General features: G+C 44.8%; 2 protein-coding genes across 5 annotated transcripts; both read left to right on the top strand.

The window, feature by feature from the left end:
• Positions 1-23,511: 23,511 nt before the first annotated feature.
• On the top strand, positions 23,512-56,735 carry DET1 (DET1 partner of COP1 E3 ubiquitin ligase). Of its 4 annotated transcripts, none has more exons than XR_009695396.1 (6): positions 23,512-23,641; positions 30,489-31,581; positions 35,960-36,147; positions 45,174-45,365; positions 45,720-45,780; positions 48,974-49,109. XR_009695396.1 is itself a non-coding variant. In XM_061158661.1 (6 exons), the coding sequence occupies exons 2-5, from the start codon at positions 30,499-30,501 to the stop codon at positions 49,161-49,163; spliced, it is 1,653 nt and encodes a 550-aa protein (XP_061014644.1). In that variant the 5' UTR covers positions 23,512-23,641; positions 30,489-30,498; the 3' UTR covers positions 55,973-56,733. The 4 variants fall into 4 exon arrangements, 3 of the variants coding, with proteins under 3 accessions (XP_061014644.1, XP_061014646.1, XP_061014643.1); XM_061158661.1 differs by lacking the exon at positions 45,720-45,780 and adding an exon at positions 55,973-56,733 and having other exon boundaries at positions 48,974-49,163; XM_061158663.1 differs by lacking the exons at positions 45,720-45,780; positions 48,974-49,109 and adding an exon at positions 55,973-56,735.
• LOC133067765 (heterogeneous nuclear ribonucleoprotein A1-like) lies at positions 36,789-38,402 on the top strand. Its single transcript, XM_061158664.1, has one exon. The coding sequence runs from the start codon at positions 36,866-36,868 to the stop codon at positions 37,826-37,828; it is 963 nt and encodes a 320-aa protein (XP_061014647.1). The 5' UTR covers positions 36,789-36,865; the 3' UTR covers positions 37,829-38,402.
• Positions 56,736-71,399: the final 14,664 nt, after the last annotated feature.

Below are 71,399 nucleotides of genomic sequence, written 5' to 3'. Positions count from 1 at the left end.
ACTAAGGCTCTCTCAGTGTTCATCCCAAACGAGTAGCAAGTATTTCTCAACCCTTCCCAGATCCCAAAAGAATGAAAATTTTTTTTATTCAGAACTGATTTCCTTTATTTATTTATTTATTTTTTCCAGTGGGTTTTGTCATACATTGATATGAATCAGCCAAGAATGAAAATTTAATTTCAAGGATTAACCCAACACTTAGTGGGATGTCATCATATCTAAAGATAAGAGTCTATTATTCTAAAAAGAGAAAATAAATATATTGGCAATGAACACTGGTCCCTTGAAAGGCAGTTCTAAAATGTAGACTATACTTACCTGTGGGACATTCAAATCCAATAATGGAGAATTATAAATATATAAATAAATATATTTTATAATTTTATGGTTCAGATAATCTGGGCAATTCCAAAAGTACCACAGATAAACTGTAAAGAATGGAAAATTAATCATTTTCCCCAAGTGTGGAAAACTGTGCAAGACCAGGAGATTTTTTTTTAATAGTAAAGGAGGTGATTATATACTTATATGTGCATGTTTATGGCAACATTACTCATAAAAGCCAAGAGGTAGAAGCAACCCAAAGTATTAGCTGCTCAGCCATGTCCAACTCTTTGAGACCCCATGGACTATAGCCTCTGTCCATGGGATTCTCCAGGCAAGAATACTGAAGTGGGTCACCATTCCCTCCTATAGGGGAATTTTCCTGACCCAGGGGTCGAACCCAGGTCTCCCACATTGAAGGTAGATTCTTTACCATCTGAGCTACCAGGGGAACAACCTAAGTATCCTTCAATACATGAATGAATAAAAAATGTGGCATATACATCAATGGAATATTATTCAGCCTTAAAAATGAAGAAAATTCTGACACACGCTACAACATGGATAAACCTTGAGGACATTATGCCAAGTGTAATAAGCCAGTCATCGCATTCAAAGATAGTGGGACAATCAATAAGCTTTAAAGAATTAGAGTATAAAATTAGGTATAAAAATATACCTAGTTTTTAAGGTCTTAAAAAGAAGGACTAAAAACCATGCTGAAAAAGTGAGCAATCATTTTTAAAATGAGCAAATATATTACAGAGAAACAGAATTTGAATAAATGAAATTTCTTTAATGGATAGGTTAAACGGCAGATTAGTTTGTGCTGGAGAGAGAGAATTAGTGAACTGAGTGATAGCGAAAAGAAATTATTTTGAATTTAGCCGAGAAATAAATTGATACAAGATAGGAAAGAAATATTAAGGGGCAAGAATGAATAAATGAGAAAGCCTAAAGTATTTCTGGAGAAGGAAATGGCAACCCACTCCAGTGTTCTTGCCTGGAGAATCCCAGGGACAATGGAGCCTGGTGGGCTGCCGTCTATGGGGTCGCACAGAGTCGGACACAACTGAAGCGACTTAGCAGCAGCAGCAGCAGCAGCAAAGTATTTCTATTAGCTATTCCAGGAGAAGAAAATAGAGGAGAAGCAATATTACAAGGGACAATAGCTAAGACTGTTCCAGAACTGATTTAAAAAGCAACAACAAAAAACATGACTCAAGTTAAAGAAATCCACAAGTCCTGAGAATAATAAATAAAAATAAATTCACACCCAGACACTTAATTGTGAGCCTACAGAACATCAAACACACACAAAAAAATCCTAAGGGTAATTAAAGACGAAAGACACATTAATAATAAACAAAAATGAGTGAATTGTTAGTATTTTTAACTAGCTTTTATAATTAAGGTCAAAATGACATTTTCAAAGTGCTGGAGAAAAATAAATGTCAGCTAGAATTCAATACACAACTAAACAATTATTTAAGAGTAAATTTGAAATAAAGAATATTTTAAAGAACCTGAAACTATAGAGCTTAACAGCCTTTCTTCATTACAAGAGCCACAAAAGGATGGGCTCTTTTGTTTTTTAACTTTTGGCTGTGTTGGTCCTTGTTACTGTGTGTGGGCTTTCTCTGGTTGCAGCAAGCAGGGGCTACTCTCCAGCTGGGGTGCATGGACTTCTCATTGCAGTGGCTTTTCTTGCTATGGTCCGTGGCCTATAGAACACTGGCTCAGTCGCTGTGGGGCCTGGGTTTATTGCCCTGAGGCATGTGGTGTCTTCTCAGACCATGGATCGTACCTGTGTCCCCTGCATTGGCAGAAGTATTCTCTACCACTGAACCACCAGGGAAGTCCAAGAATGGGTTTTGATAATGAAAATATTGAGTGTCAAAAGAAGGAATGAGATGAAAGTTGTAATAATGACAATAGAAATTAGAAAGTATGGGGACTTCCCTGGTTAAGACTTCCAGTGGTTAAGACTGTGAGCTTTCATTTCATGATGCACAGGTTTGATCCCTGGTCAGGAAACTAAGATCCTGCTTGCCTCATGGCAGCCAAAAAGAAAAAGAAATTAGAAAGTGTGTTCATAAATCCAACATTAAAAATAAAATATAACAATAATAATTTCTAATTTCAAATGGGTGGGACCAAAATATGAGAATAACTCAAGAAATTATGAAGAATGAGTATCATACAGATCACATGAAAAACAGGAGGGTGGTTATAGAGTTTAAGAGCTCAAATTTCTTGTTTTATTTCAGTCTATCTTATTTACTAACTTTATATTGTGCTAAATCAGGTATGGATGTTAATATGTTAAGAAAACACCTTAAATTACAGAAATGATAAGTTTAACTTCTAAACTAGTAGAGGGTAAAGAAAGAATGAAGAAAATTAGATTGATCAGTAGAAAGTTAGAAAGAAAAAGAAAAGAAGAAAAAATCCAAGATGAATCAAAAACAATAAATAAGATGGTAGAAATAATTTTAATATTTCTAATCACAATAAATTTATGTATTATATCATCCTCTTAAGAGACAGAAACTTTCAGACAGCTTCTAAAAAATTCCAGCTATAATCAAATTATGAGACATTCATAATCGCATGGATATAGAAACTTTGAACATCAAGAGTTAAGAAAAAGTATATTTGGACAATACTAACCAAAACAAACCTGGTGTAACAACTAGCATAGAATTTAAAGCCAAAAGCATTAAATGAGGCATGACAATGATTTTAATGATTAAGTAATTGGTCAGGAAGATATAATTGAATTGGTGAATCTTTAACAAAAATCCAGCATGCTCTGCCCTAAAACACATAAACCACCAGCTTCAGATGGTTTTATACCAAATTCTACCATAACTTGGAGGAACAGGATATCTCTGTATTACAGAACCACTCTTACCAGAAAAGAAAGGAAGGAAGGAAAGGAAATAAGGAAGGAAGGAAAGGAGGAGAAAGAAAAAAAGGAAGAAAGAGAGAGAACCAAAGGAAAGAAGGAAAGACAAAAAGAAAACAACAACAAATCACAAGATGCATGGGTAATAAAGGTAGAGGCCCTTCTAATTTATAAACATAAGTGTAGAGAATCCCAAATAAATTCTTAGTAAGCCAAATTCATATAATAAGTCAAGTTTATTCGAGGAGAGCAAGAATTTTTAACATTTGGAAAAATCTATATAAATTAATTCATTTTTAACAGAGTAAAGGAAAAACTCTTATGAGTTTCTAGAGTATCTAGAACTCTAAGAGTATCTAGTATCTAAGAGTATCTAGAAACATCTGATAAAATTAAATATTGATTTAAGATAAAGCATTTTAGCCCATTTGGAATGAAAGGAAATTGCTACTCCTTAATAAAAGGTATCTACTCATAGCTAACATCACATTTAATATTGAAATTAAAGAAGCATTCTGTTTGAAGTCAGGAATGTGACTACTTGTAATCAATATGGTACTAGATTGGACCATGAAGATGCCAAATTGTCCTCATTTCAGAATACAGGATCATCTTTGTAGTAAATGTAAGAGAGTCACAGACAAATGCTATGAACTAATAAGACTGTTTGATAAAATATCAATATCAAAAATCAATAGCATAATTGAGAAAAGTCAATGAAACTGAAAGTGGTTATTTTAAAAGATCATAGAAATTAACAATTCTTTCAGTAGGTTGACCAAGAAAAAGAGAAGACTCAAATGACTAAAATCAGGAGTGAAAGAGGAACCATTACTACTAATCTTACAGAAATAGAAAACATTATAAGAGAATTCTATGAACAATTGCATGCCAAAAAATTAGATAACATAAATTCAATGGAAAATTCCTAAGAATACACAGATGTTTAAAATTGACTCAAGAAGAAATAGAAAATCTGAATAGACCCCAACAAGTGAAGGGATCAAATCAGTAATCAAAAAACTTCTTACAAAAATAAGCCCAGAACCAGGTGGCTTCACTGTTGAGTTCTGCTGTTTCAAGAAGAATTAGCACCAATCCTTTGCAAATTCTTCCAAAAAATAGAAGAAGAGGGAACACTTTCAAAGTCATTCTCTGAAGCCACTATTACCCTCCTATCAAACCAGACACAGACATCATAAGAAAAGAAAACTATACATTAACAGTCCTTGTGAGTATAGATGCAAAAATCCTCAACAAAATATTGGAAAATCAAAATCAGAAGCATTTTAAAAGAATTATATACCATGATAAAGAGGGATTGATTCCAGGAATGCAAGATTGATTTAAAATCTAGAAATCAATCAACATAACTATCACCCCACATTGAGTACAGTGTTTCTTTTTGTTGTGATGAAAACATTTCGGAATTGCAAACCTTGTGAATAGTCTGAAAACCACTGAATTCTATACCCTAAAAGGGTGAATTTTACGTCATGTGAAGTATTTCTCAATTTAAAAAAATGCTTATTTATTTATTTTTGGCTACTCTGGGTCTTCGTTGCTTTGTGTGGGCTTTCTCTAGATGCAGCGAGCTGGGGCTACTTTTTGCTGCAGTGCTTGGGCTTCTCACTGCAGTGGTTTCTCTTGTTGCGGAGCACGGCCCTAGGTGCGCAGCTTCAGTAGTTGCAGCATGCGGGCTGAGTAGTTTCCGCTCCCCAGCTTACAGCACAAGCTGAGTACTTGTAGTGCACAGGCTTAGTTGCTCTGTGTCCTGTGGGATCTTCCCAGGTCAGGGATCAAACCCCTGTCTCCTCCATTGGCAGGCAGATTGCTATCCACAGCACCACCAGGGAAGACCCTATTTCTCAATTTTAAAAAATCAATAACATTCTTGCATAACACCTTATTTTAAAAGATAATTTAATAAATTAACTTATTCAGAATAACAAGAAAAATTCCTAGATGCCTAGGGATAAATCTAATCATGATGATAAATCTAATCATTGAGGATATTCTAAAATGTTATTGAAAGTCTTAAAAGAAGACCTAATAAATGTAGAGACATAGCATATTTGTGGATTATGACAGTAACATTACAATGTTAATTTTCCTAAGTTAGTTTATACATTATGACAATTCTAATAAAAAGGAGATTTCTTGCATGAACTTAAAAAACTGATCTTAAAATTTATATGAAGACCAAGAGCCAAGAATATGCAAAAGAATTATGAGTATTAGGGAGGGAGGCTTCCCTATGAAATATCAAAGTTTATCATAAAGCTATACTAATTACTACCAGATGAAAAAGCATAGAGATATTAAAATATGCTGACAAACTTAAGTAGAGAGCTCAGAAACAGACCCACGGGTAATATAGGAAACTGATATGTGAATGTTTGACAATTGAAACATTTATATGGAGACATTTATAAGGAAAATAAAATAAAATTAGTTTCTAACCTTATATCATATCCAAAAATAATTTACATTTGGGATTAAAACAAAAATGTGGAAAACTTATAGAAAGAAAAGGAAAATATACAGGAGGACAGTCTTAGAACAGTGAGTGACTTCTTGAACAAGATACAAAAGGCAAAATAAAAAGATAAATTCAATAACACTAAACTTTGAGACTTTAGAGGAAGCAACTGATATAATCTAAGCTAAAATCAAGCTAAAAACTGGGAAAAGATATTTGGAAAGCATCTCATCAACAAAGAATTAATATCTAGAATCCCTAAGGAACTCGCAGAAATCAATTTAAAAACATTGGGGCATGTGGAATCTAGTTCCCTAACCAAGGGTTGAACCCAGTTCCCTTGCATTGGGAGTGTTGAACCTTAGCCACTGGAATACCAGGTACATACTCTGAAGAAGTTCTTATAGGTGGTCACCAGGAAGCATGGGGAAAATATTCACTGTGGCAGTGTTTGAAAGTAGAAAGACATGGAAACAGCTTAAATAACCATCAGTGGGAGAATGGATAGGGCTTCCGTGGCAGCTCAGCTGGGAAAGAATCTGCCTGCAATGCAGGAGACCCAGGTTTGATCCCTGGATCAGGAAGATCCCTTGGAGAAGGGATAAGCTACCCACTCCAGTATTCTTTCCTGGAGAATCCCATGGACAGAGGACCCTGGCAGGCTACAGTCCACGGAGTTGCAAAGAGTCATACACGACTGAGCGACTAAGCCCAGCACAGCACAGGAGAATGGATAAATAAACTGTAGTCTATTAATGCAATTACATACTATAGTTCAGGGGAAGAATACATAGATCGATTAACTTGCAGCTCTGCATTAATTAACTTGGGCATCTAGAAAACCTGTTCAGTGAGAAAAGAAAGTTACGAAAAGTTTCAAAACTATAACATGAATAATAAAAAGACTGCACACATACTCTTAATATATGTTTTATGAGTATACAGAATACTAAATGCTTAGTAACAAGGACTGGAGGATGGAGAGATAGACAGAAACTTTAAGACAGCAATCACCTCTAGCAAGGAAGAGAGGAAATGGGGTGGTAAAAACTGCTATCTGTATCCTTTTGTCTACTTTTTAAAAGAATCTGAAGGAAATATGTTAACAGCTGGGAGATAGATAATGTGGCTTTTACATTGTCTATATTTTACATTCCTTTGAAATACTTGATAATTTATTTTTACAAGTAGACACAATCCTTGCACAAGATTGCTTCATGGTAGAAATTGATATTTGACCTTGGAGAGCCCTTTAACCTCTGTGTCACAGGTTCTCTTTACTCAAATAGGACTGGTGACCCTTCCTTTTCTCTCTAATAGCATTTTACTGAGCATCAAATACACTTAGACACAAGAGAGCACTTTGAAAACTATAAATTCTGCTTAATGCTGATACTATTGTTATCACATAAAATGAAATGGCAAAAATATAATGAGCTAAGAACAGCTTAATCTAAGATTTACAACTAGAGCACACACTAATTTTAAATTAGGTTATAGACAAAGAGACAGCACTCAATTTCCCCCTTCATGTGTCCCCAGGGTGTTCTAAGCAGTGCAGATAACAGGCCTTTTGCCTAAGGAGGTGGGTGAGAAGGTCCTGGGTTTAAGGGTGGGCATAAATCACTCCTTTGGCAGTCTTCTGTGTTATCCATCAGGGGAGCCTTTTAGTGGAAAATGCCAGAGGCTGCAACAGAAAGAAGCAGGTAGAAGTGATCAGTTCGTTTGCCTAGGAGGCAGACCATTCTGGAGAGGATACTAGTGAGTTCCCGGCATCCTCAAGGCAGGAAAGCTGGGGAGACTTGCCTCTGGGCCTCTGTCTTCTCTTGCCCTTGGGAAGGAAACTGATGAGTTAATTAATATGCACAGGAGATGCATCGAGGCTGACTGCTGCTGATCCTCACTGTTATTACTAAAATGAGCTCAGCCCTTCAGCTGGATTGGGAAAAACCAGTTTCCTGGGGAAATCTCAGTAAAATCATTGCTGTCCTCTCATCAGGTGGGAAATCTCATTAAGTGCTCCAAGAACCTTGGTTTTATGGGTTTGTGCCACAGCCCCTGGCAGCCTTTGCTAGGATTTCATTCTAAAATAACATTTCCTTTTGGTAAAAAATGTTTTGTTGCTCCAGGCTCTGTGGCTCAATGACCTTCCTGAGCTTTTGACTCCAGGGGACCCAGACGTGAACTGGAGGTTTGCAATTTATGTCAAACACACACACGTGCACACACACACACTCACACACTCTCCTAGTTGGCCTACAGAAAGAAGTGGGGACTTCTGTGACTATCCAGACAGGAGAGATCCTGTGTTCTCATTGCATCATATCAGGGGGACCACAGTGGCATCATCTTATGGCTGGTGATGTTAGCTTTTTATGACTGCACTGGGTCTTCACTGCAGGGCATGGGCTTTCACTAGCTGGGGAGAGCAGAGGCTGTTCTTGGTTGTGGTGGGCAGACCCCAGAGGGTGGGCTCAGCAATTGTGGTACACGGGCTTAACTGCCCTACAGCATGTGGGATCTTCCCAGACGGGGTATAGAACCCGGGTCCCCTGCATTGGCAGTCTTATTCTTAACCACTGGACCACCAGGGAAGTCCAGGAGATCTTCACATATAAAGAAATGATTACTTTGTGATATAAGTTGCAGATTTTTTCCCCAGTTTATCATTTGCTTTTGCCTATTGTGGTCTTTGCCACGTAGAATTTTTAAAAATTCTATGGTGGCTGAATATGTTAGTCTTTTGGGGTATCTGAGGCTTGCATCATATTTAGAAAGCCCTTTCCTATGCTAAGATTACTTTTTTAATTACCCATAGTTTGTCTAGTTTTGTTTATATTTAAATCTTCAAATTAACATGTTATCTTTCATTTCTAAATAAATCGTAATTTGATTTATTTTTTCTTAACCTAAGAATTATTTAAAGTGAAGTAAAAGTCGCTCAGTCGTGTCCGACCATTTGCGACCCCATGGACTGTAGCCCTCCAGGCTCCTCTGTCCATGGGATTCTTCAGGCAAGAATACTGAGTGGGTTGCTATGCCCTTCTCCAGGGGCTTTTCCCGGTCCAGGGATCGAACCTGGGTCTCCTGAATGGCAGATGGATTCTTTACCACTGAGCCACCAGGAAAGAACTATTTAGGGGAATATTTAATTTTTATAGGCAGATAATATTTTGGCCATCCCTTTAAAATTATTAATCTTGAATATTATTTCATTGTGCTCAGAGATTGTGTACTGCATGATTTTTGAATTTTTGAATTTGTCCAGTTTTCCTTTGTAGCCTAAGGCAGAGTCAATTTTTTGAGACTTTTCCTTATATGCTGTGTATTTATACATCATTTTATTAAATTTTGTGTGTCTTTTGTGTGTATATATGCATGTACATATACATGCAATATACATTTATATATTATCAAGTTTAATTGTGTTAAGTGAAAGTGTTCGTCTCTCAGTCATGTCTGACTCCTTGTGACCCCATGGACTGTAGCCCGCCAGGTTCCCCTGTCTATGGAATTCTCCAGGCAAGAACACCGGAGTGGGCTGCCATTCCCTTCTCCAGGGGATCTTCCCAACCCAGGGATTGAAAACCGTGTCTCCTGCATTTCAGGTGAATTCTTTAACCATCTGAGCCATTCCTTAAGGAATTGTGTTATCAAATCTCTTATTTTTACGTAGTATCTAATAAATACGTTCAAAACCTTCCACCATGTGGGTTTATTGATTTTACTTTATTTTTCTATCCATTTTTTGGTCTATATATTTCAGTCATGCTCTTAAGTGCATAAGGAATCATGATTTGTATTTCCTTTTGTAGCTAAGCTGGTAAGGAATCTGCCTGCAATCCAGGAGGCCCTGGTTCGATTCCTGGTTGGGGAAGATCTGCTGGAGAAGGGATAAGCTACCCACTCCAGTATTCTTGGGCTTCCCTGGTCACCCAGATGTTAAAGAATCCACCTGCAATGCAGGAGACCTGGGTTGTATCCCTGGGTTGGGAAGATCCCCTGGAGAAGGGAACAGCTACCCACTCCAGTATTCTGGCCTGGAGAATTCCACGGACAGAGGAACCTGGCAGACTGAAGTCCATGGGGTCACAAAGAGTTGGACATGACTGAGCGACTTTCACTTTCACATACACAAGTTAGTACACAAATACATCCTCATTGTTAAAATGCAAACAATACAGAAATGGAAGTGAAAAATCACTACTCAGTATTATGTACATTAGAACAACGAGATACAATTTCCCCAATAATAGATTGGCAAAACTTTTAAAGACTGTTAACAAAATAAATAAATAAAAAAGAAAGACTGTTAACATTCTCTGATGGCAAGCATGTGGAACATATACATAGTCTCATATTGCTGGTGAGAGTGTCACTAGGAGAGCCCTTAGAGCATTTCCTGGCACGTGTTAAATGTACAGTGAATGTCACCTCTTATGACAAGAGAAATTACTGAGTATGATACCACCAAGTTGTCCACCTAAAGAGCTTTACCCACTCTACATCAAACCTACTCTGCCGAGCGCCCATCTGGCTTCAATGAGGGAAATACGATATAAATCACTGTTTCCTCCCCTATCGTCAGGCTTGTGCAAAGGTTCTGGGTTGCTGGAGATGCTAAGGCATTGGGGTGACCCCTCTGTGGCTCCCCAGCTCACCTGAATTTCCCTGAAGACAAGGATCACTGGCCGCCCACGTGGTTACTCCTCACCACGAGGTCCTGTACTACACATAGCTTAAGGAACCCTTTGGTGAGGTTGGGAGTCCAGGCGCCTCAACCCACCTGAAATTGAATCCGAGCAGGACCCTGCGGGATCCTCCCAGGGACAGACTACCCCCTACCCCGCCCCTTCCAAGACTCTTCACATTATCCCTTGTTCTGTGGCTTAATATTTTCCTAGAGGGGAAAGATCTTTGCCTATAGGCTGTTTCTGCTTTCTGTCCTGTTCTGATTAAGGAATTTCAAGTCCTGCTCAGTTACTAGAATTAAGGAGTCAGAAAAGAAAATTAAAGTGTAAACAGATAAAATGTGATATTTCATAAATAATCCTGGCACAATATCCTTCATGGTGATTCCATCTTAAAGCCTAATACTCCTTTCTTCTTTCCCAGCTCGCTTTGTGTATGTACCCCCGACACACACACACACACACACACACACACACACACACTCCATTTAAAAAGACAGCTGGAGCAATGTGAGTCAATGCCAGCCAGGCCTTTCTTGCACCTCTCAGTGGAGCAGAGTCTCACATTCAATAGCTGCTAACTAGGCTCTCTGACCATGCCGCTCTCTTGGTCTTTTCTGTAGGATCATCAAGGTTGCTTGGCAACCACAAGCCCGTTGGCCTATCACATGGTTTCCTTAAAGAAAATGGCAAAGCACTCGCTCCTGATGCAGTCCCAGCAAGGCCTAATTAGTGTGAACCGGGAATCAATCATAGAAGGGGGGGGGGGGAAGGGTGCTGTAAAAGGGTGTAAAGAGCACAGAGGAGGGTCTGTGATGGGCACCTGGGAGCTGGTGTGAAAATAGCTGTTGTTTCTTAATTTTACCCCTTGCTGTCTCCATGATGGAACTAGGACGGGGCATAGCAAGGTGGATGGTAGCAAGACTCGTGTCTGAGCTATTGAAGGAATTGAAGGAATCTTTAATCTGAAGAAGATTCCTTCAGAGAATTGGAGACATGGTTGCCTTTAAATATTTGGAATCTCAGAATGTAAAAAAGGGATTAGTCTGGTCTTGGGTGTAGCATGAGGGAGAAGCAAATGTGGGGCCATTATGAGGTAGTGTTTTTTTTTAACTTTATATTTTATATTGTAATATAGCCAATTAACAATGTTGTGATAGTTTCAGATGGACTGCAAAGGGACTCAGCCACACATATACATGTATCCATTCTCCCCCAAACTCCCCTTCGGCCGGGCTGCCACATAACACTGAGCAGAGTTCCCTGTGCTGACAGTGGGACCTTGTTGGTTATGCATTTTAAATATGGCAGTGTGTACATGAAGGAGTGGTTTTGAAAACTACATGTTTCCTAGAGGAAGGGGCTAGTCTTGGGGAGGTGGTGAATTCTCTGCAGCACAGGCATGCTTGCTGGGGAAGGATGTGCTCAGATGGACACCGATGCCCTTGATATGTCCATGTACATCCACAGCACCTCATCTTGGATGAGTCAGCATTCCTAGTGGTTGCAAGTAGCTCATTGTGTAGGTACTGAGTCTGTCTCATCCATATCCTGGGTCCTAAGAACCAGATACCCCCTGGTCTCCATTGCCAAGTTCTGGGTATGCTGTTGACCTCCTCCTCATACACCACGAAAATCCCAGCCCAGGGTCTCCTGAACGCACAGATGGGGTGGGGACCCAGGCTGGGGTGACCAGGGCTGCTGCTGGGAACACTGAGCTCAGCAGTGGGGTTTGGGTGAGCTCGTAGATTGGATGCTAAAAAGATCGACCCACTCTTGCTGGAGTAGGTGGCAGTATGAACAGGGGGTGGGTCAAAGGTTATAAGAAGGACTTCTGAAGGTAAAGTCAGGACCAGAAAATCATGGAGTGCATGAGAGGAGGTGGAGAGAGAGAGAAGTTGGTGCCACGCAACATCAAAATTCACTTCAGATGCTGGGTGTGTCAAACTGAGATAAGAACAAGTAAGCAGGAGAAGCAGGCTCCCAAGGGGCAAGCTACTACACCCTGACCAGCGCTGCCATTTCCCGCGTATCTGCTACATGCCAGCGTCTTTCCATTGAACTGTCTTTGATCAGTTACAACTGGTAAGGCAGTCAATAATATCACCACTTTACAGGAGCGGAAACTGAGGCATGGAGGGGCCAAGTGACTTGCCCAGAGTGACTTACAAAGAGAGGAGTCAAGATGCAAACACAGGTACGCCTCCTCCAAAAGTCATCTTTGCTACTGACCAACCGCCAATCCCTACCCACCTCCCCACCACCACCCCTACCCCCACATCAACAAGCAGAGATCCAAGCATTAAAGCTCCAGTTGTGCACACACAGCCTGGGCTCCTTGGTTGTGGGCTGGGGGTATGTGTCAAACCTAAGAGCTTAGCAACTTTCTGTTGTGCATTCCCTTTTTAAATAGATTTTTTTCTTTTACTTTCTAAAGCAGAAGGATAACACAGAGACAGTACGTGTATAAAGGACATTTAGGCATATAGCTGGATGATGTTTTACAAATGCATACATCTGTATGATCATCACCAAGGCAGGATGCAGACTATGCATTTGTAAAACATCAAATCATCCAGGGACTTTTCTGGTGGCTCAGTGAATAATAATCTGACTGCCCAGCCGGGGATGTAGGTTCAATCCCTGGGGTGGGAAGATCCTCTAGAGAAGGTAACAACAACCCAGTCCAGTATTCTTGCCTGCGAAATCCCATGGACAGAGGAGTCTAGCGGGCTATAGTTCATGGGGTTGCAAAAGAGCTGGACATGACTGAGTGACTAAACACCAAGGCAAGAGACAGGATATTTCCAGCAGCACCACTTGTGTTTTTCTTAACACAAATTGGAACTCTGTTGGAACAGCTAAGCATATACATTAATGGGTCATACGCCACAGACAGAGTCTAACAAGGTTTGCTAACACAGGCACTGTTTTCTCCCCAGATACTGTGGTTTCCAGAGCCCAGGAGAGGTGGGAATGAGGCCATCGGTCAGTAGATAAGATCCTCAAGCCCAGCATCTGAGATGATTGATCGTCTCTGGGCTGCAGTTCCCATTTTGTCTGATAATGGAGAGAGGGCAGTCTTGTTTAAACTCTCCCTGTTTCAGCCCCTGTTATCTAACCACGCTGTCCTGTTATCTCAATGAGGCAACAAATTAACCTGTGTTTAAACTCCCAGGAGCCTCAGGGAGGGTGCATCATTGCTAAAAATCCATCTCTTAATGAAATTAAAGCAGTGTTCCTGAAGTGTTACCTGAGAACCCAGAACTCTGCCTTATAGCTCTGGGGGCTTTGGGGGTTTTAATTCCCCCCCCAGCAGTTGTCCAGGACCCCTGCAGCCCACTGGCCTTGAGAAAGTGAGCAAGGAGGCCCGGGTGACCCTGTCTGGAGGATGCAAGTGCCAGATGGCGGGGCAGGTGCTCCGGCTGACTTAACCACTTATCAGATGCCCCGAGGGGCCCAGCCCCCAGCAGACAGTAATGTTTTCAGAAGGTAGCAGGAGAAGGTGTCCCTACTCCACCATCTCCTCCTCCCATCTCTTCGACCTGCCCCATTTGGTCAGAAGGCCATCCACTAGTCCTTAGCTGCTGGCTGTCCCTCGGTCCCCATTGTACCAGATCCCTGACAAAGGCTACTGGCTAGGTCCCTAGAAGGGCATTGGCTGCCTCCCAAACTCATCATTTATAGACTGCTGGGGGGAAGGGCTGTTAAAACTCCCTCCCTGGTTGGTTATAAGTGGAGATTCCTGTTGGAGTAGAGGGTGATTGGTCTTACTGCGGTCACATTGGGGGCTTGGACATCCGCAGAGGTCATCCTCTATCTGCTCTGCCCTCCTGAGCTGGGCCAGGACTCCCAGCCTTTAGTTTTCATCAATGGGGTGGAAGGAAAAAGAGTGTAACTCTGGGTGGCCTCACCCATGGATGGGGTGGCCAACCTCACATCCAACTACTGTGGTTATTGGCCATGTGTGTGTCTGTGTGTGTGTGTGTATGTGTGTTCAGTGGCTCGGTCGTTTCTGACTCTTTGTGACCCCGTGGACTGTAGCCCAGCAGGCTCCTCTGTCCATGGGATTTCCCAGGCAAGAATACTGGAGTGTGTAGCCTTTCCTTAGGGGATCTTCCCCACCCATGGACTGAACCTACATCTCCTGCATTGGCAGGCAGGTTTTTTACCAGTGTACCAACTGGTACACTGTGGGTTTTGGTTACAGATCGCAAATATCAACTTCCAATTCTGAATGCCCACCCCCCGTATTGGGACAGAACCCAACTTTTTTATGAATATACCTAAAGTGGTCCTTTTCTTATATTCAACCTCTGGGGACCAGGGAGAGTGAATGTCCCCAGGGCCACAATCTTTCCCAGCACCTTCGCTCCTGGAGAAAGGAGCCTCCAGGTCAGCGTGGCTCCTTGCACACTTATGTTTTCTTCTCGCCCTCTCTAATTCCTGTGGTGATGAACAGAAGGAAATAGACTCATAATGACGAGAAGAACAGGAAGAGGGACCCACAATGGCTTAAGTGATTAACAAACTTCTGAAAGGTAAAAAGTAATGGGTAATACTGAGCCCAAACTGCTGAATACTCTCATAGGACACAATTGTCACTTCCCCCAGAAAACTGCCAAATTCAGAGTCTGATAAAGAGAGTGGTAGGAGTGGCTAAAGGAAGAGAAAGAGAGTGAAGTTGTTCAGTCGTGTCTGACTCTTTGCAGCCTCGTGGACTGTAGCCTACCAGGCTCCTCCATCCATGGAATTTTCCAAGCAAGAGTACTGGAGTGGGTGGCCATTTCCTTCTCCAGGGGATCTTCCCGATCCAGCGATCGAACCGAGGCCTCCCGAATTGCAGGTAGATGCTTTACCTTCTGAGCCACGAGAGAAGTTACTTAGCATCAGTGTGGTTACTTAGCATCTATTCCAGGAGGAGGTGGGAGCACTTGTCTGGGCAGACCCCTTTGTCTCCTGCTGTGTTGGATGATGCTTAGGACAGTTGCTCTCAAACTCTACTGCACTTTAAAATGCCCTCAAACTCTGAAATATCCCCAAGCCCAGGCTGCATACCAGACCAGTTAAATCAGAATACTTGTGAATGGGGACTTTCCTGGCAGTCCAGTGGTTGAGACTCTGTGCTTTCCCAGCAAGGGGCGCAGGTTTGATCCCTGATAGTTTATTTTCTTGGGCTCCAAAATCACTGCAGATGCTGACTCCAGCCATGAAATTAAAAAACACTCGTTCCTTGGAAGAAAAGCTATGACCAACCTAGACAGCATATTCAAAAGCAGAGACGTCACTTTGCCAACAAAAGTCCATCTAGTCAAAGCTATGGTTTTTCCAATAGTCATGTATGGATGTAAGAGTTGGACCATAAAGAAGGCTGAGTGCTGAAGAATTGATGCTTTTGAACTGTGGTGTTGGAGAAGACTCTTGAGAGTCCCTTGGATTGCAAGGAGTTCCAAATAGTCCATTCTACAGGAAATCAACCCTGAATATTCTTTGGAAGGACTGATGCTGAAGCTGAAGTTCCAATACTTTGGTCATCTGATGCGAACTGACTCATTGGAAAAGACCCTGATGTTGGGAAAGATTGAAGGGGGGAAGAGAAGGGGATGACAGAGGATGAGATGGTTGGATGATATCACCGACTTGATGGACATGAGTTCGAGCAAACTCCGGGAGTTGGTGATGGACAGGGAGGTCCGGCATGCTGCAGTCCACGGGGTCACAAAGAGTTGGACACGACAGAGCGATTGAACTGAACTGAGGGAAATATGATCCCGCATGCATGTGGTGTGGCCAAAACTAGGCAAAACAAAAGAGAACACTTGGGGGGAGGTGTAGCCAGAGTTCAGCATTTCTAAAACTCCCTGGTTGTGTTTATCAGGCAGCCATGGTTAAGAAATATTGGTAGGGAAAACTCTTCTTTCAGGGCATTGAGAAGGGAGTGATTCATCTTGCTCCCTGGCTGCTGATCCATAAGAGGGGGTCCCTGGACACACCTCCTGGCCTGGGCCCTCATCACCTGGAAGGATGGCCCAGATTCTCCCATCACTCTGGTCCCTGTTCCCACCCTCTTTGTCTGTCTCATGGCCCTTTGAGTGATCTTCCTAAGGATCAACGATAATCCTGTCACCCGCTTTCCCTTCTTCCTACAGAACAAGTCCAGGGAGTGGAGACACTTCAAAGATCCCCATGCTTTTCCTTCCATTCTTCCATCAGCCCTGTGCTTTAATCACACTGAGGAGCCAGCTCATCTTATTCTTGTGTTGCTTCCCCATCCTCAGTGCCTAGCCAGGCACTGTGCAGAGAGATGTTCGCATAAAGAGCTTGTCAAGCTGAATTTTTTTTTAAAAAAATTATGAAATGTAGTTGATTTACAACGTTGCGTTAGTTTCAGGTGTATGGCAAAGTGATTTGGTTTTATATACATATATATATTCCTTTTCAGATTCTTCACCATTATAGTTATTAAAAGATATGGAGTAGAGTTCCCTGTACTGTACGGTAGGACCTTGCTGATTATTTTATACTTAGTAATGTGTATGTATTAATCCTGAAAGTGAAAGTATCAGTCACTCAGTCATGTCTGACTCTTTGCAACCCCATTGCTTCCCTGTCAGGGACGGCTTCCCTGACACGACAGGCTTCCCTGTCTTTCGCTATCTCCCAGAGTTTGCTCAAACTCATGTCCACTGAGTCGGTGATGCCATCCCACCATCTCATTCTCTGTCTCCCCCTTCTCCTCCTGCCCTCAATCTTTCCCAACATCAGGGGTTTTTCCAGTGAAATACCTTGTATCATTCTTAAGTGAGGAATTCTACTGTTCTTAAGTGAACAATACAAAGAAATAGAGGAAAACAACAGAATTCCCTCACTTAAGGACAGTAATGAATATTCTTTCCAGTCAACACAGACTCATCCGAGAGCTTTTAATCACTGCCTGATCTTCCACCTTTCTTTTTTAATAACCAGCATCCACTTGGTAGCTGTTCCCAGTCTTACCTATAACATTTTTAGTAGTGAAAACACAAAATGTAAAATGTGAAAAATGAAAAACATTAGAAGGTATGTCTTGTTTTGTCCTTTCTCAACTACTGTCCCCTCCGTTGCCCCCTCCTCTGCCCGCTCCCTGGATAGCCGAGCTCCAGACCTGGTTGGAGATCGCTTCATCTTTCCCAGCTAAGGAACAGCGGGACAGGCTATCACCTGCTGTGTGTATCCTCATGGCCCGGTGCCGCCCTAAACCAGCACCTTCCCCAGTCCACTTTCTGTTTTCCTGTGTGAATTACTTATCCGGATCCTCCGTGGGTGAAACAGAGGGAAAGAGACGGAGGGGGTGCCGGCCCCTCCCCCACAGATTGCTCCCTGGCTCCTCCCAGCTCCTCTAGTGGCCTGTGGTCTATTAAGCTGATCGGAGCCCTGGCTTAGGCACCTTTGTTAGCCTTCCGCCCTCGCAGCCCCACAGTTCAGGGGCTCCAGGACCCCAGACAGGGTATGGTGGCTACAGAGAGGCTCGTGCCTTGTGGGTGGCCAGGCCGCCTCTCTCCTCCTGTTCCAGGTGCCCCCAATACAGGGCAGCCCGGTGGGGGGCCAGGAAGGACTGTTTGTTCAATCGTCACAACAGAGGGGTGATTACTGGGTGCTGGAGGGGAGGACCAGCTCTTTCATCTCCAAAGCTGGTCCTGGTCCCCCGACCTGAAAGCCTCCCTGGGTTTGATCGAATCTCCGTGTCTCACAATTGCCTCTAATTTCATTGCCTTCATGGGAAGAAGAGTGCTTTTCCTTGCAGCTAAGATTTTTTATGTTCCCATCTTTTTTTATGTTTTTTGCCTCCTGGGGGGAGGTGGGGACCCAGACTCTTCCTTTCATTTCCAGCAAGTAACATGACAAATCTTCTGGGATCTCTTCCTGTACCCCTCCACCTCCACTCACACCCCAGCCATCCTCCCCTATCCTGCTCCTGAGAAGGTGGAATAGGGTGGCCAGGAGACCCGCTGGGGATCCCTGGTTTAAGGGACACGCTCCACAGGGCTCTGCTCTGTGGTCGAAGCAGCTACGTGCACAATAAAGGGGAGGGGCTGATGTATTTCCCATTTCTTCTTCCTCTCCAGAGACCTTCCTCCAACCTCCCATCTCAGGAACACCGAGAAGGACTTCAACTTTGGCTTAACTCATTCATCCATTCACTCACTCATTCAGCACCTACTCATTAAGACTCTAATATGTGTAAGGCACTATATAGTCAAAAACGTCTTATTTAACACAGACTCTGCTCTCAGCTTCCCTGGTGCCTCAGACGGTAAAGAATCTGCCTGCAATGTAGGAGACGTAAGAGACCTGGGTTTGATCCCTGGGTTGGGAAGATCACCTGGAGGAGGAAATGGCAACCCACTTTAGTATTTCCATGGACAGAGGAACCTGGCGGGCTACAGTCTACAGGCTCGCAGAGTCAGACACAACTGAGCACACACGCATCCTTCCAACTAGACAGCAGGCTTCTCTGAAGCAAGAAGCATGGTTTATTCATCTTGGTCCTGCCACACTCATCACAGCACCTGGTACAGAGCCAGTGTTGTAGAAAGATTAGCTGAACAAGAAGAGATTGGTGAAGTCACTTGTCTAAAGTCACACTTTGAGCATAGGGTAAAAATGAGATGTGAACATGGGTTGCTGCTACCAGAAGGCACCTTTGTGTGAATTAGGACAAGGCTCCCTTTCTAAGGGGATTGTCTGAAAAAAAGGCAAGATCTCTGGACCAGAGAGAAAAAGACACTCCTTTCCTAGCAGATGCAGCCCTGTCCAGGGTCCCTGGGTCCCAGGGTCTCAGGGCTTGGCTGAGCCAGAGAGCTAGATTTTAGCCCCTTCTTGCTCCCCACGGTTCCCAGGCTGGGCAGAGTGAGAGATGGCCTGTTTAAACCCAGATTAGCCGCATTCTGAAACTTATATTTTTCTTTTCTGCCACTCAAACAAGAGCAATTCTCCCCAAACATGTTCAAGCCAAGAGAAAGCTGTGTGTGTGTGTGTGTGTGTGTGTAAGAGACACAGAGAGATTTTTGGTAAGAAGTGAGTAAAATAGTAAAAGCTCAAACAGCTGCTGCCATGTTCCTCTTGACCCCGATTTGGAAAGTTATTATCCCCCCACCCCACCTCGAAACCAAACAGAACAAAACTCATCCAGTTGTCTGAGTACCAAGTCTTAAGTGCAAGAGGCAGTGGGAAGATGGCTGAGGAAGACTGAAGGTTGCAGACTCACTGAAGGTTAAGGAAAAAAAAGCTTCCTAGGACAGGAAGCATTTAGCCAAGAGCATGGGGGAAGGTGCATCTTCACACAGTTGATAAGACTTTGGCTTTGAAATCTGAAAGCTGAGGAACTGCAGGCAGAAACCGAACATTTCTTGCAAACATCAATAAAGTAAGATAAAATAAATGCCTTAGAATAAAGTGAGCCTCATAAAGTAAGAATAGGGTGAGGTTTCCAAAAGAGGGTTGAGTGAGACTTAGTCTCTGCGCCTGTAAAGTGGGGATAATACCTAATATACAAGGTTATCCAGGGGAGTAAATGAGATCACCTAAGCGAAATGACTGACACGTGGTCTGGTATACAGTAAATATGTACTAAATGACAATTGTTTTTTGGCCCCGCTACATGGCATGTGGGATCTTAGTTCCCGGACCAGGGATGGAACCTGTGCTGCCCGCCTTCCCCCCACTCCCACAGTGAAAGCACAAAATCTTAACCACTAGAGCACCAGGGAAGTCCCACAGTTTCAATCATTTTGATTAAAGATTGATGATGACAATGGTGATGATGATGGTGATGGGGTGGTGGTGGTGATGTAATTCTCAGGATAAGAAATGTCTGCCACTGAAAACAGAAGTGAAGAGAACTCACCAGCCTCCGCTAGAAAGGGAGAAAGAACAAGAGCCTCTTGTCCTCCTTTTTGTTCCCTTCTCCTCTCATGGCTAATGCAGAAAGCAAGCAGAGCTGCTAAAAGCCTTGGCAGAAGGGCCACGGGAGGACGGAGTGAAAGGAGAGAGGCTCTCCAGCCCTTCAGCACCCCCATCACTCCAGCATCCCATCCCACCCCCTGGGGACCCTGTGTGTATGTAGACTCTGCAGAAGGACAAAGGAGGCAGGGGCCTGGGGTGCAGTGGGGGCGCAGGACTTCCTGTTCTTCCCGGGGTGAGAGGGCAGTGGGAGGCAGCAAGGGGAATCAGAAGTTGGAACGTCTGGGAGAGGCAGTTCTGAAGAACTGTGGAAACAGTGGCATCTGCTGTGCTTGAAGACTGCGGCCCTGAGGCGCAGCCCTGCGAAACAGGAGATGCAAAGCAGAAAGGGTCCCTGTCTTTCCGCTGCGTGTGCACGCAGCCCTGTCTGACTCTGTGACCCCATGGACTGTAGCCCACCAGGCTCCCCTGAGCTGGCTTCAAATGCAGCCCGGTCTAAACATTTTGTTCCTCTCTGAGCAACAGCGTTCAGTTACTTAGGCCCAATACCTTGGCATATTTTTGCCTTTTCTCTTCCTTTCACACCGCTATTCAATCTGTTGGCAAGTCCTATTGACTCCATCTCCATATATATTCCAAATCTGACCACTTCTCACCACCTCCACCTCTCTGACATCAGTCCAGGCTACCATCATCATCTATTGTCCAGACTGTGACAGTAGCCTCCTGGCTGGTCTCTTAATAGCCCTCCTTTCCCTGCAGCAGCCAGAGTGAAATTTCTAAAACATAAGTCTACTTATGCTAGTCCTCTGCTCAAATCCTTTAGTGCTCTTGATTTCATTCAGAATTGAAGGCAAAGTCCTTGCAAAGACCTACAAAGTAGGCATGGTCCTGCCTCTAGTTGCTTCTTTAACCACAAACTCTGATAGCAACAGCAGCTGGAAAAATGAAACAGAATCCACTTCCTAGAAAAGGCAGGCAGAAAAGGCAACCTGAGGCCTCCTCTGCCACTGGCAGAGTTTCCAGGAAGCGCAGTGGAATGCCCTCCCCATATGAGACTCTGCAGTAAATAGACAAATGGCAAGAAAAGTCATGGGAGGTTGGGGCATTTTCAAGGCATCACTGTGAGTATAGTTAAAAATTAAAGACAAGTCTCACGCAGGGAGAAAATGCTTACAGTCCTAAAAAAGGATCAATATCCAGAATGTAGAAATAGCTTCTATATATCAACAACAAATAATATCAAAGTAGGAAAATGGGAAAAGGATATGTAAAGGCAACTCAGAGTAAAACTGTAATGGGCCAATAAACACCTGAAAAAATAGCCAACCTCATCATAATTAGGAAAATTCAAGTTTGAACAACAAAATACCTGGCATAAATAAGAAAGATTGATGATGTGAGCAAGGGTGTGGAGAAATAAGAGTGCAAGTTAGTACAACCTTTTTGTAATTAGCATTCTCTACCTCAAAACTTTTTAAGGGTTTTCCTGGTGGCTCAGTTGTAAAGAATCCACCTGCCAATGCAGCAGTCACAGGTTCAATTCCTGATCCAGGAAGGTCTCACATGCCACAGAGCAACTAAGGCTGGTGCCATAACTACCGAAGCTGAGCTCCAGAGCCTGGGTTCTGCAAAAGAGAAGCCACTGAAATGAGAAGCCCATGTACTACAGTTAGAGAGTAGCCCCTGCTTGACACAACTAGAGAAAAGCCCGCATAGTAACGAAGACCCAGCACAGCCAAAAAAAATAAATAAATAGTTATTTAAAAGAGAAAAAAAAAACTTTTTAAATGCCTGACTTCCCTGGTGGTCCAGTGGTTAAGATTCCACTGCAGAGGGCATGGGTTGGATTCCTGGTGGGGGATGCTCCTCATCTGTAAAAACCAATAAACATTCCTTACTCACTGAGATGCTGTAAGCCCTGTGGACAGAGCCATTCTTTCATGGACTGAATCTTCCTTGAGTGCCAGCAAGATGCCAAATCCTATTGAAGGTGAGGATAGATGAGAAAACAGAACTAAACCCCCGCTCTCATGGAATTTACATTCTAGTGGGGGCAAAGAAAACAGAACAAAGAAAACAAAACAAAAAACCAAAAAGGGTACTATCAGATAGAGATGGGTGCTATTAAGAAATAGCATGATGGAGGTGAAATGAGAGCAGTCAGACAAGCCTTCTGAGGAGGTGGCATTTACTCTGAGATCTGAATTACCTGGAAGAGGCTGACACCAGTTCCCGGGAAGTTCCCAGGCAGACTCTCCAGAAATAGGACAAAGCAGAGGCTTCTGGGGAGGAGCCAGTTTGTAAGAGACAATATTCTTTAGTCCCTCAGTGGTGTTTGACTCTTTGGCGAAACCATGGATTGTAGCTGCCAGGCTCCTTTGTCCATGGGATTTTCCAGGCAAGAATACCGGAGTGGGTCGCTATTTCCTTCTCCAAAGAGACAATGAGATAACCTAAATGAAAGTCAAGTGAAGGTTACAGGATTAATTTAGCGCAAGATATTTTTCCCATACATCTGCTGTGTGCTAGTAAATATCTTAGGCATACAGATTAGTACAGCGCCGGTCTTTAAAGCACTCACTATTGAGGAGGAAACAACAGAAAACCGATAGTTTCTCAGCTGATGAAATGGTGCATATAATCGAGGTGACAATTAATTTTTAATTCATATTTTTGCAAATGTGCCCAGAGGGTGCAGAGACGTTGCCATGGGAGATCACTCAGTTGCCCAGTTTAGGGTGGTTGTTGCTCAGTCGCCCAGTCCCGTCGGACTCTTCACGACCCCATGGACTGCAGCACGCCAGGCCCCCAGTCCCTTACCATCTCCCCGAGTTTGCCCAAGTTCATGCCATTGAATCAACCATCTCATTCTCCGTCGCCCCTTTCTCCTCCTGCCCTCAATCTTTCCCAGCATCAGGGGCTTTTCCAATGAGTCGGCTGTCCGCATCAGGTGTCCAAAGTATTGGAGCTTCAGCTGCAGCATCAGTCCTCCAATGTTTAGGGTGCCTGGTTCCATTTTTCCTTCGCAGCCATTGGAGCTGTATTGACTGCGAGCTCCCCCCTCCGGGCACCAGGGTGCGCTGTAACGTCCCTTAGCGCCAGCTGGACTGTGCCGCGCTCTCCCCACTTCCTTTCTCGTTGCGCCGCACTTCCGGTAGGTTGCGGAAGCGAGAGCCCGCGGCTGCGGGCGCCGGGTCCCAAGGCATGGCGGGGGCGGGGCCGGGGACGGCGCGCGCCCAGCAGGCCGGGGTGTCCCTTGCCCCAGCCCTTTGATCCCGGACCGGACAGGTGAGGACTTCTCCTTCCTTGTTCCAACCTCTCAGCCCGTCAGGCTCTCCCCGAGGCTCTCCTCGATTTACCGCTATGGGGCTGCCCCCTCCCCGCATGATGCCTAGGTCCTGCGGCCCCCGCCCCCCTTAGAATGCTCTTCCCTTTGAGGCCCCGCCCCGGGCTTTTCTTTCCGGGGGCGCCCCCTTGGGCATGTGTGCCCGCCCTTAGGTGTCCCCTTCCCGTTTAGGAAGCCGTCAGAAAGAATAGAGGGTTACGTGCACCTGCCCGCATGGAGAAACTGACCTAGCCGGGTACCCACCTTAGTACCCGCACCATGAATTAGTGGCCACTTCAGCTAGGCTTTCTTCTTTCGTTCATTTGATAACGTACAGATGCATGTTATGGGCCAGCTCCAATGTTAGGCTCTGAAAAAACTAAGGTGACTAAAGTAGGCATGGTTACTTCCTTTCTGGAGAGTTTATGGGGAGTCGAACATTAAACAGCTGTGCAAACGAAAGTACAGATTCACATTATGGCAATGACTAGTAAGGACACAAACAGGGAAAGTAATGGGAAAGAGAAAAAGGTCCCTTTCAGCCAGGGTGGTCAGAGAAGACCTCCTGAAGGAGATGACACTCAAGCTGCAACTTGAAAAATGTGGCAAGGGCCAGAGGAAATACCTGCTAGGTAGAGGGAACAGAACCTGTGGATATTTGAGTTGGTAAAGAACGTTGAGAAAACGAGGCTTACAATGGGTCAAATCCATGATGGGCTTACAGGATATAATGTTTGTGTACTGGTCAGGAGTTAACCATCTAGAGCCAGTGCCATTTGTTGTTTAGTTGCTTAGTTGTGTCTGACTCTTATGACCCTATGAACTGTAGCCCGCCCAGCTCCTCTGTCCATGGGATTTCCCGGGCAAGATTACTGGAGCGGGTAGCCATTTCTTTCCCCGGGGGAATCTTCTCGACCCAGGGATTGAATCGGCATCTCCTGCATCACAGCTGAATTCCTTACCACTGAGCCACCTGGGAAGCCATCTAGTGCCACAGACAAGTAAAATGCAGAGATGAAGTTGCAAGTGTGGTGAGTGTTAATGAAGGTGAGCTATGACTGGCATACCTGATAGGAAGGTGAAGGAAGACTTCCCTGAGGAAGTGATGATTCGGCTGATGTCTGAAATAGGAGTTAACTTGGCGAATTGAAGAGAAGAGCTTTTTTTAGACTGAGATGAAGAGCATGTGCCAAGGTTCAGAGACAGGAGGTGGACCACCTGTTAAAGAAATGATTAAATGGGCAAAGAGAAGGCATGTAAGGATTTTGATCTTTTATGTTAAGAGCAATGGGAAGATACTGGGTTGGCCAAAAAGTTTGTTTCTTTCCCCTGTGGAACTTCCCTGGTGGCTCAGACAATAAAGAATCCACCTGCAATGTGGGAGACCCGAGTTCAGTTCCTGGGTTGGGAAGATTCCCCTGGAGGAGGGCATGGCAACCCACTCCGGTATTCTTGGCTGGGAGATCCCATGGACAGAGGAGCCTGGTGGGCTACAGTCCATGCAGTTGCAGAGTTGGACACAACTGAACGACCGAGCACAGCACGGCACACGGATTAAAACAAGGTGTAACAGAAAAACCTGAATGATCTTTTTTTTTTTTTGCCAATCCAATACTTGTTTTAATCCATAGGGGAAAGGATGTGATCAGGAATGAATATTGAGAAGATTGCTCTGGTTGTTAAGCAGATTGGAAGCGGACAGGAATTTAGGGAGACCACTTAGGGAGTGGTTGCAATGATGTAGACATGAAGTTACAAACATTTTGGGTAAGGGTGCTGCCTGGTCATGATAGAAAGAAGGTAGAGCATTAGAGGACAGTTTAGGAGGTGAAAGCTTCAGAGTTCAGGGACTAATTGACCAGGTGTGGCGGCTGAGGGAAAGAGGTCCCAAGGGAGACTCTTAGGTTTCCGGTTCCTTTGGCAGCAGGTGAGTGAGTGGCTATGCCATTAACTAGAGTAAGGGAAGGGTAGAGGGTCAGCTTTTGGAAAAAGTATCATAAGTCATTCTAACGTTTTTTGTAACTCCTACTCTGACTGGAAGGGACTTTGATTATGTACTTTTTCTATATTGTCTGAGTTTTTATGAGCGTGTACTTTATAACTGGAATAACGAGACAGGTTGAAGAAGACCAAGTTCCACCATCTCTCTAAAAACTGTCATTGTGCGATATAAGATACGGAGCGGGTAGAGAACATACTGAGAGAGAGAGGGTTAGGAAATTAAGTGAGGATTTTTTGTACAACTTGGAGCTGAAGCTAGCAGGCCTTCACCTCCACCCACCCTACCCCTCTTCCCCCATCACAGTACTGGTGGCTTTTCTCTTAAAAGACAAATCAGAGAATTTAAGGTGGGACTATTCAAAATATATACTTTTTTTTTTTTTTTTTAAAGAATTAAGCATCTAGTTTGCTTAACATGATCTGTGACTGTAAGTCAAACAACTGGTATGCTTTATCTGATTCAGTTATTTGTGGTTAGTCTGCTGTGCATGCTCAGTCACTTCAGTTGTGTCCAACTCTGCAACCCTATGGACTGTAGCCCACCAGGCTCTTCTGTCTTTGGGATTCTCCAGGCAAGAATACTGGAGTGGGTTGCCATGCCCTCCTCCAGGGGATCTTCCTGACCCAGGGATTGAACCCAGGTCTCCCATGTCTGCTGCACTGCAGATGGATTCTTTACCTTTGAGCAACCAGGGAAGCCAGTTAGTCTGCTAGACGGTGTCAAACGCCTATTCTTTCTTCCATTCGTGGGCCGTACTTGGCTCTCATCTCCTGCTGGTCTGTCTGATTCCAGCCCCCATCTTGGGTTCGAAGGATGCAAGTGGCAAAGATGTCCTGGACAGGGAGTGAGTGAGGTAGTTTTGTACATTACTTGGTATTTTAAAATGCTTAAACCTTACCAGTATGTTTTGTGGAACATACTGTATCAAAATGTGCAGGTGAACTGTGTCATGGTGAAAAGGAGTAGCTGTGTGAAGCTCAATATGGTTTATTTTTGCTCAGAAGTGGAGGATATTGCTTACTGAATCATGCCAAAATCCTTTTAGAAAACTCATGAGAGCGATTTTTTTTTAAATTCAGTGCTGGGAATTTCTGTGCTTCTTCCAAGCAGCTATTAAGTTTCTATCTTATTGGCAGTGTAGTTTATAACTGTGTTTTCCTGTGCCTTGTCTGCTGAGAAAGTCAGAGCCAAGTTGGCAGTTCTGCAGGCTCTCATGGTCTGCATTTTTGTGCGCTTCAGGCTTCATGTTATTGTCCTACCTCTGTTTTCCCTTCACAACGATTGTTTTCTAATTAAGAAGAATTCTGAGTAAGCACAAATATTACTTAAAAAAACACATGTAATTTTAAAAGAGTAACAGTACAATGAATGCTAATTCAAGAAAAAAAAAATACACACTTCAGAGTGCCACCAGGGTGTCCCTAACTCCCATCCCATTTCTTAAACTTCCTCAAAGGTAACCACTTTTGAACCTTATGTTTGTAATTCCTTTACTGTTTCTAATTATATGCCATATGTGTTTGTGTTCTTAGCTAGAAATTGTTTGAAGCTTATATAAAGGAAATCACACTGTATGTATTCTGTAACTTGCTTTTTTCATTCAACACTGTGTCTGAGATTCGTCTATGTTGTTATATATGACTGTAGTGCATTAATGCATTGCTTGCGGGGGGGAACTGCCGGGCTGTCTAGTGGTTAGAACTCAGTGCTTTCACTGCTGGAGCCTGTGTTCAATCCCTGGTCAGGGAACTAAGATCCCACAAGGCTCATGGTGCAGCAAAAAATAAATAAAACAAAAAGATTCCCCTGCATGAATGTGCGTGGATGAATTTAGCTAGTCTACTGTTGTTTTTTTTTTAGCTAGTCTACTTTGATGGACATTTGGAGTATTGTCAAGATTTTGTTGTTGCCAACAGACCTGCTACAGACATCCTTGTATATGTCTCGTGTTATCTACATGCAGACATTTCTCTAGGTCAGGATTTTAAGCTCGTGGGCTGTGTGGTCTTTGGTCTTAACAAGTCAACTACACCTTTGTAAAGCAAAAGCAGCCATAGGCGACTTGTGAATAAATGGGTATGACTGTGCTTCGATAAAAATAAACAGGCAAGCTAGATTTGCCCTGAAAGCAGTGGTTTGCAGTCTTTTGTTATATTAATGAATTGTGACTAGTAGTTTGAGAAACTTGCTTTGTTTAGTCATAGAAGTATGCACATTTTTAACTTGACTAACTCAGCTGGTAAAGAATCCGCTTGCAGTGCAGGAGACCCTGGTTCAATTCCTGGGTTGGGAAGATCCCCTGGAGGAGGGATAGGCTATGCAGTCCAGTATTCTTGGGCTTCCCTGGTGGCTCAGTGGTAAAGAATCTGCCTGGCAATACAGGAGACATGGGTTCGATCTCTGGGTCGGGAAGATCCCCTGGAGGTGGGCACGGCAGCCCGCTCCAATATTCTTGCCTGGAGAATCCCCATGGACAGAGGAGCCTAGCAGGCTGCAGGCCATGGGGTCGCAAAGGGTCGGCTATGACTGAGCGACTAAGCACAGCACAGATAGTGCATATACTTACCCCAGGCACTTCAAAGCTCAGGGGGCAGAATGTAAACAAATTCTCATTGTATGTTTTTATTGCTAAGGTACAGATTGACTCAGCCCCTCCTCTGCTTAAAACCTGTACTAACCTGCATGACGTGGCACACAAAGTATTTTCTTACTGGCTCCAATCTGCTTTTTTAGGTTTCTCTTATCACCGTGTTTCCTGTGTTCTAATCACTTGGAATTGTGTTTCCCAAGTGTACCATACTACACTCTTTTTAAGTGTATTTTTTAAGCTACCTTCTTTCTGAAATGTTCCTTCTTTATTTTACCTAATGTGTTGTTTATCCTGGACGACCTTTGTCAAATGTTGTTCCATTCATTTCTATTTGTGAGCACTTGCTGTGCTTCAGGCGCTGTCCTAGGTGCTGGAGATTCAGCAAGGAATTAGACAAGGCCCCTGCTTGCTGTCCAGTGTGGGGAGACAGATACTAAAAAAGTAAACAAATGGTTTCAGAAAGTGATAAGGGCTGAAGAAAATAAAATAAGGTAAAACAGCAGATTGATGTGGATGGAAAAAGGCATGACTTTAAGTAAGGTAGTCAGGGAAAAACTGAAGAGTGGCTATTTGGCTGAGATTTGAATGATCAGACAGATAGTTGGTTCAGCACTTTAAAAATGTTGCTTTGCTTCTTTCTGGCCTCTGTAGTTTCTCATGAGACATCCACAGGTATATGAATTGTTGTTCCCTTGTGGGAAATGTGTCATTTATGTGGTTGCTTTCAAGATTTTTACTTTGTGCTTTAGTTTTTCACAGTTTGACTCTGATATGTCTGGGCATGGATTAATCTTTGGGTTTATCATGTTTGGTGTTCTCTGAATTTCTAATCTTGGGTTTATGTGTGTGTGTGTGTGTGTGTGTGTGTGAGCATGTTGACATGACATGCTCAGTCATGTTGACTCTGCAACCTCATGGTTTGGGGCCAGCCAGGCTCCTCTGTTCATGGGATTTTCCAGGCAAGAATACTGGAGTGGATTGCCATTCCCTTCTCCAAGGGATCTTCCCAAGCCAGGTATCAAACCTGGGTCTCCTGCGCTGCAGGCAGACCCTTTACTGTCTGAGCCACTAGGGAAGACTTGGGTTTATTTCTCAGACCTTAATTCTCTTCATTTGGTGTATTTTTCTATCTTATGTCAGTACCACACTTTTTTGAAATCAGTAAGTCTGAGTCTTCTAACTTTGTTCTTTTACAAAATTGTGTTTTAGGGTCCCTTGGGGTTGTATGTACATTTTAGGATGAATTTTTCTATTTTTGCCAGAAATGATTTTAGAATCTTGATAAGAATTGCATTAAGTTTGTAGATTCTTTGGGTAGTATGGACATCTTAACATTCAGTAAATGTGTTTTTTATATGAATTACACTCTGAATGTGGTGTTTACACTGAGAAAATTTGATGTAGTTGAAGGTTTGTTCTTCTGAATATTCCCAACAGCTGAGCATGCTTCAAAGGTCTTCCTAGAGAATTCGGTCCTTCCCTCAAAAATTGAGTTTTGATAGACTCAAAGCTATCTGGACCACTTACTAACTGTAACTTGGGAAGGAGAAATGCCAATCGCCGTCATCTTGGGAGCTCCTCCGCCCAGGGTATATGGAGGAAATGTATTTGACTTGTGTATACACAGTTGATCCTTGAACAACACAGGTGTTAACTGTGCAGGTCTGCTTACACACAGATTTTTTTTTTAAGCCATTCATAATTTTTATTTTATTTTTAGTGGAGGATGATTGTTTTACAATGTTGTATTGGTTTCTGCCATACAACAGTGTGAATCAGCCATAATTATTTATATATGCCCTTCCTCTTGAGCCTCTCTCCCACCCCCACTCCCACCCCACCCATCTAGATCATCACGGAGCACCGGGCGGAACTCTCTGTGTGGGATAGCAGCCTCCTGCTAGCTGCCTGTTTTACACACGGTACTGTATGTATGTCAGTGCTACTTTCTCAATTCGTCCCACCCTCTCCTTCCCCCGTACGTGTGCATTTTTTCCAACAGTAAATACTGCAATACTGCACATCGCTTGAATCCATGGATGTGGAAGAGCTGTGGACAGGAAGGAACCGCATATACTGAGCCGACTATAAGTTATACTCGAATTTTCAGCTGCAGAGGGTTGGTGCTCCTCACCCCCGCCTTGTGCAAAGGTCATCTGTATTTATGTTTTGGTAAGTTTTTGTTTTCTTGACTTCTGTTTTTTACTTTTCCATGTAGAGATGTGATAATGGATCATCATGTTTCCACCATCAAACCTCGAAGAATCCAAAACCAAAATGTCATTCACCGCCTGGAACGCCGGCGGATCAGCTCGGGCAAGGCAGGTACCCACTGGCACCAAGTCCGGGTGTTCCACCAGAATGTCTTCCCCAACTTCACTGTCGTCAACGTGGAGAAGCCACCTTGCTTCCTGCGTAAGTTCTCCCCTGACGGACGCTACTTCATCGCTTTCTCTTCCGACCAGACGTCTCTGGAAATCTACGAGTACCAGGGCTGCCAGGCCGCCGAGGACCTCCTGCAGGGCTACGAGGGGGAGATTCTGGCCAACGGCAACGACCAGCGGTCAGTCAACATCCGCGGCCGGCTCTTCGAGCGCTTCTTTGTCTTGCTGCACATCACCAACGTGGCGGCCAACGGCGAGCACCTGAACCGGGAGTGCAGCCTCTTCACGGACGACTGCCGCTGCGTCATCGTGGGCTCAGCGGCCTACCTGCCGGACGAGCCTCACCCTCCCTTCTACGAGGTGTATCGGAACAGCGAGTCCGTGACCCCCAACCCCCGGTCCCCCCTGGAGGACTACTCCCTCCACATCGTTGACCTCCACACCGGCCGCCTGTGTGACACGCGCACCTTCAAGTGCGACAAGGTGGTCCTGTCGCACAACCAGGGGCTGTACCTGTATAAGAACATCCTGGCCATCCTGTCGGTGCAGCAGCAGACCATCCACGTCTTCCAGGTGACCCCCGAGGGCACCTTCATCGACGTGAGGACCATCGGCCGCTTCTGCTACGAGGACGACCTGCTCACCGTGTCGGCTGTGTTCCCCGAGGTGCAGCGGGACAGCCAGACAGGCATGGCCAACCCTTTCAGGGACCCCTTCATTAACTCCCTGAAACACCGGCTGCTAGTTTACCTGTGGCGCCGGGCAGAGCAGGACGGAAGTGCCATGGCCAAGAGGCGCTTCTTTCAGTATTTTGACCAGCTGCGGCAGCTGCGCATGTGGAAGATGCAGCTTCTGGATGAAAACCACCTGTTTATCAAGTACACCAGTGAGGACGTGGTGACCCTGCGAGTCACAGATCCGTCGCAGGTAGGAGCTGCTGTCCTGCCCTTCGCCCCTCCCGACTCCTTGGGAAGGCTTCTCTCTTTGCCTGTGGCCAGCCTCTCAGAAATAACACATTTTATGTGGGTCTTGGAATTTTGCTACCCTAGGGCTCAGCCAAACTTAAAACAGCTCCATTTTTCTCTAGCCACATGTATTTATTTGGACAGTTCAGTTCAGTTCAGTTGCGCAGTGGTGTCCGACTCTTTGTGACCGCATGAACCGCAGCACACCAGGCCTCCCTGTCCATTATCAACTCCCGGAGTCTACCCAAACCCATGTCCCTCGAGTTGGTGATGCCATCCGGCCATCACAAATGGAAGCTAAATCTCAAGCCATTGACATATAGGTAGTCAACCCTGTGAATATTATCCTATTTCTTTTTTTTTTAATATATATGTATATATATTTTTTAATTTTACTTTTTTGGGGGCTGCACTGGGTCTTTGTTGCAGCAAGCAGGTGCATCTCGCTTGCCCCGTGGCATGTGGGATCTTCATTTCCTGACCGAGGATCAAATCTATATCCCTTGCATTGGAAGGCAGATTCCTAGCCACTGGACCACCGGGGAGGTTCCCTACCCTAATTCTTCTGCAGAGCATTTTCAGTACCCTGGAGATGGAAGCCCAGATGCTCTAAGGTTAAGATTTGACTCCCTATGGATAGTGCCTTGGTTTTGTGTAAGATTGTACTTATTGGTCTATTTTAGTTCTGGCAATGAGAATGAACCCACCATACAAAAAAAGAAAATCTTCTAAAAAGTCTAGTCTTTTTTCTTATTTAAATGATATCAATATACTTCTTCACAATATCTTTATTTATTTTTTCTCACAATATCTTTAGATTGTAACTAATGGGACAGTGCATTTGATAGAGTTAAGCTCTATGACTTTACTCTGACCTTGCCCACATGCTGGAATGTAGATTGTGGAGCAGTGATAAGATGGGAAGGAAGCCAAAGTTTTTGATCTACCAGGACTGCAGGTTCTGAGGGTTTTTTAGTTTCTGTGAAAGATGTTGATAGGGAAGATGCATTTCATAAGTAGGAATAAGATGTTGTGTTAAGAGTACAGAAACCGTGAAGATGTTTGGGTTGAAACACCATGCTGAACCTCAGGGCAATGTGGACATTTCCCTTTGAGGAGCTGTCTACTTTACTGTTGACCAAGTGAGAGACCTAACTTCTTTATAGTTCAGTTCAGTTACTCAGTCAAGTCGGACTCTTTGCAATCCCACGGACTGCAGCACACCAGGCTTCCCTGTCCATCACCAACTTCCGGAGCTTGCTCAAAATCATGTCCATCAAGTCAGTGATGCCATCCAACCATCTCATCTTCTGTCGCCACTTTCTCTTCCTACCTTCAATCTTTGCCAGCATCAGGGTCTTTTCCAATGACTCAGTTCTTCACATCAGGTGGGCAACATACTGGAGTCTCAGCTTCAGCATCAGTCCTTCCAATGAACACCCAGGACTGATCTCCTTTAGGATGGACTGGTTGGATCTCCTTGCAGTCCAAGGGACTCTCAAAGTCTTCTCCGACACCATAGTTCACATCTCAGAGTACTAACCACCATACGATCACGGCTTAACACCACAGTTCAAAAGCATCGGGTTTTGGGTGATGGGTTTTCTTTATGGTCCAGCTCTCACAACCACACATGACCACTGGAAAAACCATAGCCTTGACTAGACGGACCTTTGTCGGTGAAGTCATGTCTCTGTTTTTTAATATGCTGTCTAAGTTTGTCATAGCTTTTCTTCCAAGGAGCAAGCATCTTTTAATTTCATGGCTGTAGTCACCATCTGCAGTGATTTTGGAGCCCGATAAAATAAAGTCTGTCACTGTTTCCATTGTTTCCCCATCTGTTTGCCGTGAAGTGATGGGACTAGATGCCATGAGCTTTGTTTTCTGAAGGTTGAGTTTTAAGCCGGCTTTTTCACTCCCCTCTTTCACTTTCATCAAGAAGCTCTTTAGTTCCTCTTTGCTTTCTGCCTTAAGGGTGGTATCATCTGCATATCTGAGGTTATTGATATTTCTCCCAGCAATCTTGATTCTAGCTTGTGCTTCATCCAGTCCGGCATTTCACATGATGTACTCTGCACATAAGTTAAATAGGCAAGGTGACAATATACAGCCTTGGAGTATTCCTTTCCCAGTTTGGAACCAACACCCTATCCCCCGGATCATTCTCCTGTTTCCACATTGTCTCCTTATATCCAAGTTTGGAAATGTAAAACAGAACAAACTAGTAAACTGCAGTCAGCTGAACAAACTAGTAAACTGCAGTCAGCTGAGTTTGGATTCTCTCATTGACTTGTAGCTGATTCTGCTCTTAAGAGAGACTGTACAGGAAATAGTCTCCTGAGACCTTAGCAACCACCCGTGGAAAAATAGTTTCTAATATTTTTCTTCTGAATCATACCTTGTATATTCTAAAAAACAAAAGGGAGGGGAGGTGACTAAAATGGTTGTTGTTTAGTCATCAAGTCTTGTCCCACTCTTTGCAACCCTATAGACTGTAGCCCACCAGGCTCCTCTGTCCATGGGATTTCCCAGGCAAGAATACTGGAGTGGGTTGCTATTTCCTTCTCCAGGGGATCTTCCTGGCCCAGTGATCCAATCTGCATATCCTGCATTGGAAAGCAGCTTCTTTCCAGTGCCAAAAGGGAAGCCCATTGAGATCTGAATAATAAATTTAGTTAGAGATTTTTTTTTTTTCTGAATTCTTTTTCTTCCCTATTAATGATGGAGTCACCATTGAGCCATTGTGGGAGAGCATCCAGTTCGTCTCAGGCACCGTGAGAGGGTGTCAGTAGAGCCCTTGAATCTGTACCCTCCTGTCCTGTATCTCCCAGTCTGCCCTGATGGGAATGTTAGTAAATCTTAGTGTAATTCTGTATTTACACAGTCACGATGGATCCTGGTGAAGCCCTGAAGTGATCAGTCATCCAGGTTTATAGAAAGGACATGAGTCCATCTTGTATTTAGGTTTGCGCTATAATTACCTTTTTATTTTGGAAGGAGTATGTTGTCTGGGACTGCCTCATTCAAGATTATCCTTTTCTCCTTCACTAAAACATGACCTCCTTATGTCCGGCAGCTACAGTAAGTCATAGCCAGCAACATTACTAGGGCTCTGTACTTTGCTTACAGAATTTGTAACTTTAAACCCAAACTCTCCCCTCGTTGTCCTCCAGCCTCCTTCCCCAGTTTAATTTGATAGGTTCCAATAAGGTTAATGAGTAAAAAGTGTACCTCAACACAAAGCCTTGCTAATATTATGGGTATTATTCTCAGATTACCCTCCAGCCTCTTTAATTTACAGCCAAATTTAATTTCCAGGTGACCGCAAAAGTCATGTAATACAAGCTCTGGGAAGGACTAATTATTGGTAAAACAGGTGGGCCAGATGTCTCCAAAAATTGGTAATGAAGATTCAGGTTTAATCCTAGGAGGCTGAATACTAATCCTAGTGTTCTGGAAACTTCTAGAGTCCTGGTGGAAGACACACACTACCACATTCACTGTGACAAAAACTTGGAGTACCTGGCACTTCCTTGTTAAGCTGAGCAGAGCACTGGAGGTTCAGAGAAGATGACCAGGCACCTAGGGACCCATTCAGAGAAAGCAGTAACTCTGCCACTGGTAGCATTTAAATGCTGTTCATGTTTCCCCCTCTGACCTGAATTGCTACAAATGTCCAACATATGTTATAAATGCTCTTGGCTAAAAGAACATTTATGAAGAAAGAAATGGGAAACACTTCTCTGATTTTCATTTGTTCAGCAGCACTTCCCCGCTTGGTTACAGCTTGCCTAGGTGTACATGGTGTGCTTAAGATGTCTCTCTGCATGTTGGAAGTATTAAGAGAGAAAAGGAAATGCCCCCAAATTGAACTTTCTGCTATACACATACAAGAGAAAATAATTTGCCAACAGGCAGCTCCTGACTGCAAATCACTTTCTCAGCAGGAAGGAAAATTAAATCTGGCATTTTAGGAAAGTGTTTTTAATCTCAGAGTGGGTTGGGGCGTAAGTAGGGAATAAGCACATGGAAGGAAACATATTAAATCTGCACACAGTTTGAAATGAAAGATTGAAAGCCCTTTTATACATATATGCTGAGCAGCTAATTCCAGCAGCAAGGTACAGCGGGAAATCAGGCATCTCTGAGGCCCTCCATGGCTCAAGCCCACTGAGGCTTCCTCCTCTTCCAGAGCCTCTTGGCATCACTTGCTGCTGTAGTGCTGGAGTGGAGGTGTTTGCTTGTTTTACTTGGGGAGCTTGAGTTTTCAGCCAAATGATGAATATGCTAGGTGAGGTCTTATACTCAGCTGTCCCTTGGGTCTCTCTCTCCTTCCGCAGGCGTCTTTCTTTGTGGTGTACAACATGGTGACAACAGAGGTGATCGCTGTGTTTGAGAACACATCAGATGAGCTTTTGGAGCTCTTCGAGAACTTCTGTGATCTCTTCCGGAACGCTACCCTGCATAGTGAAGTCCAGTTTCCCTGCTCAGCTTCCAGTAACAATTTTGCACGGCAGATCCAGCGCCGGTAAGCTGCTCCACTAGACTTAACAAGCTTAATTTTTCTGTAGAAAATGTGTCGATGTGGAGCCAGTAGTCGTTTACTTTGGGAAACCTTCCCATGTTCTTTATGCTCACCTGGCCTTGGGTCGGTCTGCCTGTTGTAACCTCCCGTGTCATCCTAAATGTCTCTCTCTTAACACCCGAGGGATTACTTGTGTGTTGTCCGTGATTCCTCCTAGACTGTCTATTACCTGCAGAGAGATAGAGACTGTGTCTTTGTTTAGTTTATTGCTGTATCTGCAGTGGTGCACTGTCAAGCCCTTAAAGTATTTCTTGAATGAATCAGTGCAGTTCAGTTCAGTTGCTCAGTTGTGTCTGACTCTTTGCGACCCCATGAGTGGCCCTGTCCATCACCAACTTTGAATGAATAAGGAAATAATTTTATAACTTTTGGTTAAACATGTGCATTGAACACATGCATTTATCTCTGCTGTATCCCAAACCCCTACTTAAAGTGACAGTAAAGGATGAAGAGATATAAACCTACAAGAGCAAAGAGAATGGGGAGATGTCAACAGAGTTTTAGAAGCTGAAGAGCCAGTGGATGAGTGATAACTAACTTGACATACCTCAGAGAACAAAAAAGACTAAGAGCTTACCCATCAAGAAGTAAGTTGTCGCTTTCTGCCTGTGGACGCCACCGAGAAAGCATCGTTGAAGACTTCCCCGCCTCCACTGCCGTCATGTCTAAATCAGAGTCTCCCAAAGAGCCCGAACAGCTGCGGAAGCTCTTCATCGGAGGATTGAGCTTTGAAACAACTGATGAAAGTCTGAGGAGCCATTTTGAGCAATGGGGAACGCTCACAGACTGTGTGGTAATGAGGGATCCAAACACCAAGCGCTCCAGAGGCTTCGGGTTTGTCACATACGCCACGGTGGAGGAGGTGGATGCGGCCATGAATGCAAGGCCACACAAGGTGGACGGAAGAGTTGTGGAACCAAAGAGGGCCGTGTCAAGAGAAGATTCTCAAAGACCTGGTGCCCACTTAACTGTGAAAAAGATTTTTGTTGGTGGCATTAAAGAAGACACTGAAGAACATCACCTGAGAGATTATTTTGAACAGTATGGAAAAATTGAAGTAATTGAAATCATGACTGATCGAGGCAGTGGCAAAAAGAGAGGCTTTGCTTTTGTAACCTTTGATGACCATGACTCTGTAGACAAAATTGTCATTCAGAAATACCACACTGTGAATGGCCACAACTGTGAAGTGAGAAAAGCCCTGTCTAAGCAAGAGATGGCTAGTGCTTCATCCAGCCAGAGAGGTCGAAGTGGTTCTGGAAACTTTGGTGGTGGTCGTGGAGGTGGTTTTGGTGGGAATGACAACTTTGGTCGTGGAGGAAACTTCAGTGGTCGAGGTGGCTTTGGTGGCAGCCGTGGTGGTGGCGGATATGGTGGCAGTGGGGATGGATATAATGGATTTGGTAATGACGGAAGCAATTTTGGAGGTGGTGGAAGCTACAATGATTTTGGCAGTTACAACAATCAGTCTTCAAATTTTGGACCCATGAAAGGAGGAAACTTTGGAGGCAGAAGTTCTGGCCCCTATGGTGGTGGAGGCCAATACTTTGCCAAAGCACGAAACCAAGGTGGCTATGGTGGTTCCAGCAGCAGCAGTAGCTATGGCAGTGGCAGAAGGTTTTAATTACTGCCAGGAAACAAAGCTTAGCAGGAGAGGAGAGCCAGAGAAGTGACAGGGAAGCTACAGGTTAGAACAGATTTGTGAACTCAGCCAAGCACAGTGGTGGCAGGGCCTAGCTGCTACAAAGAAGACATGTTTTAGACAATACTCATGTGTATGGGCAAAAAACTCGAGGACTGTACTTGTGACTAATTGTATAACAGGTTATTTTAGTTTCTGTTCTGTGGAAAGTGTAAAGCATTCCAACAAAGGGTTTTAATGTAGATTTTTTTTTTTTTGCACCCATGCTGTTGATTGCTAAATGTAATAGTCTGATCATGACGCTGAATAAATGTCTTTTTTTTTTTTTTTTTTAATGTGCTGTGTAAAGTTAGTCTACTCTGAAGCCATTTTGGTAAACTACCCCAACAGTGTGAAGTTAGAATTCCTTCAGGGTGATGCCAGGTTCCATTTGAAATTTATTTACAACTTGCTTGGTGGAGAAGCTGTTGTCTTCAGAACCTTGGTGTAGTTGAACTGACAGTTACTGTGTTGTGACCTGGAGTTCACCATTAAAAGGGTCACCCATGCAAAGTCATGGAGGGTTTTTTTTTTTTTTGGTTATTAATGATTGTTGGCACATCCTATGCAATATATCTAAATTGAATTATGGTACCAGATAAAAGTTATAGATGGGAATGAAGCTTGTGTATCATCCATTATCATGTGTAATCAATAAAAGATTTAATACCCTCAAAAAAAAAAAAAAGTAAGTTGTCTTGTACCAGAGAACTCTGGAAAAAGTCAAGAAACTGGAGGCCCTATATACCTCTGAAGGATTGGATGACATTCTTTTTTATTTTTGCTGTGCTTTGAAGTTTGTGGCATCTTAGTTCCCTGACCAGGGATCAAACCTGTGTCCCCTGCAGTGGAAGTGTAGAGTTTTAACCACTGGACTGCCAGGGAGTCCCCTAGATGACATTCTTAAAGGGAACAGTCAGATACTCTAGTTCCTTTCCCTAAGCCTCCAGCTGCCAAATGACTGTCTCTTCCCCAACTCAGCAAAAGGCTAGAGGTTTATTCTCTGGAGAAATTGAACCATGCAGGCTCTGGTTTCAAGTTCATGAAACATGGCTGAGAACAAAGATGAGACACATCATGCTTAAACCAAGATTTAAGTGAAAACTGATGTACTGATGGGGTGGAGTCCTATTCCTCTTATCAGATATGGCATCCAGGCATATACTCTTCAGGCAGGAGATTAGAGTTAATTCCCTAGGGAAACTGACCAGCCTGAAGAAGAGACCCTTGGAGGCCCTTCTCAGAACACCTAAGTCACCCTCAGTTGATACCCACCTGCTAAGAACTAGAGCTTCTCATAATTATCTGAGTATATTATTGTGAAATGACTAGTTATTTTGGACCAAGGGCCTGCCTGCAACCCTACTTAAGTCAGTCAGTGTTTCATCACGTTCCACATACCTTAGCCAATTATAGAAAATAGCTGCTTTAGGTTCCAGTACAGATCAGATCAGTGTGAGTGGATGAATCAGAATAAGCATTACTGCTGCAGGGGGAAATGGGCAAAGCAGATATCTAATTCACTGGCATCGTATTCCTATAGAAGGATAGTACGTGATTAAAAATAAATGGATATTGATTTTCAGACAACTAAATATGCCCTTTTATTTTTTCTGGTTCACACACATTTTCAGCCTGACTGGCATCTCTCTTCAGTATAGAAGGATCATTGGAAGCAAAATATGGATCAGGTTTTGCTTTTTTCATTTTGAAATGAATTTTTGTCTTTTAAAATTAACTTTAAAATTAAGTAGATTATTATCAACTAGTAACAAAAGCTGGGTACAGTTAAAATATCAAAGAGATCACCAGAAGGTCCAAGCTCCATGAGGGCAGGGGTTTTTATCTGTTACATGTACACCACCATATCTACAGCACCTCAGCCAGTGTCTTCCATGTCGGAGGAGCTCGTTAGGCATTTGTTGAATGAATAACATCATCAGAAATTAGAGGAGGCTGTTTTCTGAAAATTTATTTCACAGTGTACCCATAATTAAGTGAAATTGTAGGAAGCTGCAGAGAAAATAAACATTCTAGCTTCATGGTCTTGAAAATTTTGCTTCTTACCAACAAATGGTTTTGAAAACTGGAGATCTCACACATTAATGTTTAAGTTGCTCTTTAAATTTCTTACTGTTAAATTTAAATAGTGGCAGAGGATGCAGTTTTCAGCATATTAAACATTGACATTTAAAAATAAAGGTTTTACAAGATATAATTGGCATATAACATTATATAAGTTTAAGGTATTAAGACTTTTAAATATAGCCAAGGGACTCTAATACCATAGTAATTTAGTATTCATATTTGACATAAAAAGTACAGGGTAAGTTTTTCCTGTGCTGTTTGAACTTTTATATTTCTTCTTATTTTCACATTTATCCATCTTCCCCACAAAATTGTGTCCTAATAACATTTTATCAATCATCATACTTTGCTTCATTGAAAATATAATGTACATATAAATCAAAATTATTTTTGTTTCTTGTGAACACATGGTTCTAACAGGTCAATTTTATAGTCCTTAAAGAACTTCTGGTAAAAATGAGTGAAATGGATTATTATTGTTACTATTATAGGTTAGAATAAATGGTTAAGAAAAAATGGACATCAGAGATCATGAGTCACTTAAAGAAAGCCTTTATCTTGAAAGATAGAGACCAAAATAGTATAAAAAATGAACATGGTATTAACTGAAATAATTTAAACTATAAAAACAGGAACTAGAATAGTGATGCTAAGTGAGATAGTTCAGAAGTCTAAACTCTGTTAGATATAGTTTAGAAACTCTCCAAGAAAGTAGGGGAAAAAAGATAATAGTAAGAAAATGGGAGAGAAATGATTTTTAAAAAAATTTAGAGCATTTCCCCAGGAAATCCAATATGTGGCTACTTCCAGAAGGAGCAAGAGAAAAAATGAAAAGGAGGAAACGATGTTAACCATTTCCTAATATTAAAAGATCCACATTTTCGTGGGAGTTGCCTGGTGACCTAGTGGCCCAGCTTCAGTCCTTGGTTGGAGAACTGAGATCCTACAAACCACATGACATGGGCAAAGGAAAAAGAGAAATACACACACACACATACACACACATTTCCAGATTGGCAAGCACCATCCCATGGTGTGCTGGAGCTGGCTTATTCTGGCTTGTGAGAGCAAACCGTTAAACTTTCAGGAACTTCTGAACACAAGTTGTTAAACATAGCCATTGTTAAAAATTAATTATTTCCTAATTATTAATTCACAGTTATTTTATTATTGTACTCTTGAAGTTATTTGTATCTGTTTCATCTGTTCTGTGAAAATACCATATAGCGATGTGCTACGGCTCATCTCGTGACCGCTCTGCATTCCGTGATGCCACTTTGGTGCCTTGAAATTGACCATAGCTGAATAATTTACACCACAGAAATTGGCAAGCGCTGCAAACCATGGCTTTTTTCACTTCAGGGAAATTATTTTTAAACCTATCATCACATCACACCTCCATCAAGTACCCAGTACAGTCAATAAAGAAAAGACCAGACTGAGACATATCATCATGAAATTTTAGAACATTGGAGATAAAGAGAAAATTGTAAAAACTTTCAGAACACATACATTTCACATATAAAAAATTAAGCCATTAATGGTATCAATGTAATAATAATACTGAAAACTTGAAGCAATTACAATCATGCCTTCAGAATTCTGCAAAAAACAACAACAAAAAAAGATTTTAAAACTAGAATTCTACATCGAAATAATAGGGTTTAACAAAGACATTTTCAGACACGTAAGTTCTCAAAAAATTACCTCCCATGTTCTTTTTCTAAGGGAGTCTCTGAAAGATATTATCCCCCAGTAAACCACAAAAGAATGATAGAGGAAGCAGAGTCAAACAGTGGAGAGAAGCACAGAGGATTCCAAGGATGATGTTACAGGGAGGTTCCAGGATGACAGGTCACGGGTTGGATCAGGTGGAAACAGGAAGGGGAAAGTGTCCATCACGGATGTACCCAAGGAAAGGTTACAATTACTAGAATATCTGTTGGGTTAGAATGTATTAAGACGAGATTGCCCGTTCTCTCTCCCGTTCTCTCTCAGCATGGCCCGTTCTCTCTCCGCATGGGCCTCACTGAGAAGGCGATATTTGAGTAAAGCTTTTGAAGGAGGTTAGGGAGCAAGCCATGTGTCCATCAGGGGAAGAACAGAGCAAGCAAAGGGAATAGTAAGTGTAAAGGTCCAGGGGTGGGCCTCAGACATTTGAGGAACACCCGGGAACTGAGGGTGGCTGGGCTGGAGGAAGCAGGAGGCAGAGTAGGTAGAGATGTGTGGTGAGAGACAGGACCAGACACGTATGGCCATTCTGAGGCTTTGGCTTTAACTGTAGCTGAGATTGTGTAGTGTTTGAAGTATCTGAGCAGAGGAGTGACGTGGTCTCACGGGCATTTTTTTTGGCCGCACCCTGTGGCATGTGGGATCTTAGTTCCCTAACCAGGGGCTGAGCCTGTGCCCCTGCAGTGAGAGCTTGGAGTCTGGACCAGCAGGGCAGCCCCTCTCACTTATGTTTTAACAGGGTCACTCTGGCTGCTGTTAAGAATAGATCGGGAGATAGGCTGGAAGTTAGTAGACCATTGCAGTGATCCAGTAGTAAGAGCACTACATTCTGTTTCCCGATGGGAGCTTTAAAAAGTTTTTTTCATGGCTTCTGTCAGTGCCATCCAGGAGGGTGAACATGGAGGGTGGGGAGGATGAAGTAGTCATCTAAGGGAGAGGGTGGCTTGCCGGACTGTGGGAATGCAGCATGAGTGCCTTGCAGCATTACGGCAACATGTATATCCATGCGTTCATGGGTGTAAAATCTGTGATTTTAATGACTGTGAAATTTAAGCTGGCTCAGGAAGGAAAAGAGGTCGTGATGAAGGCATAGGATGGCGAGAAGTTGGTAGAATCAATGGCATTTCAGTCCCATTTCAGTTGAAGGATGTTGAAGCTGGGATGAGCAGGGTGAGTTATCTGGAAAATTAGGAGAGACGATAACTGGAGTCTACGTGCTGCTCCCTGAGATTATGGAGATGCAGTCATTGGTAATAGTGAGATTGAGGATATGATGTGGGACTGCGTTGCTGAGGCAGAAAGGAGGTCCAGGAACTAGGAAGCCATGGTGTAGGGAGGATCACCTCTGAGAATTTAGAAATCGTGAATTGAGAGAGGAGTGGTTGGGCAGAGTGACAGTGCGCCAGGAGTTAATCAGCTGAAGACATCAGAGGGGTGCAGCTTCTTCTGTTGGTTGTTGGGGCGTCTGAGAGTAGAGGTGGTGGCCGCTGTGGGCAGTGGGGACTGCTGCAGCCTGTGGATGGTCACGGGGGCTTTGAATTGTGGTCATCACAGCCACGGGCCAGCCCCGTCATTTGAAGTCCTCTTTTGAAGCCAGTGAGCCAGGCAGGGTGGAGAACTAGATCTTCGGTGACAAAGGGCTGAAAACCAAAGAGCCCAGGATCTTTGATACCAGCTCAAATGAAAAGGAAAGAAATAAGTTTTGTGTGGCCCAGGGTTTAATTTTATGATTTACACCGAGGCTGTGAAAAATTACTGTTAAGAGAAGTAATGGAAAAGCAGTGTTGACACTTGACTTCCTTCTAGGGGAACTGAGAAGTGTTCATGTCCATCTAGCCCTGCAGGTTGACAGTGAAAACAAAAATCAAAACCCATCTCATCAATCTCTCTAGTCTCATCAAAATTAGGAACATTCGCGTTTTTTTATACCGTTAGTTTCAAGGGTGAGATGTTATATCTCATTTCCCCTGGATTAAAAAATTATTTATTTTCCCCTTGATTATTAAACTTTGTGATATACTTCAGTGTAGAGATTTTAAAAAATAAAACTGATAAAAACAGCTATGACCATTTTGATGTATTTCCACCACTGTTTTTTTTTTTTAAAGACGTTAATTTTTGTGTGTGTTTTCAATCATACTGTATATACGGAACGTAGCTGACTGGTTTTTTTTTTTTTTTTTGGCCGTGCTGTGTGACTCGTGAGATCTCAGTTCCTCAAACATGGATTGAACCTGGGCCACAGGCAGTGAAAGTCTGGAATCCTAACCCCGTTTCCACCAGGGAGCTCCATGTACCCTACTTCTTTTACTTACCATTATAATAAACATTTCTTCTGTTACCATGTTATCTTTGAAAATAATAGTTTTCCATTAGGTTTTTAATATTCCTGACATTTTTTTTTTCATTGTCATAACCACTGGTATATTAAATGTGCACAGGGATTTTTCTTCCCTAGGGCAAATTTCCAGAAGAATTGAAATACTTGCTCAAGGGTATTAAGTTTAGTATTCATTATAATTGTGAGAAATAACTGCTCCATTGTTATTATTACTATAATTAAAGATAAGTGAGATAGATGACTCTGTGTTTGTATTATGTACTTCTGGATTCTGGTGTTTCTGCAGAAGTATAGGTAGCTAGTTCCCAACTTTATTTTTATTTTTTGGCCACACCGCATGGCACATGGATCTTGGTTCCCCAGCCAGGGATTGAACCCATGCACCTGCCAGTGGAAGCCCAGAGTCTTAACCCCCGCACTGCCGGGGAAGTCCCTCCCCAACTTTATTTAAACAAAGAATCAGTAATTTTTCAAACGATTTGATGCAACTTGGCTTATCACTGATCCCAGGAAGTCAGACTTCTGACTCCCAAGGAGTCAGACACTACTTCTGTCCAGGATTCTTTGCATCTCCTTGTTAATGCAGTTGAAGGCTCTAATTTGGGAGAAATATATAAGTTTCAACAGAAATAGTTGTTAGAGGTTAGTTATCCTCACTTTTAACTTTTGTAGGATCTTTGCTAACTTTTCTTAAGTAACTTTGTGTTTCCAATTTTTCATTCTGTTTTCTGCTTTTTTGAGAGTATTTGTAGATATATAGAGGGGCTTACCTGGTGGCTTAGATGGTAAAGAATCTGCCTGCAATGCCGAAGACCTGGGTTCGATTCTTGGGTTGGGAAGATCCCCTGGAGAAGGAAATGGCAGCCCACTCCAGTATTCTTGCCTGGGAAATCCTACGGACAGAGGAGGCTGGTGGGCTACAAGGCCATGCGGTCGCAAAGTGTTGGACAAAACTGAGCGACTTTCACTTCTTCTTCACTTTGTAGGTGTGTAGACTTGGGAGGTGTGAGAGTTGAGTATCTAGATTCTGTTTTCAGAATGTGTTGTTTTTAGACATGTCTGTCGATTTAAACCCACGGCAACTTGTGCGCCTCTAACACAGCCTTCCTCCCTGGTGCTTTATTTCAGGTTTAAAGACACTATCGTCAACGCCAAGTACGGAGGACACACGGAGGCCGTTCGCCGGCTGCTGGGCCAGCTCCCCATCAGCGCCCAGTCCTACAGCGGCAGCCCTTACCTTGACCTGTCTCTCTTTAGCTACGACGACAAGTGGGTGTCAGTCATGGAGCGGCCCAAGACTTGCGGGGACCACCCTATCAGGTACACACCATCACTGCTTCAGCTGCGCGCTGCCTGGGGTGGGGCTGTCTGCTTTCTCTTCTCTTGTGCATCACCTCACTATGACTCTGTCCACTTGTACTCACGGGTTCAAGTCACAGGGCAGGCTGTTTCCATAATGTGGGTGCTTTGGCTTCCCTTGTGGCTCAGCTGGTAAAGCATCTGCCTGCAATGCGGGAGACCTGGGTTCAGTCCCTGGGTTGGGAAGATCCCCTGGAGAAGGGAAAGGCTACCCACTCCAGGATTCTGGCCTGGAGAATCCCATGGACTGTATAGTCTGTGGGGTCGCAAAGAATCGGACATGGAGTGACTTTCACTTTCACTTTGATCATTTAGGCGTTAGTCTCGAAAATGAATTAGTTCTGCTCTTTGCCTCTCCTCAAAACATCCAATTCAGGTAAGTATTGTTCTCTTTTCAAGGTAGCCGGGGAAGGAAACCATACTTTTCAATTTAATGACCTAATACCATTTCACAAGAAACTTAAAAATAATTGAGACTTACATTTTACCCAGCTCAAGTTATTTTATCCCCTCCTGTTCCCTGATGGAAGAGAGAGACAGTTTGGGGAACAAGCAGGTTTTGGAGAAACTCATGCTTCCTCAGTTGGAAGAATTTTGGAAGGCAGGTGGCCGTGTTACCCGTAGAACCTTTCAGTTCCTTCGTCACGGGCTTCCAGCTCACAGACCCCCCCGTCCCTCCGTGCCGGGAGCTCGGGTCGTGCTGTGTGCTTTGACAGGTGCTAGAGAGAGGAGCTGGCACCACTTCCGCTGTGGGCTTATTTCAAGGGAGGTGTGCGCTGGGCTCTGGAAGGTCTATTTCACGTAGAAAACAGTGGTAGGTAGTATTTCATAACCCAGCTTCACTGTGTATTCAATAGGCTTGTGTAACATATTCTGTGCGATGAATTACTGTTTGTAATATTTCCTTTGGGAAATTGTAATCGAGTTCCGAAAACCAGTTAATTTTTCTATTATGGAAATTTTTAAACATATGAAAGTGGAAGACTGTGATGAACCTCTCTGTACGCATCACCCCACCTCAGCAGCCATCACTCATGGTCATTGTTGTTTCATCTCTTTCTCCCACCACTGCTCCCCTCCCACCTGCCGCTCTGGATTCTCACAGCCCAGGTGTTATAGCATTTCACTCGTAAATATTTCAGTATGAACTTCTAAAAGATAAGGACTTAAAAAAATATAACCTCAATACCATATTCCATCTTACAAAAATTAAACCTGTATTAAGATCACCAGTATCAAGTGAGTTTTCATGTTTTCCTATTGTCTTGTATATATTCTTTTTACAGTTTGTTCCAGTCAGGACCTAAAGAAGGTCCATATGTTTTTTTTGGTTGCTGTCCTCCTAAGTTTTATTTTATGGGTTCTGCTTCCCTGTTACTTTCTTTGTAGTGAAGTTGTTGAAGAAACCAGGTTGTTCGTCTGGTAGTATTCCCCACATTCTGGATTTTTGCTCATTGCATCCCTGGCAGTTCTTATTTCCCCCTATTTCCTGTAAACTGGCAGTTAGATTTAGGAGCTCCAACAACTAGCTTTACATGATAAGCCCTTTGTGTGCTGGGGACTGTGTGGGTGAGGGGAAGGTTTTCACACATAAAAGCAGATAATTGGACTCATTTGACATTGTCACGTAGCCCGAGGTAACATTTCTCTCCCTTTTGACTGCCCTGCCTTTCTGATTTGAAAAGATTAACCTAAGTAACAAATCTGGAAATGCCACTGACCCTGAACTTCTTGTAGTTCTTATTTATTTTTTAATTTAAAATGAGAAATGAAAGGATATTAAAGTCATTTGAAGAGGTAATGCCATTACTCTAACACCTTTATTGTATTAAATTTATTCCATTCTAGTCTTTGCCAGTGTGTGTGTTTACATTTATGCAGTTGTAGTTGCAGTTGGCATGGTACCTTGTAGCCTGCTTTTATTTAATAAACATTTTTCCATATTGTTACATAGTCCTTAAAGTTACAGTCCTGATGACTGCATATTATTCCATAAAATAGATGTAGCATAATTTATTTAGCTGTTCCCCTATTACTGAGCGTTTATTCTCTACCTACATATTTACATTAGACCTAATGCTATGTGTGTGCTAAGTTGCTTCAGTCATGTCCAGCTCTTTGCAACTGTGTGGACTGTAGCCCACCAGGCTCTTCTGTCCGTGGGATTCTCCAGGCAAGAATACTGGAGTAGGTTGCCATGCCCTTCTCCAGGGGATCTTCCCAACCCAGGGATCCAACCACGTCTCTTATGTCTTCTGCATTGGTAGGCAGATTCTTTACCGCTGAGCCACTGGAGAAGCCCAAAATGCTGTAGTAGCCATCTTTATTCACATCACTATTTACTTCACTTAAAATAAATTCTGAGCATAAGCTCTTGGATTATTGAGTCAAGGGATACGGATATCTTTGTATCTCCTACATATTTGCATTCCAAGAGGGACATGCATTGTAGAGCTCTTTATTTCAGAACTCTTTGTTTTCTAGAGCTTCCTCCAATTCAGCCCCAACCCTGCCAATCATCTCTGGTTCCCAAGTTCACAGGGCACTTGCTTTGCATATGGGCAAAAGGCATTTAAGTCCTGGGATGGATGAAAGCATCTTTGTTCTTACTGTATTAGATGAAAAAGTAGAAACTAGTTAGTATTTTGTTTTCGCGTGTGCAAAAGAAGAGCCTTCCAAAAGGATTTCTTCTTAACAGTGAAACACTCAGGACTTCCCTGGTGGTCCAGTGGTTAAGATTGCAGTGCAATTCCTGAGCCCACTCACCGCAGCTACCGAAGCCCAAGCCCTAGAGCCCGTGCTCCTCAACAGGAGAAGCCACTGCAGTGAGAATCCCTCACACTGCAACCAGAGAGTAGCCCCTGCTCACCACAACTAGAGAAAGCCTTTGCACAGCAACAAAGACCCAGCACAGCCAAAAATAAATAAATAAAATAAATTTTAAAAAGAGGAAAGAAAAACTCAAGATATAGGCCTAGATCTGCACTGTCCTCTAGTAACCACCACCCTCCCATGGCTGGTGAGCACTAACATGAGATGTGCTCAAGTGTCAAATACACATCAGATTTCAAAGACTTATACAAAGAAAAATGAAATGTCTCTTTAGTATCTTTTATATCATTGGTTGAAATGATAATATTTTAGATGCTGATGTTAGGTTAACTAAAATATTATTAAAATTAATGTCACTTTTTCCTTCTTACCTTGTTTGACGTGGCTGCCTGAACATTTAAGCATGCCTACTTGGCTTGCATTATCATTTCCAGCCCTGGCCTAGGCAGGTAGGTAGCTGGGCAGATAGCTGCTGGAAAAGGGGAGGCTGTAATCAAGGCCATAACTAAGGGTCATCTTGGGAAAGACAAATGACCCAGTGATTCAGGCCAGGATAGTGAGGTTCGTAATCTCCCTGCTTGTAAAATGAACTGATCAGACATAGGCAATTTTGACTGGGGGCTGACGTTAGAGGAGATTTCATCAGTGAGGTTAATTCATGAGTCCCCTGCTATTCAGGTTTCAAGGTGGTGGTGAATGTCTGTCCCACGCTCTCCTCCTCTCCTTGTCCTGTTTAGGTTCTACGCCCGGGACTCTGGTCTGCTGAAGTTTGAGATTCAGGCGGGCTTACTGGGCCGCCCCATCAACCACACGGTGCGACGCCTCGTTGCCTTCACCTTCCACCCTTTCGAGCCTTTTGCCATCTCTGTGCAGAGGACTAATGCTGAGTATGTTGTCAACTTCCACATGAGACACTGCTGCACGTAGGTGCGTCACGGAGCTGGCTCCTCTGGTCTCCCAGCCTCTGGCCCCTCACCCCTCCGCCCCGCCACGTCTCAGAGTACCGTGAAGCAGAAGCTCCTGATGCCCGGCCTCGGGGTCCCAGGCTGTGTACCTCCGATGTGGAGAGCCGGAGACAGGAGGAAAGAGGCGTGAGAGTGGCTCAGCCCTGTACACAACACAACTACTGATCGATCGACTTAAGAGTCCTCTTGCCTTTTCCCTGTGGGAATGCCCAGCATTAATTAAGTCCATTTAATTTTTTGTCTTATTTTGCACTTTTTTGCTATGAAGATGAGAGCATTACACCTCTGCCCCCTTCATGTCACTTCTTTGGCATTACAGTATACAGCCTGCAGCAGGAAACTCTTGTTTACTCATGAGAACTCTGTATATCCTTTCAATTAGCCAACAGCAGGGCTGTCTTTATAAGGAAAAAAAAAAAAAATAAAGCCTTGATATTTTCCTACTTAAATATATCCCGTTTGAGGACTGCCTTCTGTTCCAGTCTCACCAAATGATTTTCAAATACATGGGTTCCAGCAAGGCCTGTGAAAGGGACTAGAGGCTGCGGACCCAGCAGGCCCTGCTGGTAGGACTAAGTTTAGGGGTGGGCCAGCGTGGAAGCCGGCTCTCTTCCAGGCTTATGTCCTTCCCCAGGGTGTTCGCACGGTAATTGTTGCAGCTGGAGGAATGGAGCCTAATTGCCCGTCCCCGTGTGCAAGCATGCTCCCATCTGTGCCATCTGCGTTGTGCAGGTGGAGAGCAGGCCGTCCTCTTCAGCCACAGCAGAGACAAGCTCTGTGCAGCACGTACTGTCATTTGGGGGGGTGGGAGCTGACAGGCCCCAGGCATCCCTAAGGAGATCAGCCGGGCTGTTCCTGGATGGCTGAGCCATCACCACACTCCTCCAAACACCTGGCAGGCACCAGGCAGCACCCCTCTGTCACATTCTCAGCTGGTCTGCCCCCCAAGGCTTGTCAGGACGTGTATGTTTCATCCTCATAAATGTGTCCACCATTTGTGAAGTGAGTTTGTTGTGCAGCCTCTGACTTTGAAGCTCGCTCTGGAGTGTTGGGTTTCAGAGAAGGCAGGGAGAGGAGCCGTGGATGCAGACAGCTGGATCCTCCATCCCTCTCCCGCCTAGGGACGAGCTTCCCTTGGGAGCGTAAGAAATGTGATGTGAGATGCTGAGCCTCACCAAAACCAGTTCTACTAATTTCATCATCTTCAGTCTTGAACAGCTAAATTCATTCTCGTTCAGCGTTCAACATAAGATTTGAGCACCTACTATGTGTCAGGTAGATGCTGTGCCGAGATGTTGAGGATGAGGAGAGGAATAGGCAAAAGGCTAAAAAGCCCCTGAGGTGTGTATCTGGGACCAGTAGAGGAGATTGGAGGAGAAGCAGAGAAGGACGACTGTACTGGGGAAGGGACGCTAGAACTGGGTAAGTGGGAGTGTGTCATGTGGGCCAGGACAGGAAGCCTTGGGTCCTCACCTCTTTTTTTCTATATATTCTTTAGTTGATTTCATCTATTTTATGGTTTTAAATTCTAGGGATAAGCTGATGATTCTCGAGACTGTAACTCCAGCCCTGACTCCTTCCTTGAGTGCCAAATTCATATATCTCTTGGCTTATGTGGCCTCTTCATGTGCAGATCTAACAGGCATTTCAGAATCCTTGTATCCTAAACAATATTCTCCATTCCCATGCCCACCCCCAACCTATTTTTCCTACAAGGTTCCCAAATGACTAAAGTATCTAGCCATTTACTTGCAAAACCTAAGGAGTTACTCTCAATTTCTTTTTTTTCCCCCATCCCCCACGCATCAGACTTCAATCTAGGAATGTGCCCTGAGCAGTCTCAGCCAATCATGGTGGTCTCATACGAATTGCTAGTTATTAGAACTAAGATAAGACCAGTTGGCATAGGGGTTAGTGTAGGAATGTCATGTGATGTCGTTCAGGTCAATGATACCCTGAGATAAAGGTGTCTAGTGCCTTTGAACATTTTTCTTTAGAATATGCTAGTGAGGGGGAATTCCCTGGTGGTCCAGTTGTTAAGAATCTGACTGCCAACGGTGGAAACATGGATTTGATCCCTGGCTAGAGAAGACTGCACATGCCACAGAGCAACTGAGCCCGTGCACTGCAGCTACTGAACTCTCAAGCCCGAGAACCACAACGGCTGCAGCCTGTGTGCCATAGAGCCCATGCTCCACAGCAAGAGAAGCCACCGCAATGGGGAACCTGAGCACTGCGACAAAGGGCAGCCCCCGCTTCCTGCAACTAGAGAAGGCCCGTGCACAGCAGCAAAGACCCAGTGCAGCCAAGAGTAAATAGATAATGTAAAAAAGAATATGTTTGTGAGGAAACATGTAGCCCACACTCCCACCATCCAACACCCTATGATCATATTTCACTGAGAATCAGCCTTAGGATGAAGCTGGCCTTCTGGGTGGTAAAATGAAGAGAGAACTTGAATCATAGATGACAGAACTGGCTGATTATATCAGCCAACCCTGAAACCCACCGTACATCTGGAGTTCCATTTCTGTGAGACAGTAATTTCCTTACTGTTTAAGCCACTTGAGTTGGATTTACTGTTTCTTGCAGTTGAAAGGAAACTAATAGATGCGAAGAGAAAGGCATGTTGCCCATGGAAAGAGTCATAAAGTTCCTGCTGTCGGGGACCTTCTTAGATCCAGTTCCAGTGTCCATGAGGCTCCATTATGATTCCCATTCTCAGATCCCTATTCTTGAATTTACGTCAGATTTGTGGCTCTCCTGTAGGCCTCTGCAGCCATACCTGAGCTGGGCTGGCTGTTTCTTGTACCTAAAAGGATTTAACATTTAGGGAGATAAAGCACTCAGCACATTGAATACTTGGTCCATAATTAGTTCTCAAATCCTATGTATTTGTTTACATTAACTTTGTTTCTAAAGGATTTAAAGCTGTGTTAAGTAAACTCTAGTGTCTTCTCTCCGAAAATGTTCATCCAATAAACCTCGAGAATCTTTGGAGAAATAAGCTCTTTGAGACCAAAATGTTTAAGAAATGCAGAGACTTCAGATTTAAATTCTTCTCTGAACCTCTTTCCTCTATTTCCTACTCGGCAGGGAGCTGGCATGTCAACAGTCAGCTTGAGGCTGCTGTGGACCTTTGAGAGAAAGCTTCCATGTAAATTCAGCAGAACCTCTTTCATTTAGAGTTCTTACAGAGAAGCACATAAATCAGTGAAAAGCCTAAATTAGATAATTTTTAAAAGAACCGTAGCTTCATTATTTTCAAGTACACAGAGTAACTCCATCTCAGCCATGAAGTGTTCCTTTGCAGAAGCCCTGAGGGATGTCCCTTAATGAGTAGGTCATAATTATTGGTAATCAGCATAACGGTTCTCCTCAGTGCATGCTGTCAAGGCATTTGAGTGTATTAAGTGGTTTTGATGTTCTGTGCAGTAATTTTGTTTACAACATTAAACAACACTGCTCAGTGTATACCTTTATAGCTATAACCCTCTGTTGTTTTTATTTTTAAATTCTGAAGACTGACTCCATTGTACAACATTTGATTACCAGAGGCAGAAATAATGTAGGAAGCAGAGAGATGCATAGTAAGACTCAGATGTTTTACAGATGGAGCCCTGATAGAATTATGAGAACAGCTCAGGTTTGCAAATGAGGTCTGTGCTACTAGCTATGTGACCCTGGGGTTGATACTGAGAACCTGACAGAGTCTTCATTTCTCCTCTGTCAAATGGGGATAATTTCTCATTTGCAGGGTCAATGTGAACACTGAATGAGCATTAACTATACACTTCTTCACTCCTTGGTGACCAAGCAACATAAGCTTGCCTTCTCCAGGCCCAGGTCCTGATCACCCCCAGGAGACTGGTAACGTTACCTCTGTCCCCAGTCACCCATGTCTGAGAGGATCAGAACATCCCTAACCCTCTTTGCAGCCAGACATGTTTGCTAGAAGGGAGCTTTGTTTGCCGAGAGTTTGTTATCATTGATTGTTAGCATTTAGTAAGAGCTTATTATCATGGACTTGGTGGTTCAGACAGTAAAGAATGTGCCTGCAGTGTGGGAGACCTGGGTATGATCCTGGACTGGGAAGATCCCCTGGAGAAGGGAATGGCAACCCACTCCGGTATTCTTGCCTGGAGATACCCAGGGACAGAAGAGCCTGGCGGGCTATAGACCATGGGATTGCAAGCAGTCAGACATGACTGTGACTCACAATGTCTATCATGGACCAGAGGCTCTGTTAAGCCCCTCACACAGGAAGGGATTTGTGTACTACTGCATCCATTCTGGGATGCAGTTTTCAAAATTGGACTCTGTCTGAAGTTGGCATCTTCTGTCAGCCAGGTGACAGTTGTGACTTCACTATTGTCACCTGCTCTGCGTGAGCACGTGGAGCATAGTCATCATGTTGCCATCATTCCTACCGAGTAATACACATTACTGATGTGACATGGGTTACAGTTCTGTGCTGTTTAAAGTGTCTTCCAAGAGACTGAACTATAATACTTGGTTTTTTCTTTCTGACTGACTTTACTCTGTATGACAGACTCTAGGTCCATCTACATCTCTACAAATGACCCAATTTCATTCCTTTTTATGACTGAGCAGTATTCCATCGTTTACACGTGCCACGTCTTTATTATGCGTTCATCTGTCATTGGACATTTAGGTTCTTTCCATGTCCTGGCTAACGCATACATGTGGAATCTAGAAAATAACCTATTTCCAGGGCAGGAATAGACACACATATGTAGAGAACAGACGTGTAGGCGCAGGAAGGGGAGGGTGGGATGAAGTGGGAGGTGAGGGTTGACACATATGCACTGCCGTGTGTAAAATATACAGCGAATGGGAACCTGCTACATAGAACAGGGAGCTCAGCTCTGTGCTCTGTGGAGATCTAGAGGGGTGGGATGGGGGTCTGGATGTATGTATGCGTGCAGCTGATTCACTGTGTTCCACAGCAGGAACTAACACAACATCGTGAAGCAATTACACTCCAATTTAAAAGAAAAAAGGCCTTGTACCATGATCGGGTATGACAATGAAAGGTTATTTTGTACTCAGAAAGGTACAGAAGCAGTTTGAAAATCAAAGGGTTGGTTGATCAGTTGTGTCTGACTCTCTGTGATCCCATGGACTGTAGCCCACCAGGCTCCTCTGTCCATGGGATTTCCCGGGCAAGAATACTGGAGTGGGTAGCCATTTCCCTCTCCAGGGGAGCTTCCCCACCCAAGGATCAAATCCACATCTCCTGCATTGCAGGCAGATTCTTAACCATCTGAGCCACCACAGAAGCCCATAGAAGCAGAGCAGTGGGATTCATTTTGGTATTAATGAAGCAGAGGTTTGCCATTTTAGGAATGAACATGAGGTAGTATTTTTTGCAAAACAGCAATCAGGTGCATCTTGAAAGTGATGTGAAAGTGTTAGTCACTCAATCGTGTCTGACTCTTTGTGATCCCATGGACTGTAGCTCACCAGGCTCCTCTGTCCATGGAATTCTCCAGGCAAGAATACTGGAGTGTGTTGCCATTTCCTTCTCCAGGAGCTCTTCCCAACCTGGGGATTGAACTCGCATCTCTTGCGTATCATGTGCTGGCCGGCAGGTTCCTTACCAGCTGAACCACCAGGAAGCTTATATCCTTCGTTGTGTTTTAAATTATTTTTTATTGGGGTATAGTAGCTTTGCAATGCTGTTGTTAGTTTTTGCCGCACAGCCTAGTCAATCAGCCAGATGTCCGTTATCCGTGCATATCCTCTGTTTCTTGGACTTCCTTCTCAGTCAGGTCGCCACAGTGCGTTAAGTAGAGACCCCTGTGCTATACAGCAGGTTCTCATTAGTTATCTATTTTATACGTGGTATCAATACATGGGCTTCCCTTGTAGCTCAGTCAGTAAAGAATCTGCCTGCAGTGCAGGAGACCCGGGTTCGATCCCTGGGTTGGGAAGATCCCCTGGAGAAGGAAATGGCAACCCACTCCAGTATCCTTGCCTGGAAAATCTCATGGACAGAGGAGCCTGGTGGGCTGCAGTCCATGGGGTCGCCAAGAGTCGGGCACGACTGAGCGACTGACACTTACTTACTTATCAATATTCAACTAATTGTTGAAAGAACAGAGTGGGGTCTATGTTTCTACTGAAAAAAAAAAAAAGGAATGGAAATATTCTGAACAGTTGAAAAAAGTAAAAGGTAATTTTCAGGCTTCTCCCTAATAGTTTTTGTTGGGGGTTATAAGGATTGAAATATATCCTTATGGAGAAATGTGTTGCTCAGAATAAATTGCCTCTGGACTGTTTTCCCAAGTCAATAATTTTTTTAAACTTTAAATGCCATTCTGTTTATATTTTTTAAAAAATAAAGTTTATCTGAAAAGTGATTCTCAACTCAGCATCAGTTAGGGTTAAGATTGAAGCAGTGGGCATGTTCAAATCTTGAGGGAGATTCTGTTGAAAAAACAAGTTGGTAACCATTTTTATTGAAAAAATGAAAAATATGCATAAGTTTTCACATTACAAACTGGAGACATTGGAAAAAATCTTATCTGATGAGGTTAAGCAAGAAGACACAGGGATTCATAATTGGGACACATCCTTTAAAACATCCTAGAGGGACAGAAGATTTTCCTGGTTATCAAATAGGGAGATGTGTTTTGGGAGGCTGGAAAGCATTGTGTTAGAAAGATGTTGGATTTCATAAAAAAAGGTAGAAAGGAAAAAGCTGGAGAAGGAACATTTCTTTCTTTCTTTTTTTTAATCTTTCAGCCTCACCATGGGTCATGTGGAATCTTAGTTCCCCCACCAGCAATTGAACCCCACCCCCTGCATTGGAAGGCGGAGTCTTCACCGGATCACCAGCGAAGTCCCTGAGAAGGAACATTTCTATGAGCTCCTGAAGAGAAGATTCAGGGAGGGGCAGGCAGCAAGTGCCAAGGTCAGAGAAAGATAAGGGATACGAAATGAACATGTAATTGCTGAGGTGCCATTGTCTTCTAGATTTCTATTTATAATTTTCCAGTAAGTAAGCCCCTTTTAAGAAGGGGAAAAAAAATGCTCAATAAAAATTGAATACCTGCAAATGGAAACTTGGGAAAAATTACCAAAACAAAATCAAATGGCAAATAACAACCCGTTTGTCAAAGGATTGATTTCCTTACTTTAAAAACATTTAAAATATTGACTATAGTTCTTTGTGCTACACAGTAAACCTTTGTTGCTTGTTGCATATCTGTTTTTTTTTTTTTTTAATTAGAAATCTAGCATTCTTTTCATTCTAAGTCAAACAAAAAGATGAACTATGAACCAAAGAAAAAATGGGCCCAGCTTGTTCACAGAAAAAATAAATGCATGGTCAAAAACTATATGAAAAATGTTTATAATATTTATTTTTCACCGATCAGATTAGCAAAGGTTAAACATATTTGATGACCCAGTATTGTCAAGAAGGTAGGGTGCGCTCATCCACTGTTAGTGGGAGAGAAAGTTGATTCAGATTTCTTAAAAGACAAAGAGCAGCGTCTTAATAAATGTGCATATCTTTTAGCTCAGTTAAATGGTACATTATTAAGCCAAAACATATGTATATGTGCCTGAGATATATGCACGAGGCTTTTCATTGCAACTTTTTTATTATGAAAAAGTGGAAACTACTGAATGTACGTCAACAGAGACAGACTAAATAGATTATGAAATATCCATAAAATGGGATCCGATACCGCTGTTAAAAGTAATGAAACAGATCCATACATATTGATTTGGAAAGCTCTCTGAGACATATTAATTGAACAAGTGTGTTTAGTGTGATGCTCTTTTCTGTAAAAAAGAAAAACAAATCTGAAATGAATTGAAATCAATACAGACATAAATACATACATATTTTTAGAGTCATAAAATATTTTTGGAGGCCCACAGAAGACACTATTATGGTGGTTCCCTCTGGGCCTGGGGCTGAGGGAAGGTGGACATTCACTTTTTAGCTTTGTGATTCTTTTACTGTGAACATGTATTTCTTAAAATTTTTTAATGAGTTTATTCCTAATTTGTAATTGTGGTAAAAAAAAAAATGACATGAAATTTACCATCTTAACTGACTGTACAGTATTTCTGAGTGTAGAATTCAGTAGTGTTAAGTACACCCACATTGTTGAGCAGCCCATCTCTATATTTTCATTTTGCAAATCTGAAACTCTACAACTTTCTCAACTTGCGAAACTCAAACTTCTATACCCATTAAATAGTAATTCCTCCATTTCCCTGTCATGCCACCCCTGGTAACCACTATTCTACCTTCTGTCTCTATGAATTTGACTACTTTAATTACTTCAGATAAGTAGAATTATACAGTATTTGTCTTTTTGTGTCGGGTTTTTTTCACTTAGCACTATGTCCTCAAATTTCATCTGTGTGAGAGCCTCAGTCAGAATTTCCTTCATTTTAAAGGCTGAATAATAATCCATTATATGTATATACTGGGGCTTTCCTGGTGGCTCAGGCGCCCTAAGGAATTTTCCTGGAATGCAGGAGACCTGGGTTGGATCCCTAGATTGGGAAGATCCCCTGGAGGAGGGCAAGGCAATCAACTCCAGTTTTCTTTCCTGAAGAATTCCATGAATGGAGGAGCCTGGTGGGCTATAGTCCATAGGGTTGCAAAGACTGATAGACTAACACTTTTTCACTTTCAAATGTATATACTATTGAATATATTTTGTTTAATCTATTCATTCATCCTTGCTGGACACAGGTTACTTTTACCTCTTTGCTATTGTGAATGATGTGTCTATGAACATAAGATGAGCATATATCTCTTTGAGATCCTGCTTTCAGTTCTTTTGGATAAATACCCAGAAGTGGGATTTAAAGAGCTTTTTAAAAAGTGTTTAACCAGTGAATTTGCTTGCAGCAACAGAAGTAGCCACTCTGTGGGCTTAGTTGAGCTGAGTAGTCTGAGGTCATGATTTACTTTACTTTACCAACCTCCTGGAGGTTGAGCAGTTTCATTCCTGCCCCCTGAGCCTTTCCTTTGCCCAGACAGAGGCCTTAACACGCTTGTGAACTTGCTGCTCCCTGCCTGCTCCTACCTGCATTGATTCGGCACATTTCTATAGCTCCCTGAAGGAAGAGACGTGCAGCAGCATTTAATTAGAGGCCGAGAACATGCTTTCCCAAGGACACGACTTATTCCTCAGCCAGCTGTTGCCAGTAGCTCCCTAGCAACGTGGGGCACTCTCGTCTGATTGCTTCTCCCCAGACCAGGTGGGTGGCCTGCCCACCTGCTGTCACAGCCTGGGGTGGGAGGGGGTGGGGGTGGTCCCTGGGTCTCAGGCTAATTCTCCTGGGGAAGTGGGTGATCTGAACCTATTATTCCTGTAAGCCTGAAAGGCGGCTAAAACCTCTGACCTACCTGCTCCACCCCGCTCCCTCAAGTTCATGATTAGAGCAGAGAGAAGGTCACCAGTTATAACACAGATGGAGCAATATGATCCAGGAACGTCTGCAGGGTTTGTGAAGTGCAGCTGGGAGACTCTGGGGCAAGAGAGGGGGAACTTGCCCCACAGTAGGCAGAGCCTGGCTTTTGGGTGGTTGTGGGGGTGTGGCGGGGTGGGGGGTGCCCTGGGGGTGCCTGTTCTGGGCACAGAGAAAAAGGAAAGCCTCATTCCAGGTGGCCCCAACTGCTTTGGGTTTCCTGGGCCTTTGGAAAGGGGCTGAGGGTGGGGAGATGTCAGCAGAAGCCACACCCTGTATCTGAACTCACCACCCCTCCAGGGTGTGAGCAACGGCTACCCAGGAGCCAGACTCTAGGCCTGATTTCACCCAAATGCTTGCACAGAGTTTGCAAACTGGACATTGTGAGTTGAGATGCCATTCAGTGACATGCCTATGGTGTATGTGGGTTTTTTAAAAACAATTATTTGGCAGGGCCAGGTCTTTCATTGTGGCGTGTGGGATCTAGTTCCTTGACCAGGGATTGATCCCAGGCTCCCAGCATGGAGTCTTAGCCACTGGACCGCCAGGGAAGCCCCTAAGTGGTGTTTTTACAGATTTGAAGGTTTATAAAACATCCTGCATTTTCACATTGCCATTAGGCAGCCTGAGTCCCATGTTTGGGGTTATCTTAGACCGGGCTTGTGTGTCTCCAGCTTACGTAACCCACTTCACTCCTGTATTGGCCCATTAGCCCTGTGACCCCTGCACCTTTCTGTATCCATGGTGTGAACAAGGTTGCTTCTGCAGTGGTCCACTTGTATTTACTGCTTAATTCCTTTTTTTTAAAAAAACTCAGTTCTTTCCACACATTTCTTGAGCTGCTTCTGAGCATCACAGCCTGAGCTAGGCAATCGGCTGAAAGGACGGGAAGGCATGGTCCTTGCAGACATGAGTTTATGGAGCGGATGGGGAGACAGTGAAGGAAGCAGGCTGGGGTGAGGGAGGTCACTGGGAGCAGGTGGGAGATGGATGCGCAGGGAACAAGGGAGCGGAGACCCAGGCACCTGACCCAGGCTGCTGGTGTCCAGGAGGGTTTCTGAAAAAACTGAGACCTCAGCTCAATTCTGAAGGATGAGAGGGGTTAGCCTGATGAGAAAAGGGGAGAGGAGGAGACTCCACCAGAGGCACTGACCATCCCAGAGGGAGGGAGGTCAGGGAGTAGCTGAGTCTTTGTTCTGTGGAATTCTCACTCCATACCTTCTCAGTCTCTGACCCTAGAGTATGGCCTCTCGGAGCCTGTTTCTTCACATAGAGATGCATGTGAGCTCAGTCATGTCCGACTCTTTGTGACCCCACGGACTGTAGCCCGCCAGACTCCTCTGTCCATGGGATTCTCCAGGCAAGAATACTGGAGTGGGTTGCCATTTCCTTTCCCAGGGGATCTTCCCGATCCAGGAATTGAACCCACATCTCTTGCGTCTCCTGCATTGGCGGGTGGATTCTTTACCAGCTGAGCAATTGGGGAAGCCCCATAAAAAGGCATAACAATACTGACTTTCAAGGGCCATTATGAGGATGGAATTAGAGCCTGCACGTCTGGTCCCCATCTTCAGTATAGTGGGTGCCCAGTACCTGGGGCAGAAAACACTTGTCAAATGCCAGGCTGGGCAGCCCCTGCCTCCCTCCCAGGGAGCACACGCCCTCTCCCTGGGTCCGGGTGGGTACAAGTGAGTGTTTGAAGGGTTAACCTGGCATTTTCAAGTCATTCTACCCATGGCGAGCCAGGACTAGCTTTTCCCATTTCTAGAGAGGCCGTGGGAGATGGCAACCCATGTTTCTGCCTTCCTTTCCAGCTGCTGCTTGTGGCTGAAGTGAAAATAGGAAGCCGCCCCCTCCGGGTTTGCCCACCGTGAAGGCAAAGGCCAGCTTGTCTCAGCCTGTGGACACCTTCTGGGTGTGGGTTTTATATTGTGCAAGCCACAGCACAACAGCACGCCCGCTGAGGGGTGGGTGTGGAGGAAGGCCGGGGAAGAGTGCGTCCTCAACACACCTTCTCTAGGAAACAGAACAGAGTGACTGGGCTCAGGTCACCAGTGCTGCAAGGAGCACAGGGCGGAAGACAGTCTGGCGTCACAGCGTCCCAGCGTTGACCTCATGAGAGGCCGTGAGATTCAGACATGCCCAACAGTTTCAGGTTCAAGGCCTCCATTCACCCTTAGATTGACTTCAGTGGGCTCTCCCCGACGGTTCTGCTTTCCAGACCACAGAGTGCCTTCGTCATCTTGACTTTCCCTGGCATTGGAGCCTCTTTCTGGGTTTCTAGATTCTACATTTTATGAGTTCTAATAGGGGGCCAGGGCTTCTCTGTTGGCTCAGCAGTAAAGAATCTGCCTGCCAATGTAGGAGAGATGTAGGAGATGTTCGATCCCTGGGTCAGGAAGATCCCCTGCAGAAGGAAATGGCAACCCTCTCCAGTATTCTTGGCTGGGAAATCCCATGGACAGAGGAGCCTGGTGGGCTGCATTTCATGGGATCGCCAAGAGCGGAACACGACAGTATGAGACAAAGCAATAGGGAGCAAAGACCAGCTTACTCTACGGGGCCTCACAGCTGAGGCTCTGCCAGTCGGCCTACAGTGGCAGACTTCCTGGGCCACTGGACAGGAAGGATACAGGGGGCGCCCCCTTCCTAGGGCAGTGGCCCCCAAATACTGATATTTTAGTATAAAACTTTGTTTTCTAGATCCAGTTCCCATCAGGAAGCAGCGTCAGTTATTGAGATGCTGCTGCTGGAGTGATGGGGCTCAGGCAACATGATCCCTAGGTTACAGACCAGGAAACCAGCTAGAGAGCAAGAACGAGTGAGTCAGTGATGGGGCCAGCATTAGCCTGCAGCCTTTCCACTAGATTCTTTTTTTTTTTTTAATAACTTTAAAAAATTATGTATTTATTTATTTATGGCTGTGCTGCGTGTAGTTTTTCTCTAGTTGCTGCGGGCAGGTGCTAATCTGTAGATGTGCCGCGAAAGCTTCTCCTTGTGGTGGCTACTCTTGTTGCAGAGCACGGGCTCTTAGAGTGCTGGCTCATGGAGCACCACGCTAGTTGCCCAGAGGCAAGTGGGATCTTCCTGGACCAGGGATCTAACCTGTGTGTCCCCTGCCTTGATTGACAGGCGGACTCCCAACAGCTTGACCACCAGGAAAGTCTCTCCACTGAATTCTTAAGGTCCTCATAGACTTTAAGACATTTTCCAAAGAGGGTTTTAAAATGACTTCTTTGACTCTTCTTAAGAGAGTGCAGAGAGCTGGAGTTGAAGGCTCTGCTGGAGTTAAAGGGGAGGTCTGCGGCCAGGGGTGCCTCCTAGAGGTCAGAGGGAATGCAAGGGTCTAAAAAGAGTGAACATTTCTTGGGCATGTGAGCCAGGCACTGGGTCACACATTCTTGATGCATATTAACTAATTGACTCAGTTCTCTGAAGTGCCTTGTCTCCATCTTAGAGATAAGGATTCAGGCACAGAGAGATGAAGTAACTTGCCAAAGGTCACAGAGCTGGAGTCAGAATTCAAATGGACTTCAGCGTCAGCAGCTTAGCCCTGCTCCGCAGCTGTGTGTGATCAGGGGCCCAGGGAAAGGGCGTGAGATCCCTGAGGGCAGATGGCATGTCTGGGACTCACTGCTGGCAGCCAGCCCTGTGGGAAGCGTGGAAAATCCCCATATGAGCGACACAGCCAAGGCAGAGGGACAGAGGAGGGATGTTGGGAGGGATAAGGGCCATCTTAAGGACACCTGAGCATCTCTGGCTAGGAAGGGTGGGTGACAGATGGGCGGCCATGGAGCCCGGCCCTGACCAGCTGCTGTTTGCAGAGTGCGTGGTGACAGCTGGATTAGGTGTACCCTGCAACCTCAGTGACCACCGGGGGGAGCGGGGAGGAGACCCGCCCCGGCCCCTTCTGGCTGGTCCCTCCAGCACCTCCAAACCTGGGGAGCTTAGTGCTTGCTAATCTCTGTCCCCATGGCAGCGGGAGGTGACAGGGCCATCGCTAAGGTCGTGGAATCTTCCACTTCTTGATGGCTAGGGAGCTTTTCCAAATGATCAGAGAACCTCCTCTCTCCTAGAAAGTAAGATGTCCAACTAAGACGATGGGCCCAGGGTCATCTGTAACTGTGGTGAATGGTCTCTTTCCTGTCCTACTCAATCCCTCTTTGGTCCACATGCTTTGTATCTGCTTTGATTTGGGGCTGCAGATTTCACTGGTTTTGTCTGCCCTCCTGTCTGTTTCCCACCTTATTTCACAAAGCATTTGAAGCAGCTCTCAAAAATATATTGAAAATAATGTTGTTGTTCAGTCGCTAAGCTGTGTCCAACTCTTTGAGACCTCATGGTCTGCAGCACACCAGGCTTCCCTGTCCTTCATTCTCTCTCAGAGTTCGCTCAAACTCATGTCCATTGAGTCAGTGATGCTATCCAACCAGCTCTATTGTCCCTTTCGCCTCTTGCCCTCAATCTTGCCTAGCATCAGGCTCTTTTCCACTGAGTCGGCTGTTCACATTAAGTGGCCAAAGTATTGGAGCTTCTGCTTCAGCATCAGTCCCTCCAATGAATATTAAGGGTTGATTTCCTTTATATTCCTGGTTTGATCTCCTTGCTATCCAAGGGACTCTCAAGAGTCTTCTCTAGCAATACAGTTTGAAAGCACCAATTCTTTGGTGTTCAGCCTTCTTTATGAGCCAACTCTCACTTCCATACATAGCTGGTGGAAAATAGAATAATGAAATATGTATTTGAGTAACTTGAGGCCAGAGGACTGTATGGGTGAGCCATCAAAGGTGTGTATGGAATGTCACTAAGGGATTAGTGACCCCTTTTCTCAATACTGTTTCTGGAACCATTCTAGTCTGTCTAAGACTTTAAAGCTTAGAATGACATTTGGGGCATATTTTCTTTTTCATGTAACATAGGAAGTTGATTCACTCAATAAGTATTAAGTACCTTTTTAAGAAAAGAAGCAGCAAAGTATTTCCACCATTTGCGTTTCTAAATTCTTTTGTCACATTTTGAGGCCATCATGGTGTTCTTTCAAAATTAGGCGTGCTGGCTAGTGTTTTAAATTCCAGTTAACACTCCAGAATCCACTACTACGTATCATTTTAATTGTGCATCTTGGTAAGCCAGAGTCTTTTCCTTATTGTCTTGGAATGTTTCTCCAGAAATGTTCTAGAAAACCATTTTAAAAATCGCATTTTTCTAATGCTCACCAAGTTTCTCATGGTATAATCCAGATTATGGCTGAGTTTGTAACTGGGTATTTGCTCCCCGGCAGCATGGGCCAGTCTGGGTGGTCCTAGGTGACTGAGGTTGGAGGCGAGGCCCCCACTCCAGTCACTGGTTTAGGCTCCTTGATTCAGTGAGATTTACAGACATTTATTGATCCCAGGTGGTGCTAGTGCTAAGAACCTATGTGCCAATGCAGGAGATGTAAAAGATGCTGACTCGATCCCTGGATTGGGAAGATCCCCTGGAGGAGGGCATGGCAGCCCACTCTAGTATTCTGGCCTGGAGAATCCCATGGACAGAGGAGCCAGGTGGGCTTACAGTCCATGAGGCTGCACAGAGTCGTACATGACTGAATCGACTTAGCATGCACGTGTTGAGCACCTTCTTAGGCTCTGGGTGCTGTGAATCCATCAGTCCCTGCATTCTTGGTGTTCCATTCTAGCAGACAAGACAGAACATAAATGAGAAAACTAATAGAGTGACATCATCTGGTTTATGTTTTAGCAACATCACTCTGGCTGCTGGGTGGAAAATGGGTTGTGCTCAGGGGAGGGGCTGATAGGAAACAGGGAGCCCACTTAAGAGGCCAAGGCAACAGGCCAGGCAAAACAAGGGTGTGGCAGTAGACGTGGTGAGAAGCAGTCAGACTGGGACATATTTTGGAGGCAGGGTTGGCTGGCCCAGTCGCAGAGTTCTGCATAGAAGTAAGACAAAGGAATCAAGGATGCATCCAGAGTTTTTTGGCCTGAACTGGGAAATGGTTCTGTCAGGCGACTGGGCCTGTCCTATGCAAATTGGGCTTAGGCAGGAGCGCTGTTCTACCTGAAGTCCTCACTGCGGTCCTCGGACCTTCCTTTGACCTTCCTCTGTTCTATTTTGGTGGGCTTTTCCCTTCCTTGTCTTTTAGCCACTGCCATTTTGGACTCCTTTCCCCTATTCTAACTACCTAACATTCCCATTAGCTATCTTATGTTAGACTGGGAGGGGGAAAGGGTTTCTGGGGAAGGGATGAGAATCAAGAGTTTTATTTTGGCCAGACTGGGTCAAGATGTCTATGAGACAGTCAGTAAAGAGCTTCACAAACTTCTAGTGACCCGTCAGCACTTCACTGAATCTGGGCTGGGTGTGCAGGAGCAGAGGGATGGTCCCCAAGGAACAGGCTGCCCAGTGCCACAGTGCCTGTGATCAGGGCCACCCTGGACTCCCCTGGAATCCTCCTGCCCAAGGCAGCTTGCCCTAGACTTCTGCATTCATTCATTCATGGGTCACATTCAACACATATTTATTGAGTGCCGTGATGGTGATTTTCCATTTGCCCCTCAAAAGTGCATGTTTTTGTGTAATCTAAATGGACAACATGTTCTTTTCTGGTGTTCCATTTAGTGTTCTACTTTTGAGAAAAAAAAAGAAAGAGTGAGTGGCTCTGTTTATAAGATAGTTAATAAGGCCGACAAAGCTGGGCCCCTGTAATCCAGGGCTGGTGGAAGGACAAGTGACCTTGGAACACTTTTATCCTGTGTGTCTGCTCCTTGGACCCCATTCCATCCCCCAAATGCTGTCATGCCTCTGATCAGAGCCCTGTTGAAAATCCTCAGGGGTGCACCAGATTCCTTTGCCTGGCCTTACCAGCCTGGCCTCAAGTCCCTTTTCAGCCCTTCCACTTGGCATTCCCAGCCGACCCTGCCCCCCACTCTGATCATCCTGACCCACGCGTGGCTCAAGAGGGCTGTTTACAGAACACGCCGCCCAGCCTGACCTTGATGTTTTCCAGCCTTCCAGTCATGAGTCCGCTGCTCCACGCCCGCCCGTGATGCTTGGCAGGTGCGGCCCCCTGTGCCGTCTTCCCCTGGTCTGCCACTGGAATGAGCGCTTTGCTCTGCTGTGCTCCTAAGGTGCTCATCCACTGAGGGACTGAAACCCCCATCCAGCCAGGAAGCACTTGCTTGCTTGTGTCTGAGGAGTGGGATGAATCCTTTAGTCACAAGACATGGAAGGTGGGAGGCTGGGTCCCCAGGGCCCATGGGGCTCTGTGTGAGGTGGGAGCTGGCCAACCGGGATCCTGGGGGTCCCCAGTGTGTCCCATTCCCCACAACAGCCCCCACACGCCTGGCCCAGCCTGCACTTAGACAGGATGATAAAGGGGCTTCTTCATGCTGCCTTGGAACTTCCGCTAAAGGCCCCCATTGGGGGACCAGAGATGTTCTGTATCCTCCCAGGCTATAGCTGTGCTCTTTGTTGGGGGGTGGGGTGGGAGTGGGGGTGACTCCAAAAGCACTAGCTGGGACTTGTCAGAAATGCAGACTCTTAGGTCTCAACTGAGATCCACCACATCAGAACCCACATTTTAACAGGGTCCCCAAGGATTTCGCATGCTCAGTAGAGGATGAGAAAGGGAAGGACTATCATACCCATGCAGGACTTAATAAAGGATAGCAAAATGAACCCAACACCCAGCACCCCAAAAGAGATTCGGGATTTGAAAAGGGTGTTCTATGACAGTCAGGTTCACAGTTGCAGGAAACAGAAACCACTCTGGCGGTTTTATGTAGAAGAGGATTTGTTACTGGAAATGCAGTGTTTACACTGATGGAGGGAACCGGAACCCACCTGCAGAATCTCTACGGAGTTGCTGCCTCAGCCTCACCAGGAAGGCAGGGCTTCAGGAATGACTGAGGCCGTGGGCGACCTCAGTTCACTGCTTCTCCTTGACTTGAGGATGGGGACGTTGCCACGCCACCGCCACAGCAGCCTCTCAACACTGACAAAAAAAATCCAACATCTCCCCAACCGAAGCAGCACGGAACCCCCCTGCCCAAGGCAGCTTGCCTCTGCCTTTCTTCTTCCTTCCGAACCTAGTGCAAGCACAACTAGTTTGCAGAACTGCCTGTGTAGCCAGGACTGCTTTCCCCTGCTTTGAGGTTAGCTGATGGAAGAAGAGCTTGCACTTATCAGAAGGAGAGAGTGGTGTCTCATGCCTTGGCTGGTAGCATACTGGGGTGGAAAAAACCAGAGCCTGTTTCTTGCCATCTCTAAAGCAGGGTTCAAGAGTGTTCTTGGGAGCAAAACACTGAGGGTATCTCACAGAGCGCGTGTGGGGGTATTCATGAAGATGGAGGGTGGTGCCTGCCTCTGGCCAGGAGCAGCCTGGAGCGGGGAAGCTAGCAGAGCAGGGCAGAGGGATGGGGGCAGCGGCTGGGGGAGCCACACTGCTGGCCTTTGGTGAGTCGAGGATAAGTGGGGTGTCCCTAGGATCCCTGTGGCTCAGTGGGGACTGGAGGGAGCTGAGCTTGAGTCAGCATTGCTGGTACCCCACTCACCTAATAGGGTTCAGATGTCCCTGTAGGAGGACCCTGGGCGGGATGGGCCACAGGGTCAGGAGCTGAGACGGGTGGGGAGGGGTCAGCCAGAGCGCACGTGCTTCTTGCTAAGGGGGTCGTGTTTGGGTTCTCCAGGGAGCAGACCCGGAGACACTCCTGGCTGGGGGATGTTTATTAGGGAGTGGTCCAGCAGCGACCCTATGGAAGGGAGGGAAGGGGGCAGGGTGGGCAGAGAGAAGGCTGGATGTGCTGCAGCCTAAACCGATCCCCAGGGCCCGTCAGAGCTGGCCAGGCCCTAATGCCTGGGCCTCCACCAGCCACTGGATGGATGTGCCATTGGAAGGGTGACTCTCTGTGGCTGTCTCTGGGGCAGACAGCAGCTAGGCAACAGACCCTTCCTTTGTGGGGCATCTGAGTAGCATCACCATGTCCACCACAGAAAGACCCAGGTAGAGGTCTCTGCATGAAGTGGGGGGAAGGGGGGGACTGGCCCCAGAGAAGCCACCACAGGCCCAGGCGAGAGGCAGCCTGTCATGATGGAGGTGCGATGATGGCCAGTGTCAGCCAAGAGGGCTCCATGGAGAGCAGGAGGAGCTTTGCACTCCCGCCTCGTTCCATCCTCCCTTATCCTGACCCTGGAGAAGTGAAGACAGAATCTACAGAGGGGCAAGGGGAGAAGCTTTGAAAGGCCCGGAGATCAGAATTTTCTAAGAGATTTGACTGAACTTTTAGATCCCTGGAAGACCAGGATAAGTCAAAATGGGACCTCTTCTTTTTTAAAATTTTTTGGCTGCGCTGGGTTTTCACCACTGCTCGTGAGTTTTCTCTAGTTGTGTTGAGAGGGGGCTGCTCATTAATCTCGGTGTGCAGGCTCCTTACTGCGGCGGCTTCTCATTTCAGAGAACAGGCTCCTGGTGCACAGGCTTCAGTAGTTGTGGGGCACAGGCATGGGGGATCTTCCTGGACTAGGGGTCAAACCCATGTCCCCCCCATTGGCAGGTGGATTCCTAACTACTGGGCCACCAGGGCTGTCCCCAAGTGAGACTTATTCTTATAATTAAAAGAAGGCCATGGAATTTTCCTGAGATGAGGGTTTAGGTCTGTATAGAAAAGGAGATCCGACATAGTTAAGGCGAGGCAGTGATGGGAGAAAAATAAAGTTGTATCCCGAGAGTCCAAGTTCAGCCTGTTTCCTGAATTGGCCCTCACGGAGGGACTGCACAGAGCTGGCAGTGTCCTTGGTGGAGCATGGCAGGTGAGTGGGCCTGTGCTCTTTGCTTCTCGCATCTGAGAGGCTCTGGAGCCCTGGCGGTGACCCACTTTTCTGCCTCGACTGAGCGACATGTGCTCTGATTATAGGGGTGTGAAGGCCCTAAATGACTGTGAAGAACTTTTCAATCAGACAGAAAATAGGTGAGAAATGCATTTCCAAGAATGCTCCAATTATCCCAGTCACAACAGGACAAAATCTTGTGCTTTGCCTGCTCCCAGGGATGTATCTCACAGTCCCCATGGTTTTCTCCCAGAGGCCATGTGTGCTCTGCTCTCAAGGCTGAGGGCAGGAGAGGATCCTTGGAAGCACAGATTTTATTTTTTCAGGCTCCAAAATCAATGTGGACAGTGACTGCAGCCACGAAATTAAAAGACACTTGCTTCTTGGAAGGAAAACTATGACAAAACTAGACAGCATATTAAAAAGCAGAGACACCACTTTCTGACAAAGTCCTGTATAGTTAAAGCTGTGGTTTTCTCCAGTAGTCATGTACGGATGTGAGACTTGGGCCATAAAGAAGGCTGAGAGCCGAAGAATTGAAGCTTTTGAACTGTGATTCTGGAGAAGACTCTTGAGAGTCCCTTGGACATCAAGGAGATCAAACCAGTCAATCCTAAAGGAAATCAGTCCTGAATATTCATTGGAGGAACTGATGCTGAAGCTGAAGCTCCAATACTTTGACCACTTGATGTGAAGAGCCAAACCACTGGAAAATATCCTGATGCTGGGAAAGGTTGAGGGCAGGAGGAGAAGGGGGTGACAGAGGATGAGATGGTTGGATGGCATCACTGACTCAATGGACATGAATTTGAGCAAGCTCTGGGAGACAGTGAAGGACAGAGGAGCTCGCATGCTGCAGTCCACGGGGTCACAAAAAGTCGGACACAATTGAGCAACAATTGAACAACAATAACTTGCGATAGCTGAGGCTCTTCTTCCCTTCAGAGGCCCAGGTGCTTGGCCCAGGAAGGCAGCCCTGTCGGTATCGCAGAGGCAGGGCCCACCTGCCTGTCCTGCTAGACACTCACTATGGCAGCTCTGGTGCTTCTCAGCCCCTTTCAACCCAGAGAGCAAGTTTGCCTCGTAAACCTCTCTTGAACACATCCTGCCCTGCGGTCCTGCCTCTGCTCTCCGTCCTTCTCTCACTTCCCATCTCATCTCCAGGGGAGAACCTGTTTCCGGCTTCTCCCAGCTTCTGGAGGCTGCAGGCAGTCCTTGGCTGGTGGCTGTCTGGCTCCAGTTTCTGTTGCTGTGGTCACATGGCCTCATCCTCCTCTGTAGTCATGTCTCCTGCGGCCTCTGTTTCTTAAGGGTTCATGTGATCTCATAGGGTCCACCCCGATCATGCAGGATAATCTCCCTATTTTTTTTTTTTTTTTAAAGATCCTTTAACGTAATCACATCTGCAAAGACCCGGTTTCTGAATAAGATGACACGTTCAGATTCCAGGGTTAGGATCTGCTGTCTCTGGGGGCCATTATTCAACCTGCTACAGCACCCCCCGCCCAACTTCCCTCACATTATGCTCTAAACTGTTGGTAGTTTACTGCACAGACTGTCATTTCTGCCCTCTAGCGTTTGTCCATGTGTTCATCCTCTCTGTGGAAAAGGTCCCCCATTGCCCCTGATTCCCCACACTTGTCTCCTAATGGCCACTCTTTTATTTATTTATTTGGCTGCACTGGATCTTGTTACAGCAGGCGAGATATTTAGTTGCAGCATGTGGGATCTAGTTCCCTGACCAGAGGTCAGACCTGGGCCCCCTGCATTGGGAGCTGGAGTCCTAGCCACTGGACCACCAAGGAAGTTCTCTAATGCTTAATCTTGTTTTGAGCTCAGGTTCACCTCCTGTAGGAAGTGTTCTGTGATACCTCTTCTCATCACCACTTCTCAGTACCATCACACACACACACACACACACACACACACACACACACACACACACACACACACACACACACACTCCCCTGTCTGTGGTAGGACCAGGGAGATTACAATGGACTTTTTCTGAATTTATCTCCCCTGCTAGCCTCAAAGCTGTTGAGGGGCAGCCACTAGGCTCTAGACTTATTTTATCTGAGCATGGAAACATTTTCAAGGAAGGAAGGATGGAAGAAAGACTCCTGGAAAATAGACTTCTGAATCATTTGGCTTTCAAATTTAATTTTTGTCTGCACATTTATAACAATCTGGCTTAATCTACATTTGAGTGGATTTAAGGGAGGAGGAGGTTGAGTGGTTGGCTCCTACAGAGCATTTTCTGATTAAAATCACTGGGAAGAGAGCTTTGGGAATAGTGATGATAATCCTGGCAGCGAGATGGGCTTGCATCTGCATCCGCCACTGTCCTCTGCCAGGACCCCGTAGACTGGGGCCCAAGGGAGCAGTGTGGAAAGAGCTCAAGGGTCAAGTGTGTACACAGCTATCTGGGCGGACGCATGTAACTGCCCCATGCAGGTGGAATAACTGAGGGTCAGACTGATGCTGAGCCAGGGTTCCAGCCAGGGCTGGCTGTCTCCAAAGCCCCAGCCCTCTCCACTGCAAGCAGGCTGACAGGACGGGGCAGCCGGGAGCCCTGGGGAGAAACCCACGGCAAGAAGAGCCAAGGGCGTTTCCGGGGCAGCCAGTAGGTCTGTGTCGAAGCCCTGAGGCTTCCCTCTACCCAGTGTGGGCTAGTGCATCGGATCCCAGGCTGTCCTCCCCGCCACGGAGGAGCCGTGGGCTCCCGGGTGCCATATCCCATCCATTAACTGCCTCTTGGTCCCAGGCGAAACTGAGGTCCATCTTGGGGAGGGGATGTGGCTGACAGCCTGCTGAGTCGGTACTCCAGCTGGGTTGAGACAAGTGTCCTGCCAGCCAGGGCCCCCTGTGACACCACACTGCTCCTCAGCTGACATTTGCTTTG

This window comes from Dama dama, chromosome 13 (genome assembly GCF_033118175.1).
Source record: "Dama dama isolate Ldn47 chromosome 13, ASM3311817v1, whole genome shotgun sequence".
Lineage (NCBI taxonomy): Eukaryota > Metazoa > Chordata > Mammalia > Artiodactyla > Cervidae > Dama > Dama dama.
Note: the sequence above shows the minus strand (reverse complement) of the source record. Positions and strands in the feature narration are given on the sequence as shown.

Coding starts and splice junctions, on each gene's coding strand:
- DET1 (XM_061158661.1), top strand. CDS start 30,499: ATGGATCATCATGTTTCCACCATCAAACCTCGAAGAATCCAAAACCAA. Junction 36,148..45,173: donor GCACGGCAGATCCAGCGCCG/GTAAGCTGCTCC, acceptor GCTTTATTTCAG/GTTTAAAGACACTATCGTCA. Junction 45,366..48,973: donor TGCGGGGACCACCCTATCAG/GTACACACCATC, acceptor TGTCCTGTTTAG/GTTCTACGCCCGGGACTCTG.
- LOC133067765 (XM_061158664.1), top strand. CDS start 36,866: ATGTCTAAATCAGAGTCTCCCAAAGAGCCCGAACAGCTGCGGAAGCTC.